Source organism: Lolium rigidum, chromosome 5, assembly GCF_022539505.1.
Source record: "Lolium rigidum isolate FL_2022 chromosome 5, APGP_CSIRO_Lrig_0.1, whole genome shotgun sequence".
In the NCBI taxonomy this organism is placed as follows: domain Eukaryota; kingdom Viridiplantae; phylum Streptophyta; class Magnoliopsida; order Poales; family Poaceae; genus Lolium; species Lolium rigidum.
In genome coordinates, this window is record NC_061512.1 from 173,535,825 (window position 1) to 173,603,390 (window position 67,566).

The window sequence follows — 67,566 nt, forward strand, 5'->3', positions numbered from 1 at the left end:
TGGGTGGCGCTGTTCATACAAAGACAGTTTCTGAACCATGTGCGCCAGTGAAGGGTAGTCTGCTTGGGAAGCCATGTCCTTGATCGGTGATGCGAGACCCACCACTGCCAACTCAACCGCTTCTTTTTCAGTCAAACGAGCAGAATAACATCGGTTCCTAACGGTCCTGAAGCGCTGGATGTACTCTGACACTGTTTCCCCGCGCTTCTGACGTACTTGTGCTAGATCGGCAATGCCAGCCTCGGAAGCTTCTGAGTGATACTGCATGTGGAATTGTTCCTCCAATTGCTTCCAAGTCCGGATCGAGTCTGGTGGCAGTGACGTGTACCACCCAAAAGCCGATCCTGTGAGGGACTATGCAAAGAACCTCACGCGTAGTGCATCTGCAGCTAAGATCGTGCCCAGCTGCGCCAAATATCGGCTTACATGCTCGATAGAGCTGGAGCCATCTGACCCATTAAACTTGGAGAATTCAGGGAGCTGATATTTGGGTGGCAGTGGGATCAAATCGTAGTCGTTGGGGTACGGCTTGGAATAGCCGATTGCCCTCCTTTTCGGCACCATGCCGAACTGGTCTCTCAAGATCGTGCTGATCTGATCCGCGGTGCTAGCTGCAGGAGTGGAGCTCTGAAGATTCGCTGGCGTGGCATACTTAGCTAGCCATGCTTGCTTCTCAAGATCGGAGCTAGCTGCAGGAGTTGAGCTCTGGACGTTCGTCGGAGCGGCATACTTAGCTAGCCACGTCTGCTTCTCAAGATCTGATCCAGAGGCTCCTCCTGCTGTTCCGGAAGTCCCCTGCTCGTTGCGGCCTCGGTTCGTGAGTGCCCGATTCATCGCTGTCTGGCATGTATGTGCACGTGTATCCGTGAGGGATCTCCTTAGGCGCCTCATACAAGAACTGGTAGTCGCTAGGATCGCCACCGATCTTGTAGACAACGAATGCCGGTGTACTCGGCACCTCTGGTGCTGCCAGCGCGAACGGCAGCGGTGGTCGGCTCTGGAGTGGCAGCTCTCCTTGGTGAGTCCCTAGAGCAGGTCCTGCCGGAGAGTACTGATGCCTCAAGATTTCATGGAGCACCCGAAGGGCGACACGCTCCAAAGTGTTCACCAGGCTCTCAGAATGGCGGTGTAGCGAATGAGCTACCATGAAATTGATCTCCTGACGCAAGGACCTGGTGCGTTCTTCTGAAGGGGTGGACAGGTCCACTCCATCGAGCGTGCCTTCCGGTGTGAACCCTCTCCACCTGATGCCGTGCGAGCGGGTCCTGTGGAAAGAGCCGATGAGGTCGGCTTCGAGGATAGCTTTGACATCGTCATACTTCTTCTTGAGCTCCTCGGGCAGATCCTCGTACGTGACTGGAGTACCTTCCGCCATCTCAGACGTAGATGGCGCTGCAGTTGATATCGAAGACTGTCCCACCGGGCGTGCCAGAATGTATTGGCGTCCGAAACCCACCGGCGAGCTACGGCTGGCAACATGAAGAGCCGGGAACAACCTAGGGCTGCGGCTGGCCCTGGTCCCTCCGAGCGACGGCCCGCAAAGCTCCTGGTACACACGTCCCGATGCTGGTGCAAGGGCGTGCCACCCGATCTATACCGATCGGGAAGGTGATGGATTTGCTTCGCTAAGTTTCCTGCATGGCATACACGTAAACATTAAATACGAGCCTCGATCGGCTCTCAGGTTGTCCCGTGAATCGGCTCAAGGAGCCGATCCACCCATGGTTCGTATGAGGTCTACGATCACATGGTGGTCCTGCTTGATCAATATGTAGCTAAAACGACCTACGACGATTTAGGGTTTTCAGCACATAATCGGAACATCCTACTCGTGATTGAGCCTGGCAGCTACGCACGGTGATAATAAACCGACCCTAGACAAGGCCTAAAAACCAACATTAAGTTGATCCCCGGAACATCTTGTCTAGGGTTAGCAAACTACACCCTACGTACCACTGGATCATTCAACCCGTTTGTAAGGCCTAACTATGCAGATATTAAACTAATCCTTGAAGAATCAAGGAGCAATCATAACGGATCGGATCTACTAAACAATGATCAAGCAAGGTGCCGCCCTTACACCTAAGAAAGGTGTAAGGACGGCTAGACGTCTAAGGGTTGCACAGACGGAAGCATGTAGCACGGTAGAACAATGCCAACCCTAACACATCTATGATAACTACGTTGCTCGCCATCAAAAAGGCTTCAGTACGAGCAACGCCTGAACAACGAATAAACGTATACTGCCTAGATCGCAAGATGCGATCTAGGCAGCATGATGCTTACCCGGAAGAAACCCTCGAAACAAGGGGTCGGCGATGCGCCAAGATTGGTTTGTGATGAACGTGATTGTTGTCTTTCTCAATAACCCTAGATACATATTTATAGTCCGTGGACTTTCTAACGTGGGAATAATCCCAACCGTGCACGAGTCAAACTCTAACTAACCGACACGTATCCTACTATATTTACAGATACAAGGGCAAACTGCCCAAACTTCGTGTATAAGGCCGGTTCACGTATTTCTTCCATGTATATTCTTCAAGCCCAATCTTGATCGCGGCCCACCTCTGACTTGGTCAAATTCTGGTGATAACAGATTTATCTTAATTACTTTCTTGTAGTTGCGGATGCTTGCAAGGGGTATAATCACAAGTATGTATTAGTCCTAGGAAGGGCGGTACATTAGCACAGGTTCACCCACACAACACTTATCAAAACAATGAAGATTAATTAGCCGTATGTAGCGAAAGCACTAGACTAAAATCCCGTGTGTCCTCGAGAACGTTTGGTCATTATAAGTAAACAAACCGGCTTGTCCTTTGTGCTAAAAAGGATTGGGCCACTCGCTGCAATTGTTACTCTCGCACTTTACTTACTCGTACTTTATTCATCTGCTACATCAAAACCCCTGAATACTTGTCTGTGAGCATTTACAGTGAATCCTTCATCGAAACTGCTTGTCAACACCTTCTGCTCCTCGTTGGGATCGACATTCTTACATATCGAAGATACTACGATACACCCCCTATACTTGTGGGTCATCAGCTGCCTAACATGATCAAGATCATCTATCTGTAATGCTATATGTTGTGTTTGTTGGGATCCGATGGATAGAGAATACTATGCTATGTTGATTATCAATCTATTACCTATGTGTTGTTTATGATCTTGCATGCTCTCCGTTATTAGTAGAGGCTCTGGCCAAGTTTTTACTCTTAACTATTTATGCTCGATAGTGGGTTCATGCCTCCATTAAATCTGGGATAGTGACAGAAAGTTATAAGGTTGTGGATGTGCTGTTGCCACTAGGGATAAAACATCGATGCTATGTCTAAGGATGTAGTTGTTGATTACATTACGCACCATACTTAATGCAATTGTCTGTTGTTTTCAACTTAATACTGAAAGGGGTTCGGATGATAACCTGAAGGTGGACTTTTTAGGCATAGATGCATGCTGGATAGCGGTCTATGTACTTTGTCGTAATGCCAAATTAAATCTCACAATATTCATCATATCATGTATGTGCATGGTCATGCCCTCTTTATTTGTCAATTGCCCAACTGTAATTTGTTCACCCAACATGCTATTTATCTTATGGGAGAGACACCTCTAGTGAACTGTGGACCCCGGTCCATTCTTAACATCGAATACAATCTATCGCAATACTTGTTCTACTCGTTTTCTCGCAAACAATCATCATCCACACTATAAATCTAATCCTTTGTTACAGCAAGCCGGTGAGATTGACAACCTCACTGTTACGTTGGGACAAAGTACTTTGGTTGTGTTGTGCAGGTTCCACGTTGGCGCCAGAATCCCTGGTGTTGCGCCGCACTACATCTCGCCGCCATCAACCTTAAACGTGCTTCTTGGCTCCTACTGGTTCGATAAACCTTGGTTTCTTACTGAGGAAAAACTTGCCGCTGTACGCATCACACCTTCCTCTTGGGGTTCCCAACGGTCGCGTGCTGTACGCATATCAAGACTGTTTTCTGGCGCCGTTGCCGGGGAGATCAAGACACGCTGCAAGGGGAGTCTCCACATTCCAATCTCTTTACTTTGTTTTTGTCTTGCTTTATTTTATTTACTATTTTGTTTGCTGCATTATATCAAAACACAAAAAAATTAGTTGCTAGTTTTACTTTACTTGCTATCTTGTTTGCTATATTAAAAACACAAAAAATTTAGTTACTTGCATTTACTTTATCTAGTTTGCTTTATTTACTATTGCTAAAATGAGTAATCCTGAAGTTGAAGTTCGTTCGTTTAAGCAAAAAGGGGGAGAATGTTTAAAAGATGCTTGGTATAGAATTAGTGATGCCCATAATAGGTGCACTAAGAAACACTCCACCACTATCCTACTCAGGAATTTTTATGTTGGTATCTCTAGCTGGAATAGGTATGTTCTTGATTGTCTCGCGGGAGGTAACTTCCTAGGTACTCCTGTTTTAGAAGCTAATTGCATTATTGAGAGTATATTTGGAATACCACCTGTTAATGAAGTTAAAATTGAAACCTCTCTTGAAGATGTCATGAAAAAGTTGGAAACCATAAAGCAAAACCTTCCAAGTATTGATACTACTTTGGGAGCATTACTTGATAGCACTGATAAACTTAATAAATCTCTAGGTGGAATTAATGAGAGAATCGCCATCTTAGAATCTTGTGCTATTCATGATAATCAAACCCAGAGGATTAGCGAACTTGAAGAGGCTATGGGAACATTGGGTTCAACCTTTTCATCTATAAAGTTTAGAGAGAAAGCTTATGTGGTAAGGAGCAAAAGTTCATGTATGTCTCTAAGGTGCCTAAACCAAAAAGCTATTATAGGCCTAAAATTGATAAAGCTCTTAAAACCACTATAGATAAGGGAGCATCTAAGATCCCCAATGGGACAAATTGTGAAAATTATGATGTTGATGCTTCGTCTCTTGATAACACTTGATACACACTTTCTGCGCCTAGCTGAAATGCGTTAAAGAAAAGCTCTTATGGGAGACAACCCATGTTTTTACTTCAGTAACTTTATTTTATATTTGAGTCTTGGAAGTTGTTACTACTGTAGCAACCTCTCCTTATCTTAGTTTTGTGCATTGTTGTGCCAAGTAAAGTCGTTGATAGTAAGGTTCATACTAGATTTGGATTACTGCGCAGAAACAGATTTCTTTGCTGTCACGAATCTGGGTCTAATTCTCTGTAGGTAACTCAGAAAATTATGCCAATTTACGTGAGTGATCCTCAGATATGTACGCAACTTTCATTCAATTTGAGAATTTTCATTTGAGCAAGTCTGGTGCCTCAATAAAATTCGTCTTTACGAACTGTTCTGTTTTGACAGATTCTGCCTTTTATTTCGCATTGCCTGTTTTGCTATGCTTGATGGATTTTTCGATTCCATTAACTTTCAGTAGCTTTGTGCAATGTCCAGAAGTGTTAAGAATGATTATGTCACCTCTGAACATGTAAATTTTAATTGTGCACTAACCCTCTAATGAGTTGTTTTGAGTTTGGTGTGGAGGAAGTTTTCAAGGATCAAGAGAGGGAGATGATACAATATGATCAAGGAGAGTGAAAGCTTTAAGCTTGGGGATGCCCCGGTGGTTCACCCCTGCATATTTCAAGAATACTCAAGCGTCTAAGCTTGGGGATGCCCAAGGCATCCCCTTCTTCATCGACAACATTATCAGGTTCCTCTAGTGAAACTATATTTTTATTCCATCACATCTTATGTACTTTGCTTGGAGCGTCTGTTTGCTTTTGTTTTTGTTTTGTTTGAATAAAATGGATCCTAGCATTCATTGTGTGGGAGAGAGACACGCTCCGCTGTTGCATATGGACAAATATGTCCTTAGGCTTTACTCATAATATTCATGGCGAAGGTTGAATCTTCTTCGTTAAATTGTTGTATGGTTGGAAACGGGAAATGTTGCATGTGGTAGTGTATAATAAAATACTTGTAGAACATTGAGCTTTGATAACTTGATTCTTTGCAAATGTTTTGAGGTATTTAGATGGTAAGGCTTGCTGGATAAATAAGTTAAAATTAGTAGTGGATCGTTGTCTTTAAGCTTGTGCCGTACTACAAACTCTATTTAAATAGTTGAAGGTGTAGTTGGACTTGATAGCTTTCCATGTCTGAGAGTTCATCGTAATAACTAAGTTGTGCTGAAGGTCGAGGGAGCTAGCGGGGTACTTGTGCCACCGTGAACGACCCTCCTTGGAGTAAATTTTAATCATGCTCTTAATGTTGAACCTGCTAGATGTTTGCAATAAGCTTGTGAGTTCTTTTTGACTAATGTTAAGCTACGGTTTTTGGCACTTCCACCATCTAAATTTGCTAGCCTCTTCGGTACTGTGCATTGCCTTTTGCTCACATTGATAATTGTGCATACTTCGCCGGTACATCCAAACCCGTGGGAGGACTTTCTCTTGTTCTCCTACACATAAGCACATACATCTCCTCAAAACAGCCACCATACCTACCTACCACAACATTTCCATAGCTGTTCCGAGATATATTGCCATGCAACATCCATTTTACATTACATGCCATGTTGTCATTTATTATTTATATATTGCTTTGCATGATCATATACAGCTGATGTGTGATTTACCCATGTTACGCTAGATCATTGCACATCCTGCTACATTGGCAGAGGCATACAGTTTCATACATCATGTTTCATTCATTATGAGTTATTTGTACCAAAAAGTGTGTTGTCATATTAGGATGTTGCCCCTAAAAATGAAAAGAGCCATGGAGGCCATCAAAAAGAAAAAAAAAGAAGAAAAGAGAAAAAATGATGAAAAGAAAGAAAAAAGGAATGAAAAGAAAAAAAAAGAAAAAAAGAGAATAAAGAAAAAGGGGGCAACATTACTATCTTTTATCCACACTTGTGCTCATGTTTTAGCACCCGCATTATTCATATTCATCATTTGTGCTCATGTTTAGCACCTACACTTCATATGAGAGAGTTTTCATGTTTTACTAGTATAACTATGTGGGGGAATTTACACTATAGAACTTGGGTTGTATATTCCAATGATGAGCCTCCTCAAAAGTGCTCTAGGTCTTCGTGAGCAACCAAGTTGGATGCACCCCCACTAGTTCCATTGGAGAGCTTTCATACACATATAGCTCTATGTGCATCTGTTGCATGGCAATCACTACTCATTGCATAGCTTCGATCATAAGGCTTCCTCCTGTCTAATGGTCATTTACAGCTTTGCAAGCCTTTCTTCCATTTGGCCTTCCAAACCCCCATTAACGTTCTTTATGCCATAATATCCTGGTGCTAATACCAAATGCTTGCGCTCACCGGTTGAGTAGACTTCGAAACAGTTGATTCATGACGTTCATGTTTATGTTTACTTGACTGAATTATTCTTATGTTGTGAAAATTTACTTGATGCTTGGAATGAAGGATAGAACTTCTATGCTGAATACTTAACACATCCTTAATGAACTTTGTACGGTTTCATGTCTTTAAAGCAATAGTTCATGAAAACTTCTAGCTTGTCTAACTCTTGCATTATCATCTCTTATATCAATATAGATACTTGCTTTGAATGATTTGATCTCAGCTCATGTGCTTTACAATAGTATGATCAAGGTTATGAGGGCATGTCACTCCAGAAATTATCTTTGTTATCGTTTACCTGCTCGGGACGAGCAGGAACTAAGCTTGGGGATGCTGATACGTCTCCGACGTATCGATAATTTCTTATGTTCCATGCCACATTATTGATGATATCTACATGTTTTATGCATACTTTATGTCATATTTATGCATTTTCCGGCACTAACCTATTAACGAGATGCCGAAGAGCCGATTGCTTGTTTTCTCGCTGTTTTTGGTTTCAGAAATCCTAGTAAGGAAATATTCTCGGAATTGGACGAAATCAACGCCCAGGGGCCTATTTTCACACGAAGCTTCCAGAAGACCGAAGATGATACGAAGTGGGGCCACGAGGTGGCCAAACTCTAGGGCGGCGCGGCCTGGGCCTTGGCCGCGCCGGCCTGTTGTGTGGGGCCCTCGTGTGGCCCCTGACCTATCTCCTCTGCCTAATTATAGCCTTCGTCGTGAAACCCCTAGTACCGAGAGCCACGATACGGAAAACCTTCCAGAGACGCCGCCGCCGCCAATCCCATCTCGGGGGATTCAGGAGATCGCCTCCGGCACCCTGCCGGAGAGGGGAATCATCTCCCGGAGTACTCTTCACCGCCATGGTCGCCTCCGGAGTGATGTGTGAGTAGTTCACCCCTGGACTATGGATCCATAGCAGTAGCTAGATGGTCGTCTTCTCCTAATTATGCTTCATTGTCGGGTCTTGTGAGCTGCCTAACATGATCAAGATCATCTATCTGTAATGCTATATGTTGTGTTTGTTGGGATCCGATGGATAGAGAATACTATGATATGTTGATTATCAATCTATTACCTATGTGTTGTTTATGATCTTGCATGCTCTCCGTTATTAGTAGAGGCTCTGGCCAAGTTTTTACTCTTAACTCCAAGAGGGAGTATTTATGCTCGATAGTGGGTTCATGCCTCCATTAAATGCGGGACGGTGACGAGAAAGTTCTAAGGTTGTGGATGTGTTGTTGCCACTAGGGATAAAACATCGATGCTATGTCTAAGGATGTAGTTGTTGATTACATTACGCACCATACTTAATGCAATTGTCCGTTGTTTTCAACTTAATACTTGGAAGGGGTTCGGATGATAACCTTGAAGGTGGACTTTTTAGGCATAGATGCATGCTTGGATAGCGGTCTATGTACTTTGTCGTAATGCCCAATTAAATCTCACAATATTCATCATATCATGTATGTGCATGGTCATGCCCTCTTTATTTGTCAATTGCCCAACTGTAATTTGTTCACCCAACATGCTATTTATCTTATGGGAGAGACACCTCTAGTGAACTGTGGACCCCGGTCCATTCTTAACATCGAATACAATCTACTGCAATACTTGTTCTACTGTTTTCTGCAAACAATCATCATCCACACTATACAACTAATCCTTTGTTACAGCAAGCCGGTGAGATTGACAACCTCACTGTTACGTTGGGACAAAGTACTTTGGTTGTGTTGTGCAGGTTCCACGTTGGCGCCGGAATCCCTGGTATTGCGCCGCACTATATCTCGCCGCCATCAACCTTAAACATGCTTCTTGGCTTCTACTGGTTCGATAAACCTTGGTTTCTTACTGAGGGAAAACTTGCCGCTGTACGCATCACACCTTCCTCTTGGGGTTCCCAACGGTCGCGTGCTGTACGCGTATCAAAGATCTCGACGCGAGGATCTCAAAAGTGAAAACGGTTTGCAATTTGAACTTACGGTTCTCAAGATATTTCATTTTGAAAAAAACGAATCTAGAAGAAAAAGGGAAAACTGACACAACTCAGTCTTCTCTCTCCTCCCCCATCCCCACCTTGCTTCCCCTTGCGACATGTGGCGAGCAAGGAGACCACTTCCCAGGGATTTTCTGGCACCACAGCGCGCCACTTGTCGCGTGCGGAGCGAGTTGTCTTTCCTTCGCGAAGGTCGGCCTTTTTTAACGATTTCGCTCCTGGTTGCACAGCAGCGCACGCCCCGCCAAGCCACCAGGCCGACGTGCGCTCCACTCGCCTCCCTAGCCCGCTCGCCCCCACGCTGGCCCCCGCTCGCTGCGCCACGCTCACCCACTCACCAAACACGACGCTGCCTCGCGCGGGTGCTCCTATTCCCCGCTTTAAGCGGGAGGGACCATGGCCCCGCTTAAAGAAACGTTAGTTGGGCCAGGCCCATTTCCTGTGTCGCTGGTCTCATATATTGCACTATTGTTACGGTTTTAAAAAGTTATACAAATTTAAAACCGAAAAAATTCAAATATGTACAAAATTCTAAACCAAATAATTCAAAATTGAACGATTTTAAAAAATGAACAACTTTCAAAATCGAACAAATTTCAAATTTCGAAAAAGTTCAAATTTCAAAAATGTTTCAAATTAAAAATTGTTCAAAATGTAAAATTATTCAAATTTAAAAAATATCAAATCTGAAAATAGTTCGAACGCGAAAAATGTTCATATTTTTAAACTTAAATTTTTTCAAATTTAAAAATTGTTCAAAACAATAAAATGTTCAAACTTAAAAATTGATTAAATTGGAAAAAAGTTCAAAACAATAAAATGTTCAAACTTAAAAATTGTTCAAATTGGAAAAAAATTCAAAACTAAAAAATCAATCATAAAAAAGTTCAAATTCGAAAAAGTTCAAATCATGAACAGTTCGAAAAAACCGACCGACAAAACCAGAAGCTAGAGAAAAAACTAGAAGAACCAGAGAAAAGAACCGACGAAAATAAGAAAGAGAATAGAAACACCACTGCTATCGCTAATGGGCCGGCCCAAACCATCCCGCTATGAGCGGACCGCCAAATAGCGCCCGCTATGAGCGGTGAATAGGTTTCGCCGCCTCGCGCCCCGCTCGACCGAGCCGCTCGCCCGCACACCTCCCTGGCCCGCTCGCCTCACATCGCTAGCTCCCGCTCGGCCCCACGTGCGCCCACCCGCGATGGAGCGGTGCTCCCCCGATCCCCTTGCTCCTTTAGCTGGCCGCTGCGTGGGTGGGCTGGGCGGTAGTACCGCAGCCCACCAAGCGGTACTACCGGCCCTAGCCGGATTTTTCCTTTCCCCAACGGGCAGAAAATAAACAACCCTCCTATTTAAGCCTTTCTCTCTCCATCTCTTGAAGTTGCTTCTTCCTCCTCTCTCTCTCAACCTCTCCACCATTGTTGAACTCATGAGAGCTTTCCCTCCCCTAATTCCTCCATGATTCTTGCTCAAAAGAGAGAGGTGATCTAGATCTATATTTGCACCAATCAAATTCCCCTCTTTGTGAGGGAATCACTAGATCTAGATCTTGGAGAGAAATTTGGTGTTCCTCTTCTTTTGTTTTTCCTCTCTTATTTCCCCAATAGCTTTAGTAGCTTTGTTGGAATTTGAGAGTGAATGATTGGATCACCTTTGTGGTGTTCTTGCCATTGCATTTGGTGCATCGGTTTTACTTCTCTGCGGTGACACGTGGAGGTGAAAGTTCGTGAGATATTCACTCCGGGAGCTTGTTCCCGGAGCTTGTTCCTCTTGGGTCTTTGGACCTTAGACGGCTTAGTGGTCTTTGTAGTCTTTGTGGTGTTCTTGGGGACTCCAATTAAGTTGTGGAGATTCTTCAAGGGCAAGGCCTCTGTGGCGTTTTATTGGGAGCCTCCAATTAAGTTGTGGAGATAGCCCCAAGCTTTGTGCGGGTTCGGTGACCACCCTAAGGTTTCATAGTGGATCGAGGACATCCCTTTTGGTGGGAATTCTCGAGGAGAATACGGTGGCCTTCGAGCATTTGGAGTGACTTGTCCTCCACACCGCTCCAACGGAGAGTAGCACTCGCAAGAGTGTGAACTTCGGGATACATCGTTCTCTCCGCGTCACTTCGGTTATTTCTATACCCGAGCTCTTTACTTATGCACTTTACTTTGTGATAGCCTTCGTGCTTGAAGTTATATATGTTGCTATCACATAGTTGCTTGTATTGCTTAGCATAAGTTGTTGGTGCACATAGGTGAACCCTAGTTATATAGGTTTTGTGCTTGACAAATTAAACGCTAGTTTTATTCTGCATTTTTTAAGCCATATTCGTAAAAGTTTTAAACCGCCTATTCGCCCCCCCTCTAGGCGGCATCTGTGTCCTTTCACCAGTACTTGGTCGCTGAGAAGAAGCTCCATGATAATCTGGCTCCAAAACTCCGAACCCATCTAGTCACAACAGCTGCTTTGTCCACTTCGATCTAAATCACCACCATGGCGCCCAAGAAATCGAAGAAAAACAGAGACAATAGATGGACTAGAAGAGTAGAGGCACGACATCACCACTTCAAAGAAATCAACCTGCCATAGATCCCAAAGTACCTGCCACGGATTTGGGGAGGAGGCAGGCGGAGAGGATAGTGGTGATGACGAGCCAGAGCAGACGCGTCCAGGCTCTGCATCTCATCCTTCCACCTTGAAAGCATGTCTAAGATGCAGAAGCTAGACTCAATGGCCTTATTGTCGGAGATCCCTGGGATGTTCTTCTCCGCCAACGGTAGCGCTCGCCACCAGCGCATGACGAGGAATAAGCTCGGCCGCAGGACGCACAAGATCTGGCCAACAAGATCTGGTGCTCTAGTCCCAGACGCCACGGAGGACCAACTACAAACATTAGACCTAGTATATACAGCACGACGACCAGGGTCTCGCCTCAGCCGCTCCCCGGCATCATGGCCGCCGACGAGGGCCTTGGTCCAACCCAAAATAGGGGAAACCTTACCCAACTACTGTAGCGAGGAGAGAGGGGGGAGGGAGGAAATGAGAGCGTTCAACTGTTTCAGGTGGGAAAATCTGTTGAGCGTTGGTGGGAAGGACAAAGGGAAGGAGTTATCTCCAGGTGGATGTGACGGTTAGGTTCGGTAAAAAATTAACCCGCAGCAACGCACGGGCTTATTTTCTATCCATACCTAATAACAAAGAAGCTAAGGTTTTTGCCAAGAAGTTTCCTAAATAATATTTTTTGGACCGTTTTGCCGTCCCACCAAATCGCATACTGATGTAATCTATCAGTGGCATGTATTTCTTTTTTCTTCCATTGCCCCAACCCATCCCGCGATTCCCGCATAGGAGCCGCCTTGCCCGCTCGGATCTTGCCGTTACCGCAGCAAGACGCTGCCTTCCTCATCCGGCGAGAGAACGGAACTTCATCGTCGATCCCCATCCCTCGAGATCCGGGCCATCCGGCAGCCGAGATCCTGTCCCCGAGGCCTCCCGATTTAGCTATGCCCCCACCTACTCGCCAGATGCCCTGAACCTCAGCCACACGGTCTCCCGGCACCGCCGCCCCTGCCCCCGCAGGCCGCTCTGGCTTGCTGCCCTGACACCTTTCCCCGGTGCGGCGCCCTTGAACTCCATGTCTGTACTCCGACGCAGCAGGCCCTTGCCTCTAGGTGCCTGTACTCCCAGCGCTTGGTCTTGGCTAGGTAAGGGTATGTGCAATGGTGATATCTTACACGTGTCAAGTAGGATAAATGCTTAGGTGGAGGAGAGAGAATGTTAAAAAGGGTTTACCTTCTCTTAATTAAGAGATGGTCTCTTAGCATAACCTCTCTCACCATAAATTTAAAATATCTGATTACTATAAATAAAATTAAAAAACAATCTATTGTACATCATGTTTTGTTGTTATATGTAAATTACGTAGCGGCGCTGAGTTAAGACAGTTTTATTAACCATTGTACATGCAAGTTCGTGTGCCAGGTCCGCACGGCGCCGCACAGAGACAGTGCGCCCTGCCGGACAGCTTTTCCTAACGTGGGCGTGAACTGCGAGAGAGTGGTCACCAACCTGTGCCGGTGCCTGAAGATTTTTTGTTGTTGGAATATGGATGCCTTACTTGTATACCAGGCGTTTGTGTTAAATTGTTAATCCTCCCAACAATTTGGGAACAACACAAACCACGGCTGTAGCTGAAGAAGGCTCTTGGAGTCGATGACTCAGCTCATCGAGCTCCTCCATGGAGCCGGTCGGTCGTTGATGTTCTGATAGTCAATGCACATGGCATGGAGGAGTCCGCTTGTCTGTTGTATGTCTCAGGCTCTCAGCACAGCAGGCCAGGCGGTGCATGACTGGATGAGGTAGAATGGCTCCATCCCTCTGTTCTTGGAGTTCATATGTTACTGCCTTACTGGGTTTTAAATTTGGGTTGCTCATATGTTATTTGCTTGCCATTGTTGTGTTTACAAAATTCACCAATTTAATGTCCAACGAAGCTGCTGGGAAGGATAAGCGCACACTTGTCTATTTTCCAACATATACATATAGTTGTTTTGTGGGAAGTCACGAGGAAAGCCACGTGGTTTTGTTGGTGAACTGAGGCTGCTCGGGCTTCTCTTATGTCTGCACTTATAACTGCAACTTTATTAAGTCTGGAACTATGTTTGGTCTGCTCTTGTCTGGCTGCTTGGTGTTATGCACTCAAGTTCATATCTCCTTTATATGTATTTGTTAATCAATGTGTCTTACCAATAGAAGAAAGTGGAGGGTTCTGTGTTGGAATGTTTGTGGGATTAACTCTGAAATTAGGCAGAGGGAAGTCACAAACAAAATTGTTGAGAGTGAATGTGACATCATATGCCTGCAAGAAACTAAGTGTGAAGCTTTTGATTGGCATTTTCTTAGAAAGTTTCGTCCAAAGCGTTTTAATTGCTTTGCTTATGGCCCATCTAGGATATTATCGTGTTTTGGAATTCTTAGGTGTTTACTGAACAGTTGATTGAGACTCAAAGTGGATACAGATATTCCAAATGCTAGGTAGTTTCGCTTTGAAAACTATTGGATTGATCTCCCGGGTTTTTATGATTGTGTTGCAAATTCTTGGACAAGGGCATCAAACAAATCTTATAGCTCTGCAGTCACAACGGATAAGCTTAAAAGTTTGCCGTTTGACTTGAAGAAGTGGCATGTTAGTTTGTCGAGGCTCCAAATATTAATTTAGAACTGCAATAAAGTCATTTTTATTATGGATTCACTTAATAGTGAAGCAACACTTAGATGACTTGTTACTTACTGAATGTAACTACTGGAAAAAGAGGTGCACAATGGCCAGTGAAAGGTAAAGGAGAAATTCTATAGCAATCCTTCATGCTGAGGATGGTCGTGAGGTATCCGAACACCATGAAATGCAAGGATTTTTTGGCTAGTTAGAAGGAAAGATTGGGACCTTGGCACCTTGTTCATGCTGAGGATGAGGAGTATTCTGCTCTTATGAAGAATCAAACTTGGCACCTTGTTCCGTCTGCTCATGGTCAGAATGTCATTGACTGCAAATGGGTCTATAAAATTAAACCCAATGCTGATGGTACTATAGATAGCTATAAAGCTCGTCTGGTTGCCAAGGGGTTTAAACAGCGGTATGGCATTGATTATGAGGACACCTTCAGTCCGGTGGTTAAGGCGGTGACTATTCATCTTGTTCTGTCTCTTGCTGTCTCTCGAGGATGGAAGCTTCGTCAATTAGATGTGAAGAACGCGTTCTTGCATGGTGTTCTGGAAGAAGACGTTTATATGCGTCAACCTCCTGGGTATGAGACTCGTTTTGGGCATGTGTGTAAGCTCGACAAGGCGTTGTATGGACTCAAACAAGCTCCGCGAGCCTAGACCGGCGTCCCTGTTGTTTGGTTGCAACCTAGAATCTGCTTTTGCTTACCTCTTACCTTCGGTGGTGAGATTACCAGTGATTAACAGTACAAGTAAGAACACAATTCACAGTTCATGCAAACTTAGCACTGATCATAGTTCAAACACGGTCATAGTTCATGACACACCATACACGATCATAGTTCAACACACGACAGGGACAATAACTAGACACAGACATGGTAGCAGCGACACAGAACCAGGTTAGCTTCAGACATGACTTTGGAAGACGACACACCTGGTGGCGTTGCCATGGTAACGACACATGGTCATCACCTCAGTGTAGGTGTGGTCGAAGATGAGCACATTGTACTGGAAGGTTGACACCTTCTTGAAGATGAGGAACTGGCCTATCTGCAGCTGATGAGCGACGGCGAAGGCCGCCCACCCCTGGTCGATGTATGCGTCATCGCCTTCTCTCACCGTAGTAATCCTCAAGTAGTAGCTAGTGTTGCTGGTGACGATGATGTTCGAAGGGATTTCTCCGAACCACCTGACGAAATCATGAGGGATCCGGAACCGGTTGAAGGTAGGCCTGAAGACGATGCGCAAGAACTGGTCCGGCCCTACATCCCGCTGGAAGTGGCCGACGTTAGCCGCCCTTCGCTTCTTTGACGGTCCCTCCTTAGGGTTCTTAGTAGGTGATCCAAGTTTGAGCTTCTCAGTCTGCCACAAGAACACATGGCATTAGAGGTGTGCCTGCTCACAAGTATATAGATGAAAACGAACATTGAAAATATGTGATGCCTCATACATTGGCTCACACGACAGCTCAAGGGACTGCCCTCAAACTAAGTCTAGTGTGCAAGTAATCACACACACGACTAAGTTTGAGGGCAGCACCTGGCCTTCCAGTGTGCCATTGTTCAATCATTGACCAATGCACTAGACAAACAAAATGAGGCCTCATATATTAAATCACACGGCAGGCAAAGGGACTGTCCGCAAACTAAGTCTAGTGTGCAAGAAATATGGCACACATGACTAAGTTTGAGGGTAGCACACTACCTTCTGTTGTGTCATAGTTAAATCATTGGCCATTGCACAACTGAAGAAGTACAAACATGGAAAGCAAGGTAGCATAGGCCTCATACAATGAGCACATACCGAGGAGATGTTTGATCAGAATCGATGGCATGGTGATATTCAGTCATGCCATAGGTTCTGATCAATCATCTCCTCACACTATGATTCCCGGTTACAATCATCAGCCTAGTTCAATCAGAAACACCACAATCTAGAACAAACTAGCGCGACTCATTCCGCACAACAATCTGAACATGCTAAACCCCAGCACAAAAAACCTTCCCCTCTTTGCATGCAGAGTATGATCTGGCAGTTTCAGCAATCCACCGTCCGATCTAGGAAGGATCTACCGCAATCCGATACTAGAGTAACAGATCTAAGCAAACCGAGATCGTGAAAAGCAAGAGCTGGACAAGAACAACAAGAAATGGGGACGAAAACCTTGCAAACATCAATCCAAATGCTATCCTAACTGAAACCCTAGCATATCTAATCTGCATGTCATCGCAAAAGACCGACAATGGCATGTTATGGCAGAACGAGTACCAAGGTGAGAAGGAGAGGTCTTTACCGCCATTGTTCCGGCCGAGGACGAGTTCGAGGTCGCGGGTGAGCTCGAGATGCCAATGAAGACTGCGGAGCAGGTTGCGGCCGATGTCCCGATGATGCTCGCCGACGTCTCCTCCTCTGGTACCGGTGCTCCTCCGTGCGGCAGTGTGGCGGGTTGGTCGGCGGGGGGAACCGCCGGGTGATGTGATAGTTTGGGGGAGGTGAGAGTGCGGTCGCGAGTGAGAGGAAGGAGAGGGGTGCGGTGAGGCTAATTATGACGCGTGTTCCCGAAGGGAGGCGGAGGGGACGCGGCGTCTCCGCCTCCCTTCTCCATGTGTGCATGCTTCTGGCCACAACGGGCCTAGCTCCGGAGAAACTATCATTCCGGGCGTTCCTCCAGGGCCTGTCGGGGTGCTTTAAAACCCGGTTCATGCAAGAACACAGTGGCCTGCAGGCATCCAAATGGACCGAAATTTGTTGGCCCGATGCGAGTCATGGTCCATCCAGCCTACCAAACGCACCTTGAATCAATCACACAATGTCGATGCAGCCTGCAGCCTCTGGTGAGCCGCAAGGAGATGGCCACTACCGCTGCGATGGAGGCATTCGGCGGCGCGGAGACACCTGGAGATGCCCGCTACAGGTCGCGTGGGTAAGGATCGCGCGGGTGGCAGCGAACGTGGAGCGCAGGTGTAGTTGGCAGTGGCGGACGCAGGAAGAATTGGAGGGGGCACACCTCAATTTTTTTTGTGTCCCCTAAAATGTGAAAAACCTTTGCATAATGAAGTAATGAACAATATACAAGACAAATTCATTGTAAACATTGAAGTTTAATACATATATCAAATGTGCACGATTATAAATAGTTTAAAACATGAAAAGAGTCTTGCATGATAGAATATGGCATAAATAGAAAATTACATCATTTCTTCAATCTACGGTTTCGCATTGCCATGAAAGTTTCAGTATCATCACTTACATTAATCTATGGTTTCGCATTAGCAATTTAGCAATTTTATGTGTTCTTCATCACTATAACACTTAAGAGACATAGAAAAACATACGGAGACACATGTACTGAGAAAATAGCTGAAACGTTGAATCTTCCCGAGAGGCAAAGAAAAGACTCACCTACACCTCGGTTCTGGTCGCTCGGTGTTCAGTGCGGCGGCCGGCACCCGGTGGTCAGTGCGGCACTGCAGCGGCAACTGGGCGGCGCCGCGGCGGGGCTGGGTCAGTGAGCCCATGAGGCGTGAGGGCAAGGTTGCAGAGGGCGGGCCGCGGGCAAGCGTCGGGCGCAGAGTCGACGATTAGTGGGCGGGCAGGGCCAGCGGGCAGCGGCGGGGGCATGGCAGGGGCGGCAGCGGTCGGGGCGTGGGGAATCGCGGGCGGCGACTCGAGCCTGACCTGGACGCTATCTCCTGACGACCAGACTCCAGTCCACGAACCTCCAGGCTCCAGGATGGGCTCTAGAATTGCAAGAATGGGCCTTTTTTCAAGGGGTATACTTTGGGCTGGCCGAATTTCTAGGTGGGCCACGGCCCCCTGGCCCCCACGCTGCATCCGCCCATGGTAGTTGGCCCTGGGAGCCCCTATTGCCCGCTTTAAGCGGGAGCGAGCCTCCCTCCCGCCTGAAGCAGCATGTTTATGGGCCTCCCCGCTGCGGCCCAATAAAAGGTAGTCTCTCTTTTTCGGTTCCTTTTTGTTTTTTCTATTTTCTGTTTTTTTCGTTTGTAAGGCATTTTAAATCTGAAGTTTTAGAAAACTGAACATTTTAAATTATTTTAAAATTAAACATTTTTAAAACTGAACATTTTTTGGAATTGAACAAATTTCAAAGTGAACATTTATTAAAACTGAACTTTTTCAAACTCTAAATAAATTTCATTTTGAAAAAGTTTCAAACATAAAAAAATTTAGAAATTGAGAAAAAAATTAAAATTAAAATCTGAACGAATTTCAAAATTTCAAAGTTTGAACAAATTTTGGAAATTTGAACAAATTTTAAATCTGAACAAATTTGGAAATTTGAACAAATTCTAAATCTGAACAGATTTCAAAAAAGTTGGAAATTGAAAAAATTCATAAATTCAAAACGTTCAAATAAACTAAACGGAAAAGTGTTGAAAAACCTTAAAATCGAAAGAAATGAAAAAAAGCCAAAAACCAGAACCTGAAGGGGAAGAAAAGCTGTCCGTTACATGGGCCCGGCCCAGAACTGCTTTCCCTAAGCGGCGAGCCAAGTTTCCGCCGCAATGAGCGGAGAATAGGGGTGCTCGTTGGCCCTGACCGGAGCGGCGCCTGGGGTGTGTATCGGGATGGGCGGAACAGCAGCACGTGCGGGGTTTGTCGTGGAGTGGGTGCGCTCAATCGCTCCAAATAGGGTAGCTGCGCTTTTAATCAATTGGGTTAATTAATTGGGTTACTAAAATTATGCTTGATGAAAGATGCGATCAAAAAAAAAAGAGCTTCGTTCTTTTTAGGTACTATGTAGTAGAGATAAAGGAGCTAAGATTTCTGCTGAAATTTTAATCAACAACATTTCTTTAAACTATTTTTCCTTTTCAGCAAAATACAAAATACGCAAAATTGCCAAGATACCGTTTCAGTCTTATTTTCCCTCCTGCCCCACCTAGACCATTCAAGTTCGCTCGCGACGCACTAGTCTCCCGCTCTGGTCCGCCGCAGCGCGTCCCACATTTGTTGCTGAGTTCGTGACCGATATTGGTTCCATCTCCAGTTCGTAGGAGGTTTGGTCTCTGACTCTCCGGTCATCCTCTTTATATCTACAAAGATCCACATGACCGACTCCTCCTATCCCCAACCAAGCCTAGGATTCGATTGATTTTCTTCTGGTCCAAGGCCAATACACGCCCCGCTGCCTCGCGCCGTCAAACCCAACATGCCTCCCTTTCCAAACGCACGGATCTTGGAAGATGCTGGTCTCCTTGATGGAGGATATCTCGGCGGCAATCAGATAAACACCTGACGACCGGATTGAGATCTCCGAGAACTAATCCCCATGTGTCGTTGCCTATTCGATGTACCTCGGAGGAGTGATCCTCACTATGAGGAAAAAGTAGGGGGCATAGGGAAGAGAGTCATTGAAACGGTGGTATGCAGTTTACCTAGCTTCGAAACAGCAGAGTCTATTGCTGCTTATCTGAAATTCTCTGTATAATTTTATGTTGTTATAAAAATTGTGGTTGTGCCTCTATGACTCCGGTAATCCGACCAGTTGAGTTAGGTCGTCTCTGGGTACAGATACAGCTGAGATCTCACCGCACGGACACGAGTGTTGGTTCATCTAATCCGGGTCGGCCTCCAGTTCAGTGTCCGGCGCCAGCCCCTTCCAGGCGGAGTCGTTTATTACTGTGACGAGGCGACGTCGCTTCCTCCTCTCTGCCCCCGCTTCCACTCCGTTCCCACTAAAATCACGGCTCCATATTCTCAAAAAAATATCAAAAAATCACGGCGCCATGGCAGCCGCGACCGCCGCCGCTGCCGTCGACGGGATCCAGCGGCAGCTCGAATCTGTCGCTTTAAGGCGGGGGCTTCCGACAAAGCTCGACGAGGTCTTGGATTGTCTCAAGTTGCCCCTGTGCACGTTGCGGTTGGCTCTGTCGATCTTAATGGAGGACCAATCCTTGGAGGCGCGCGTGCGGTTGACGAACATCAAGATAGTGCTCTACGCGCTGGAGGATCTACTCGACGAGCTCGAATACCACGGCAGCATCAGGCACCGACCCAGCCGCCGGACCTGGAAGGTGAGTTAATTGGACTATCCAATTCCAAGCTGCTCCCTTCTCTCTCACACAGCACATGCTCGCAGAGATTTTATAAATGTGGCTAATTGCTCACGACTGCTGCGCATTTAGCTTGTTCCAAAGTCATGCTAACTGAACTATGTAAACATTGATTTGTGAAGCAGAGTATTCTAAGTAACAGAACCATATTTTTTCAGAAAAAAGATCCACATTTTTTTTTATTCTCAAAAAAAAAAAGAACCACATTTTTTCAAATCATCTTCGAATCTGAGTATTCTAAGTAACATAACCACATTTTGCAGGATACATTGTTCTGGTTATCAGGTCCATTAATTCTGCATACAAATGTTGCCCAAAGATTGGACACGATCAGCAGGAAGTTGCGTCATGTGAAGGACCATTCTGTCGAATTCTGTTCCCGTCAGCACACTGGTGCACTTCCTCAACAATACAAGGAGCAATTTGGATTTGATGGAGCCGCAATCATCGGAAGGGATCGTGAGAAACAAGATGTAAAAAGATTGCTCTTGCAAAACAATCGCAATAGTTTGTCCATCCTTCCAATAGTTGGCCAGCCAGGGCTGGGCAAAACGAGTCTTGCTAGGTTAGTTTTCGAGGATGGAGGAGAAGATTGGGAATTTGATTTCCGGGTATGGATAAGCCTTGACAATAACTTGTCCCTTACGAAAATTGGGACACACATTATCTCGGAAGCTAATAAATCAGTGAAAGGTAGTATACCTCAAGTTTGCAGAAATTATTCTTTGGGGTGCCCGTTCCAGCTTGCGCATGATGTTCAAGAGATACTTCATAATAGCAGCTGTTTAATTGTCTTGGACAATCTGTTCTCTATGAATGTCAACTTTCTTGTTAATCTGAAGGAATTGTTTGGGGCCAAACAGAAATGTGCCAAGGTCATAGTGACCACTTCTAGTAAACTAGTAGCAAAAGTGATGGGTACTAGTTCATCATACAACTTGGGTGGTCTATCTGAAGAACACTGTTGGACTGTATTTGCTGAGAAATCATTTGGAAACAAAGATGCAATAGTAGATCCGCAGTATACAGAAATTGGTAAGAAAATTGCAAGGAGGTGCAACGGAATTCCTATGTTAGCTCAGTCTCTTGGTTCAATGGTGCATAATCAAGGCATGAACACCTGGCTCGCTGTAAGGGATGAAGAATTGTGGAAACTAGAGGAAAAGTTTTTCCCTAAGTCAACAGTATTTTCATCATTCATGGCAATATATTACAGCATGCACCATACATTAAAATTGTGCTTCCTTTATTTGTCGGTGTTTCCTAGAGGTTCTATCATAGACAAGGATGAACTTATTCGACAATGGAGAGCATTGGATTTATTTCGATCAGAACGTGGGACCTTTTCTGCTTCTTTGCTCGGAGAAATATACACTGATGACCTTTTATCTGCATCCATCCTTGAAGTTGTAGATACATCCTTGGTAAGTTGTAGGCTACAGTTTTTTCATGATGAATACCAGTTGATTGCTCTAGACATAACTTTTATGTTACCTCTTCAATTAGTTACAGATCGTTTTTATCATATAATTGATGCCTATTTTTCTATGCAGTGTGTTGGATTGGTGTGGTTCCTTATGTTTGTAGTCAACTACTGAATTACTACATCAATTGGACACTTATGTTTGTAGTCAACTACTGAATTACAACAACATGGTCTCATTCACCTTGCTTGCTTAAGAAAGCATCAATTCTTTAAGGAAGTTTTTAATGGAGTATGCCATACGTGTTGGTCACTGTTTAGAAATCCATGAGATGTTTCCTGGACTCCTTTTTGTTTTTTTAGATTACTTTGGTCTGTCTTATTCCATGTTTAAACATTGTAGATTAGTTCTTACTACATAATAGTCTTTCTTCTTACTAAGGTTACACTATAACTAGTTCGAATTCAGTGGCGGTAGTCAGTTCCATGAAACTGACATGATCTTTCTTCATTAGGTCGAGATGAAATGCATCAGTTCTGTTGTTCTTCGTGTGAATAATTTGGCGTATGATTTTCTGAGATATCTGACCAGAGATGACGTAATGCATTTGGACTATGGCATGGCACTAAGTGGCTCTGTAGGGAAGCCACCTTTCCGTTATGCAACATTGACATGTTACACTAAGGAATCAGCAACTGACGAATATTTGGTAAGCAGTGCAAAGGCAGTGCTTTTCAGAAATTGTGAGGCAACAAAGGCTATAGCCGATCTGTTGCCAGTACTAAGATACACGCGTCTCTTGGATCTTAGTGGTTGTCCCTTTGAAGAATTACCAGCTTCTATTGATCAGCTGAAACATCTTAGATATCTCAATATTTCAGGCTTCAGAATAACAGCATTACCGAATGAAATGGGCTGCTTGCAGAACCTCAAGTTTTTGGATATCTCGAAAACATGCATTGAGGCGTTACCCACGTTTATCACAACTTTCCGGAAGCTGAAATATCTGAATGTACATGGATGCGATAGACTCCGAAACTTGCCCCCAGCCCTTGGTGATCTTAAGGGGTTGGAGTGCCTCAACCTGTCGTCCTGTCCTCTAATATGCAAGTTACCTGCATCTTTTTCTGGACTTCATAAACTGCAGCGGCTGGATCTATCAAACTGCACCGGTCTTGATCAGTTGCCTCACCCGTTTCAGCTGGAAAGTTTAGAGAACCTGAACCTGGAGGGGTGCTTCAGGCTCAAACAGCTACCAGAATCTTTTGGCAACCTTTCTTTCCTTCGGAATTTAAACTTGGCAGGCTGCTCTAGTCTGAAGCAATTACCGGAGTCTTTTGTTGACTTGCCTATGTTACAGTGCTTGAGCATTTCACATATTCACATTGAGTTGCCGGATCCACTAGTCAAGCTCCAGAGGCTCCGCAAACTGAAAATCACATATTGTGATGCGGTGATATGAGGACCTTTGCTAAGTACCAAAAAGCTGGTGCCGCTAGGTTCTTCGTGAAGGTGGCAAATGACATCGGGGTGCTGGTTTCGGTTCGAGCTGAAGGAAGAAAATCATTTTGAGAATGTTCCTCCGAACAGAAGGGGCGCTGTTTGCGGATTTGAATGGTGTTGAATGTCGAAATATGTTTTTAGATGCTTTATTTATGCAAGTGGATGGATGATGTTTAATTGCATATTTTCCCCTGTTCTGTAAATACAGACTTCAGATTCAATTTTCTTGCAACTCGTAGGCCATTACGGCATATGCTGGAGTTTTTTTTTCTGTGAACCGTTGTCGTCAGTATAATGTTTCAAGTCTCCTTTTGTAAGTGCAACTTTCAGAAAATTCCTAAATACCAGAGGGTATAGAGAAAACCAGCATACCCACTCTAACATTCTGGTGCGCTCATATTAATATACCCACTGTAAACATTTTGGTGCGATCTCAGATGGCAGGTTCAGATGGTCGTGCGCGCGATGCTGGGTTTGGTTTGGTCAGAGTGAGACTGAACTTGATTCTGAACGGCCAAACCACCAACACCTCTTCTAATTTTCCAACGCTTTGTAGCTGCGCCTCCCGCCCAAATCAATCCTCCTATAAATCTCCCGCTGCATCCCCAACTTCCCATCCAACAATGGCGCCATCTCGCCACTCTCACCTCTTCTTGGTCACCATCCTCCTGCTCAGCCTCGGCCTGCCACGCTCAACTCCATTGCCATTTCCATGGCTATCCGATGACGTCCTCCCACCAAACCCTGCTCCCCCGTCGCGTTTCCTGACGCCACGCCGTTCGCCGGCGTACATGGCCGTCTCCCCTTCCCCTTCTCGGCCTCCACGTCCCTTGACGCCACAGGGATTTCCACGGGCTTTGCCCTTCTCCTATGCTGTCGACTCTCCTTCCCCTGCTCCGGCGCCGCGAGGCTCACCGCGGTTCTCTGATCCACCGCCACGTTTCCCAACGCCAAGAGGGCTGCCACGGCCTTCGGTGTCCTCTGATGCCTTCTCCCCACCCCCGTCGTCTCCGCCCTCGCGTTTCCCGTCGACGCCGCCGCCGCCGCAGCGACGCTTGCCTCGGCTGACGCCGTCGTCGGCGCTGCCCGTGAACCCGTTCACGGCCAAGGCGGCCTTCATCCGGTACTGGAACCGGAAGGTGCACAGCAACCGCCTCCACCCGGCCTTCTTCTTCGCCAAGCTGTCCCCGCTCTCCGCGCCCGACGCTGCCGCCTTCTCCTCCCTCGCCGCCGCGGGCCAGCTCGGCTCGCGCCTCCCCGCGTTCTGCGTCGCGGCCTCCATCCTCTGCCCCGCCACCTCCGACGCCATCTGGTCTGGACCGTCATCCGTGGCCGCCGTCACGTCCGGCTCATCGCCAGCCTCCAACTCGACCACTGCGCCGTTCAAGAACTACGACAACGGCAACTTCAGCAGCTACGGCAACAGCGGCGGCGGCGGCGCCGACGCCTTCGCCGTCTACTCCAGAGGCCAGATCAACCCGGTGGACTCCTTCCACCGGTACGGCAAGGGCTCGCTCGGCCGCAACGACTCGTTCGCCACATACGAGGCGCTAGGCAACGTCGGCACCGCGAGCTTCAACTCCTACACCTCCGGCGCCACGGGCGGCTCAGGCGAGTTCGCCGCCTACGACGGCGAGACCAACACGGCCGCCGTCACCTTCACAACCTACGACGCCGCCGGCAACGGCCGTTCCCGCGAGTTCACGGCGTACACGCAGGACGCTAACTCCGGCGTGGAGAGCTTCACGGGCTACGGCAAGGCGGCGAACGGCGCCGGCGAGTCCTTCAAGGCGTACGGCAACCACTCCAACTCGATCATGTCCGGCTTCATCAACTACGGCGACAAGGCCAACAGCGCCACGGACAAGTTCGAGTCCTACGGCGTCAACGGGAACGCGCCCCAGAACACGTTCCGGAGCTACTCCCCCGGCAGCAACGGCGGCGCCGACGATTTCAAGGGGTACAGGGACAACGCCAACGTGGGCGACGACAGCTTCACGTCGTACGCGAACGACGCCAACGGCGCCACCGCCGACTTCGAGAGCTACGGCAAGTCGGTGAACCCGGGGAGCGTGGCGTTCAAGGGGTACGGGCAGGGCTCCAACCCCAACCACCGGATCGGGTTCACGCACTACACCGGCGACAACACCACGTTCAAGGCCTACTCCAACGACGGTGTCGAGTTCAAGGAGTACCAGAACATGTCCAAGATGGAGGTGTCCAAGGTGATGGCGGACCTGTCGTCGGGGCATCGTCGGCAGCAGCCGAAGTGGTCGCCGGAGCCGGGCAAGTTCTTCCGGGAGCGGGACCTCATAACCGGCAACCGGATGCCGATGCCGGACATCAGCGACAAGATGCCGCCACGGGCGTTCCTGCCGAGGGACATCGCCGCGAAGATACCGTTCGAGGCGGGCGCCGTGTCGGAGTTGTTCGGGGCGCCGCCCGGCACGGCGATGAGGCAGGTGGTGGCGTCCACGGTGGACGAGTGCGCGCGACCGCCCAGCCGGGGCGAGACCAAGCGGTGCGCGACGTCGGCCGAGGACGTCCTCGACTTCGCCGTGGAGATGCTGGGCGACCACATCGCGGTGCGCAGCACGGAGTCCGCGGCGGGCAGCGGCGGGGACATCAGGCTCGGGAAGATCGCCGGCGTCGACGGCGGCAGCGTGACGTCGTCCGTGTCGTGCCACCAGAGCCTGTTCCCGTACCTGGTGTACTACTGCCACTCGGTGCCGAGCGTCAGGCTGTACGAGGCTGAGATCCTGGCCGTCGATTCCGACCAGAAGATCAACCGTGGGGTGGCGATCTGCCATCTCGACACGTCGGAATGGAGCCCTAACCATGGGGCGTTCCTCGCGCTTGGTGGGAAACCGGGTGAGATGGAGGTGTGCCATTGGATCTTCCAGGGTGACATGACTTGGACGGTGGCTGATTGATCTGATGACGGCATTCCTATATGAACGAATCATCTATATTTACTCTGTTCAAGTTAAAAGTTTTTTTTTTTGGCACATGTGGATAGTTTTATCTCATACCGTTGGTCAAATTTCATTGTTTATGCAAAGAGAAGGTAAAGAATAGGTGTAATCCTAACCTACATGTAGTGAATCAAAGCACCTTGTGCATGCTCAGCATGTAGCACTTAGACTGCTCATAGTGGGAGTAACTTAGATAGTAACATCACACATTTCAAGGTATTTTGGTGACATGGCATAGCAATAAATGAAAAAAAAGAGTGAGGTGGTAACTAGCTATGTTACCATAACATCACACACTCCAAGATAAAATGAGTCTACAAACTAATAAATGAGACTTTGCATGATTCATTTTCTAAGTTACTTTCCACTATGAAGGTAGTAACATGGACTAGTAACATATGCATGACACTACCTTATGTTACTCCCCACTATGAGGAGCCTTAGAATGCAACTACTTCGCCTATTCCTAAGTTCTAACCTACAAAGCTGTGATGGCAGTGGCATAGAACGAAAATAATTTAAGGTAGGATAAACTATAAAAAGATCAAAATAATCCCAAAACATTAATTAATACTCCCTCCATTTTTGTTTAGTTCACGTCTGGGTTTAGTCAAAGTCTACAAAGTTTGATCGAAAATATAGAAAGATATACTAACATCTGTAATACAAAATATATAATATGAATTATATTCTACAAATATTATATTACAATAGAATTTACTTCTCATATGTTAATATATTTTCATAAATATTTTTTATCAAAATTTACAAAGTTTGACTTTAAACAAACCTGGAACAAAGTAAATGTGAACGTGGGGAGTACTATACTAGTGTATGATTCTAACATAATCGCTTGGTACGAAAAAAATAGAAACACATTTAAATATTAGTAGATTCTGAAAAGGTGAAAAATAACGAAGCTTTAGTGACCTATAGAAATCCTAGGAAATGGCATAGCTTTATCCTTCTTTGTGCATATTTCTGGTAATTTTTATTATCTATCAAGATATTTAAATATCTCTCGCTCGGTGTAGAGCATCATCAAATCATCAAGAAGCCACCGCGGACATTTTGTTGTGCAGCTCAGTCTTGATGCCATTTGTTGCTAAGAAGGCGCTTTCAAATATCAAGACAATCTTTAAAGTCTTTAAATATCCGTGAATAATGAATAGCTCAAGTGTATATTGTATATTCTCGTGCTCATAACTAGAGAAACCCCATGATATATCTATGTAAGATGAGCAAGCTTAATCACATTGAACATAGAAATTGAGTCTCTAGACTCAAGACAAGAGGAGTTCTTAAACAATTCTGAAGGTAGCTCATTAAAGCAATGGTCAAAATCGATAACAATAGAGTATATAGTAAGATAGAAGATGTCCAAACTATAGAAATAATCAATAGTGATAGTGGTGTCTTTCACCTTCGATTGATTTCTCCTCAATTTTATCCATACTTAGGATTATGATGCCTTTTTCTATGTAAATTGACATCTTTCAATAGGGGCTATCAACTATCATTTCGCCCATTTTGAAACACATTTTTCCACATGCTTAACCAAAGATATTGAATGGACAAATATAGTTAGAATTTTAGATCAATAAAATGTACAAAACTAGAACCATGCAACATAATTTAACACATATATGCCTATACTTGGTTTTGGCTACCCATAAGCTGGCCAAAATACCCTCAAGTTCTCTTTAAATAACCCACCTAGTACTATAAACTCAATTCAGCACGTGGGAGCATGTGCTCCTGTCACCGAATTTGAAATGTTAAAAAAATTTGAACTACAATTTCGGTGCTTGCATATCGACACGGACAAGTTTTACGAAAAACTGATTTTTTTGTGACTTGTGTGAAAAAGACAAAAAAAGTCACATACACAACCTTTTTGTACACCAAAATTTTGTGTTTTTTACACATGACACTAAAAATTTCGGTTTTCTGCGGAACCACTTTGTGAACATGTAGAATTTTGAGATGTACTCACTAAATTTTGTTTCCAAAATTTTCAACTTTTTAAAAGTATATTTAAAATGAAAATTTAAAACCGGGAGCATATTGTCCCGGGTGCCAAAACATCACTCCCGTTGTTTAGAGTTGGGTTTTGTGACAAAACAAGGATAAACAAAATTGTGTTCGTTGCCTGGTTCAATTTGGTCGCCGTTTCCTCTAAATAACAACAACTCTTAGGGCTCGTTTGGTATCCAGGAATTTACCCCGAAATCACGGAATTCATTTGGCAATTCCAGGAACATCCTGTTTGGCTGTCACGGAATCATAGCGTCATTTCATTTGTCAATTCCACCGAAATAACGCCGCGCCTTAGGGTGATTCCCGTCCAGGACCTGTCATTTGGGAAACCTAGATCTCGTCTCGTCGTCCTCGATACCTCATCGCCGCCTTCCGCCTCGCCGCCTACCTCATCGCCGCCTACCTCATCGCCGCCTTCCGCCTCGCCGCCTACCTCATCGCCGCCTTCCGCCTCGCCGCCTCTATCCCTCCACCTCGCCGCCTCTATCCCTCCACCAGCCTCCCTCCCTCCACCTCGCTGCGACGCTGCCTCCCTCTCTCCCTCCCTCCCTCCACCTCACCGCTTCCCTCCCTCCACCTCTCCTCTTCTCTGGATCAAGGTCCAGCCGGACGTCACCTCGCCGTGGAAGCTCGTGCGCCAGTCGGGCAACTTCGCCTTCACGTCGTCGGAGGCCGGGGACTACCTCGCCTGCTTCTGGGCGCCCTACCACCGCCCGCCCACCACCATCGCGTTCGAGTTCGACTGGCGCAGCGGCGTCTCCGCCAAGGACTGGAGCAGCGTCGCCAAGAAGGGACAGGTCGATGTGAATTGCGTCGCCAAGAAGGGACTATCTGAAGCTGTGAACCTAAGGCAGAAGGTGTTCTGAACTCCGAAGGTGATGATGATGGATCAAACTGTTTGCATTGTTCATTGCTTGGTTATTCTTGAGCCTTTGTGCATGGTTATTATTCTTGTGTTAACAATGCTTGATTGATTTGGTACTGAAGAATGACCTCTGTCTGAAACATTATTCTTGCATGACTGTGGCATCTGAAATCATTCATCTATTTTCGAGGTGGAAGCATGCACAAATCTTAATAATTACTTGTTGATTTCATCGATCCTTATTTCAACAGTAACTTGGCCAATTCAACCATGTCCTGTGAAATTGTTTGCATGTCCATTCTTCAGCTTCAATGCATCGTTATTCTTCAGTTGAGTGCCCAGTGATGCAGTAGTGAGATCCAACTGCATAGTACTGTGGAAGGATAACCATTCAAACTGATCAAGCTTCTACTCTATAGTTTTCTACCTTCTACAGTACTACTTTTGATTTTGACAATTACCTGTGCATACAATGATTTGTGTCTGCGGTTCTTTCGTCTCAAAAATGATGCATGCTGATAATGTGAGTAGCACTGTTTATTTTTGTCTAAAACTTGGAATACTTTTCTTTTTTGCTTGTCTTCAGTTTCTGCCATATGGTATCATCTTGTCCGGAAGAATGTTCTAATCCAATGTGTGGTATCTCAAATCTCCCATGTTGGTAATCTAACAAGCGCAATTCAAATCAGTTTAATTGTAGGTATTTTTACCTCCAAAATTTGTGTTTCTGTGGATATTACATCTGTGGCGTTCATAATCGAGGACGTATGACTGATGTTTGCTAGCACCGATTTTCTTATTCTACTGCCAATGCCATCAGGCTGTTTCCATACTTTAGTTAGTTATTTAATCCTGCACCCTCTTGGACTGGACATTACTTAATTCTGAAATAGCAAGTAACCTCTAGGTATGGGAATGGTAGTTAGCTGGTCAGGTAGGTTAAGTTGATCTTGGCCAGATGTCATTGTGTTCTGCTACCTTCTGCTTAAATTATACTCCTACTACCCGTTAAGCTACATTGTTGCAAGAACTTAATTATCCTTCATGAATTCTTGTTTGCTTGCCTAGTGGTGGTAGGTTGATTGATTGATTCTTAGAAAATATATTTGCAGATGGCTGATCTACCACTAGAGTTATATCATGAGAAGAGGAAAAAAAGGAAGCGGGCAGCAGCTGGGTTCTTTATTACCGTAGTTGCAGTAGCTCAACATATGTATTGTAGGAGAAAGATAGTTGAGCTTGGTGATTTCAGTGAGGAAGAGGCCGAGAATAGAATTAGGAGGCAGATGCTTAGGAATATTTACATGGGTCCAAATCTATATTGCTATGATACTCTAAGGTTTACCAAAAGGTCCTTCTTTGACCTATGTGCCATGTTACGTGAAAGGGCTGGACTGAAAGACACCTTTCATGTGACCGTTGAAGAGGTTGTGACCATTGTATTGCTTGTACTTGGCCATGGCATGAAGTTTAGGTTGATTCGTAGCACCTATAGGTTGACACTTGAGCCAATTAGTAGACATTTCAATGAGGTCTTAGGAGCCATTCTTTCTTTATCCCATGAAATCATCAAGTTGCCGGACCCCTGCTACTGAACTACCCGAGGATCACAAATGGAGGTGGTTCCCCGATGGGCTTGGAGCCTTAGATGGCACACATGTTGATGTCCGTGTTCCGCTACGCAAGCAAGGTAGATATAGGAATAGAAAGAAGGCCATAACAACAAATGTGTTGGGCGTACTGTGACCGCAACATGAAGTTTGTTTATGTGTTGGCTGGCTGGGAAGGTTCAGCGTCAGATGGTAGAGTGCTGAGAGATGCAATGGATAGAGATGACTCTTTCAAAGTTCCAAATGGTAACTCCTATCTTAGTACGATACAACTTTTGACTAGATATTTGCATTTGTCAACTAAAATCTAATGTGGCCTATTTTCATAAACCTTAGGAAAATACTACCTAGTAGATGCTTGGATACACGAATGGTCCAGGCTTCTTCGCTCCATTTAGGAATACAAGGTATCACTTGAAAGAGTGGGCTGCCAATGGGAATAATCCAGAAACTCCACAAGAGCTCTATAACCTGCGGCATGCAATTGCTAGGAACGTAATTGAGAGGATTTGGGCTCTTATAAAGATGAGATGGGCTACTCTAAGGGCTAGTTCATTTTTTGGAATAAAAAATCAGGTATCATCTAATATTTTTTTTTAAATTCAAACCATTTGTTGGAACCTTTTGAGTTTTGTATTAACATGCCATACTAACTTAATGGCAGATTCGAGTAATCAATGCTTGTTGCATATTGCATAACTTCCTAGCTGATAGGCAAAGAGAGATGGATGATGTGATGTTGCAAGCGGTAGATAATCAGCTAAATAATGTCGTCATTGATGTGGATGAACCCGACATGATTACCCACATTGAGATGACGAATGAGTGGAACAACAGGAGATTGACCCTAGCTAATCAGATGTGGGCTGATTATCAAGCTAGGCATGGACAAGCTTGAGTTTGCTTGAATGTTGTACATATTTTCTTTTTGGTATGTTTCATATATGTCCAGTTTTTTACACTCTCTTATATACATACACTTGCCACTAACTCATTGTAATGTTTATGTACATATAGAGATGGATTCGAGCAATGCTCCCACTAAGAAAGGTAGAAGTTACATCAAGTGGACAGATGCAATGGACAAAGCTCTGTTGGATGTGTTTGTGGAATACTTCAACAAAGGAGATCGAGCTCAGAATGGGTGGAAACCCCATGTATACACAGCTGCAGTTAAGAAAGTGATGGAGAAATGCACAGTCGAGCTTACCAAGGATAACATCATTGCTAGGAGCAAAACTTTTGACAAGCATTATGTCATTGTCAACAATATGCTTAGCCAGAGTGGATTTGGTTGGGACGATGACAAGAACATGATATCCGTTGAAGATGATGTTTGGAACAACTATGCCAAGGTAATCTCTATATCACTTCCTTATTTGCTGGCTTTGAATCATTCCACTATACCGCATCTAGCATTAGTTCACCTGTACAGTCTACTGTCTACTGCCTAGTATGTAATAATATTCCTACCGCGAGATGTGTGAGTTAGTGGACATGAGATTAATTGCAGCATTAGGGACACCATCTCCTTTTCTTTGATATGCTGTGACTGAAGGGTTTAACTCACATGAAGGAGTACTTGCTTCATGGAGTTTCCAGGTGTTGTTAGTGATTAAGTAGCTGTTTGTTTGATGATGTATTCTTAAGCAGCTGAGCTCTACTGCTGCTCTACCAATATTCAAAAAACATGGTTATGCTATATCTGACTAATGTAACCTGTACGACTGCGAGTGGTGTGCTGTTATAATACAATTCATCCAGTATGAACTTGAAAGTTCAGACAGACGCACGGCAGCTGGATCTTGACGCATCGAAAGTACTCCGTAATTCGCAGAGCTCATGTTCAGTTAAGCTCATGTTCGTCTGCCAGAGCAGACGACACATTCTGAATCTTCTTACTCACCCAGGTCAAATTGACCAATTTGCTTCTTGAGATTAGCACTCCAGTTTAGCTCTGTCATATAAACTGGATGCAAGAACTTTGTGAATTATGGGAGCAGTAGCTCTGATTGTTAGCAGTAACTCTAGGCGTTGTTGATCATTTACTTGCCGGGTACAAAACTTACCAATAGTTGTTCACACTGAAGCAAGCAGGCATCAGCAATCCAGAAAACTCCATGGGCTCTGAATTAGTTCCACTGTGACAAGATCCTCCTGCTGCAGCAGTGCGACGTCTGAAATTTTCTAGCCCATCTTATTTACATGAATTACATTATGGCTACCAATGAAAATAGCACCAGTCACATTGTACAGCAGCATCATTACAAAATGCCAATCGTTCTGAAATTTCTAGCCCATTTGACAGATGGATACCAATATTATTTAATTGCAGCAATCTAATTCAGACATCAAAATTTTCCTTTTCCGCAAGTCTGGCTGTTATTTGACTAAGGCAGCTTGTCGTTTTTGCAAACCTGGTTTTTCGTGTGCTAGAACTAAAGTTTGACCATACATTGTCTTTCATATTCACTGGTTATCCTATTATTTGTAGGCCAACAAAGATGCAGCCTCGTATAGGTACAAGGTCATCAAGTATTGGGACATGATCAGTACACTTTACAACAGAGACCGTGCTACGGGCGAGGGTGCAAGGACAGCAAATGAGAGCGCGGCTGAAATGGCGGAGGAGATAGCTAACACCACCGCAACCAATAAAGATGCCAACTCCTCAACTAAGGATGACGAAGATCGTCCAAAGAAGAGGTACCGTTCCGATGACTCGATTGCAACAATGCTTGGAGATAAATTGGACAATTTTACTCGCTGTGTTCAAAGCCGATGCTCTGAGCCGCCACCAAAGCCGGCAAGTCCTGAAGAAATCTGGGCTCTCCTTGGTGGAATACCAGAACTAGAAGATGATCAGCTCTTGGCAATATACGATGTTCTAGTTGCCGATGATCGCAAGTTCAAGTCTCTATTGGTACTGCCTGAAAGGATGAAGAAGAAGTGGGTTCTAAAGCAAATAAGCACATGATTATGTAGCAGTCTACCTGGAACTATTTAAACTATGAAACTTGTTGAAACTCTGGAACTTGTGATGTAGCAGCCTTTGTGATGTGCAACTTATTTAAACTCTGGAACTTGTATTTGTTAAGTTGATGCACTTATGTGGATTATGATCTATGTAGCAGTCTACCTGGAACTATTTAAACTATGAAACTTGTTTATTGTAGTTGTTTTATGGACTAGAACTTGGAAACTTGGATGATATGTGGATTATGATCTATGTTTCGGTATTTTGTAGAATGTTTTAAGGATAAAAAGTTACGAGAAATACTTGTTGCAATCACGTGATGCATGCGTTTTTATTTTAGTACATGGAAGTCATTTACAAATTCAATATTGAATTCTATTGTCATTTGCAATTCCTGTGACAACCAAACAAGTGTGTATTTCTGGAATTACAATGTAAATGAAATGAATGCATGAATTCATTTCAAAATGCGGAAATACATATGTACACCCAAGGATGGGTGTGGGTGTTGCTATAGCCGTTGGATGCTTCAAGATTCGGAAAAGATGTTAGGTCAGAGTGTGGTTTTTGCTTCTTTTCCATCGTTTCTGAAAAATTGCATGGTACCATGAACAGAAGCAAAAAGCCACCAGACACGGCTTTTGACTCCACGATACCGCTGCTGCGTTCCCCACTCACCCGACACGGCCGGCAGTAGCGCCTCCTCCTGATTCCTCTCTCCTCCACCATCATCTCTCCTCCCGAATCCTCTCTCCTCCACACCATCACCTCTCCTCCATCGTCAGGAGCAGCATGTCGCAGTCAACCTTGCGCAGCAGCACCAGCGGCGGCGGCGGCGCCGCCGGCGCCGGATTCGGAGGCGGCGGAGGCGGCTGCGACGGGGGCGGGTGCAGCGGCGTGGGCGGGTGCGGCGGCGGCGTGGGCGGATCCGGCGGGGCGGATCCGGCGGGGCGGCGGCGCGGGCGGATCCAACGGCGGCGGCGTGGGCGGGTGCTCTCCCGTTGGATGCGGGAGCGGAGGACATGGCAGCTTCGACGGTTGCCGCCAACGATGCGAGCATCGGGGCGCTTGCCGCGGCGGCAGGCTGCCGCTGGCTGTCGCTGCGCCGGCGTCGGATGCGGCGGCGCCGCCCGGTGCAGTTAGGAATGCAGCATCGAAGAAGAGGTTTCAGAGCATGTTCCGAAGCCCCAGATGCTGTGCGCTTGCAAAATCCCGCTTAGCCAGAAAACCTCGCTTAGCGCAAGGAACCCACACCGAGACTACTACATCTGCCGGAAAGCAGACAGAAATGTAAGCAATCCATTCGATTTTCTCTGTCCTTCGTGATTTTTGCTTGCTGTTGCTGCAATTCTCCTCACTACCTATTTACTCCCGTTATTCCCACAGGAACCATACTCTTGCAAGACATGGGTATGGGTTGATCTCGTCGCCGATTATGTGGAGAAGATGGTCAAGTTCAGAACAACAATTCTTCAGGCGAAACACGGACAGGAGTTGGCGGCCATACGAGAAGAGCTTGATCAGAAGGCCCAGGCTCTCAGAAGAATGCAGACAGAGTTAGATGACCAAGGCCTAGCCCGACAGATAGAGATTAGTGAGTTGCAGTCACAGATCAACTCACTAAGCTCATCTGCCTCAAAGTTCAGGAAGCTCCGCATGGTGATGACTGTGTTTGTTGCCATGTGCTGGTTATTAGCCCCTGGTTCAATCATGGTTACACTTGCTGCCACTGCCATAGCAGCTCTGATGTTTGTTGTGTAGGTTTGCATGCAATGTGGAGGGCCACATTTGCTTGCAGTCTTTTGGATGTTGATCTAGTGTTTGCCTGTTGTGTAGGTCTAATGTAACCAAGGTGTACTTCTGAATGTTTATTAGATTGAATGAAGAGCCAAGTTTCCATTTTTCTGTATGTTTTTTTTGCTCCCCTGCTTTTGTAGTTGCTGCATTTTTGTAGAAGAACACTAACATTGTTTTAATCCCTGGTCGTCCTCTTGCTGTTGGTGTGCTCTCACATGTGGTTTTACACATGTACAGAACCTGGAGCACCCCATGCCCCGAATATCTGGCTTTTTTCCATGCATCATTGTTTCCACAATATCTGTCCTTCCACAGTGGACCAACTTTTTTCAGCTTGTGTTGTCAAGTCATGTAGAGGCATGGCATGGAAGCCTCGTTGCACATCATGGAGTTATTTTTTCCAGCTGCCACAGGTTCCCCCACCTGGACATACTGAGTGAGTTCCACATCCACCTGCCCCTCTATCTCCAACGCATTGTTCATCTCTCACACCAGAGAGGCTGTCGACATGGATCTGAGCAGTGGGAAGAACACAAGCATACCATCTGTAAGTGTTGAACCACATGCCTCACAATGCACTCCCTCGTTTGGCCTCTAATGGAGAATACTGTTGTTTGTTTGAAGCATATCATCACCTTCCCCCCCTCTTTTTTGGCTTTTTCTTTTGCAGCAAATGATCCAAAAAGCAGACACCTGGGCAACTTACAAGTTGAGGAGTGCTCGGAAGAAGGCTGGGCAGACGGAAGGAAGGCTGGTGGAGGAAGCAGAAACTGTAGCATCAGATTCAGAGCTGTCTGAGTCGGAATGTGAAGGTTCTCGGACCTCACGCAGCTCAGCCAGGCATGCTGCATCGGTCATGGCAGATTTCTGCTAGTCGGCGGCGCGGTGCGGCCGGCTTGCTGACGACCGCGGCGACGCCGCACGGGGACGGCGCGTCGACGGCGAGGAAGGCTCCCTGGATACGGCGCACGGGGGAGAAGACGGCGCGGTGTCGGCAACTGTCTAGCGACGCCGGCGGCTACAGCGTGAGGGAACACAACGGAGAGGTTGGGGATGGAGAACACGCACCCTAGTCCTTTCTGCTACTCAGCGCGTCTCCTGTCCCCGGCAGGTCCCGTGTCGCGTGGCAAAAAAGCCGGATGAAAAGGAGAACGGACGTGACAGGTAAAATAGAGAAATGCAGGATAATTTTCCACCAGGCCAGCCTTCGCACGAATCTCCAGGCCCGGATCAACGGTACAGAGTACACCCACACCCATGCTTGGGTGTACAAAATCCACACTCTTTCAAAATGCTACAAATGAAATGAATTCCTGGATACCAAACAAGCCCTTAAGGTTTTTAAGATACTCGAAATCAGCACGTTTTTTAGTAGGTCTCCTATCACAGGTGCTCAAATCAGGAAAAGAAAAGCAGGCTCGTCAGTCGCGGACTTTAGAACGGGAAAAGATCGTGCGGCTGTGGGCTTTGGGCTATATACTCCAAATTTCTCTCGTCTAGGGCCGAAAAGAGCGTTAGACATGCAGTTTTGTGCCTGGTAAAGTCAGACAGTTTTCCTTTCAGTGGTAAATTTTCTGCTCCACGGCGCGCCGCCCAGCGGAGAGATAGAAGCCGCCAGCTCCGCCCGCCCCCACCGGTTCTCACTCGCCGATGCCGCCGCCTCTCCGTCCCCGTTCTCCGCCGACAAAGACGCCGGGGAGCTCCAAGTTTTCGTTCGATACCAAATCCACTCTCGCCGTGCGTCCACTTACGCGACGACGCTTCGAAGCTCTTCGATTCCGGCTGCTCCTCCACCGGACTTGGCAGCGACCAAGCTATATCTCCCCAGTAAGTTCGTTCGCATCCCTGTCTGTTGTGCCTCGATCTTCTCTCTCTTCCCCGTTCCTCTTCTTTCCTTTCTTCAGATTTATTCACTTTTTTCTGTTTTTGAGAGCTAATTTTGGCACTAACTTACTTGAATTTTCATCTCAGAACAACTATCAGTAACTTAATTTTGTTTGATGTACTGGGAACTTAACCATTTCCTTAATTACCTTTTTTTTCCGTCCAAACACAATTCCACGACCATGTGGTATACTTGGTGAGCAACTAAGCAATTGTTAAACAAACAAACACAATTCCGCGACCTGAAAAATATCAGGTCCGCCTTGGATGATTGTTTGGATTTCCGGCGCACGCCGGATATTCTGTTCCGCGCCGGAATTTTAGCTGGGCCTCGGCAGGTCTGCGAAAATTACCTCCGTTTTTGGCTGAAAAACACAGTTGCGTGAGTAGCTCAGCAAAATACTAGCGTAATCTACTACAGATGTCTGTATTACATGACTGCTAAACGGGCATTAAGGTAGTCTAGGTGCGGTCAGTACATGTGATGGGTTCGTTAACGACATTGGGCACAGGTCCGGAGCACCCATTTGTAATATACGAAACCTTGTCTTATTCTTTGTCACGTACTCACGTGCATTTGCATCTAGTCATTTTTTTTCTTCATAAAGCACGGTGGTTCTATTTTTTACAGTTGGCACCACTGTTCAAAAAATCGTTCGATTCAATGATTAATCGCCCGATTAATCCCTATTTAGTGGTCACCGATTAGCCGATAAACTCATTTATCGCCCGATTAACTCATTTATCGCCCGATTAATCGGCCGATTTGCCTATTAATCGCTAATCGTTAGCTGACCGAGTTGAACCCGATAAGCGATTTCCTCAACATTGGTTGGCACCATATAAAGTGACTCCAGGCTACTGTCAGTAGCCTAGTGGTGCGATACACAACGACAACTAACCATAATATAACTGAATCGATCGACCCATAAACAACTACACCTCCAGAGGGGCAGAGACTGGAAAGTGTCTTTCAAAATAAACCCATCCAGCTCGCCTAAATTAAGAATTAAGGATGTCTATATTAGTAGAAGAGTGCCGGTAGGAGTGTTCTGTGGATCACCAGCATTCCAGTGTAAGTTCAACTTAGTCGTGGCCGTCAGTGATGGAGTCGATCAACACTGAGCAACAGACCCCCACCGGTGAGGATGGAAGCGTTTCCCCACCTGAGCCACCTCCGACTTCAGTAGTCATGGATCCGACCCTTCTAATGGCTGCGAGCATGGGTCACTGTGAGGCGCTAAAAACTCTCCTGAATTGGGGAGATGCGCCTGTCTGGCCAAAGGCTCCTCAGATCATCGTCCAGGTCCCCGTTGATGGGGATGCCCTCGACCTTAGCATCACTAACAGAAGCTTGGACACGCAACACCAAGCTTCCACTGGTGTAGTTAATGAAGGTGGTGGTGATCAGCCAACTGCGCCCTCTGCAGAGTCTCTCTTTGAGGGAGTTACACCTCTTGGCGACACTGCCCTTCATGTGCTAGCAAAATCTGGTACTAGCTTCATTCTTCCATTTTTCGTTTATGTCAGGGTTTTTCTTGTTAGTTTGGATGTTGGTGCGTTTTGCACTAACTGCCTAACAATGTTATTTTCTATGACAGATAGTGTTAATAAAATATAGAACTGAGTAAACAGAAATGAAACTTCACTACTGATTTATAACCGCTTCCCATAACATTTGCCCTTCTTTTGGCAGCATATTCATCGAGGGAAAACTTCCTAGACAGCGTGTTTGTGGTCTATAATAAGGCAAGACACTTGTTGGATAAACCCAACAAGTTGGGTGACACGCCACTACACTGCGCTGCCCGGTCAGGTAGTGTTAAAATGGTGTATTGTCTACTGGAGTTGGCAAAAGGCGAGGGAGGTGACATTGACAGAGTGAAGTCTTTTCTAAGAAAGCAGAACATGCGTGGGGAGACGGCATTGCATAGTGCAATCCGTCAGAGGAAAATTGATATTGTGATATTGCTATTGATGGAGGATTCACAGCTGGCTCGTATTCCGAGTGAAGGGATGTCACCACTGTACTTGGCTGTCATGCTACAGGAATTCTATATTGCAATCATACTGCATGATAAAGACAACCAACTATCGTACTCTGGACCAGATGGACAAAATGTGCTTCATGTATCGGTCTTGAAGAGCAGAGGTACTCTACTTTGCCTTGAAGAAGGTTTTACTTTCATGCAGTACTTTCTTTAAAAGTTGCTGCAATATACTGTTTACCTGGCTACAAGAGAAAAAAAAACTATTTTCTCCGTCCCATAATAAGTTACTAAAGTTTATCTAGATACGGTTGTATGTAGACTTATTTTTAGCATGTAGATACATCCGTATTTAGAAAAATTTGCGCAACTTATATTGGGGTAGAGGGTGTTTTTCTTTTTCTTTTGACATGCGTCAAAATGCTCGTCTTTTTGTACTAGAGAAGTATGCCAAGATGTAACATAAGTTCCCGAAGGAAAACCATCAAAAATGAAAAGAATCGAAAGCATAGGCTAGCCGACACTAAAATATAACAACACAATATATAGAAGAAAGCAAATACTTAGGCAAAATATTGTGTGAAATTCCGAAATTTCTTGGTAAGTTGGTAACTTGTGCAAAATGTGTGTATGTAAAGTTTGTATTTTGATCTTGATCGACAAATTGATTTACAATAATACTGTTGGGGTAGTACTAGATCTTTTTTCTCATTCGTATGATTCTACTACGGCTGGCCCTACCAGATCCACTTTACCGTATTACATTGTTTTTTTTCCATGGGAGTAGTCGTTTGTATAGCAAAAAAAAAAGGATATGTTTTACAACACATTTTGAAGGACATTTTTTGTGAAAAAGTAGCAGATCACTGATTTTCATCAATGAAGGAGAAGAAATTCAAATCTGGTTGCAGCTAGAAGAAAAGAAAGAGACCAGGTCAATAGTCATTTTATTTGGCTTGGAGACTCCCTCCCGGGTCGCTCCCGTAGAAGACTCATCCTAACCCTAAAAAGCGCCTAGATCCCGAGCCCCACTGACCGTTGTCGGTGTTGGCGCCGGCGGTGGTGGTGGCGCCCCAACGCCGAAGGCTGAGGCCTAGTAGGCGGGCTCCTTTCGTCTCCTTTTCGCGCGGAGAGGCGGCGGTGTTAGGAGTCGTGCGGAGAGGAAGCGAAGGACGCGGCGGTGCAAGGAGGCAGTGGTAGAGCTATGTTGAAGTCAGGGGTGCCGCCCCCAGCCCATTACCATTTCTTAAAGGAATTTTGTATATCTAGCCCATTCCCCCCCCGCCCCCTCGCCCCCTACACACACATACCCCAATTTAGCCCATGATAGTGCAAATTTTGTCCCCTAAGCCTCTCCGCCACTGCAAGGAGGCACTGCTGGCGCGGTGAGGGCGGGGCTGGTTGTGATGTACAGAGATCTGGCTGGGTGGTGCGGCTTGCCGGCGGCGTCGTCTGTGCTCGCTCGGGCCAGATCTGGTGTTGCCATCGCAGGCCTGATGTGGGGCTGCCCCTGGCTTTGGAGGGCCGTGGCTATCGAGCGGCGTTTGTGTGGCGCACGTGCGACACGGAGCCCGTGCAACTCAGGGGTGGCCGGGCCTACGCGTGGCTCTCTCCGTCGCTGGTCGCCCACTTGAGGTCATGGCTGGAGGTTGCCTAAGGACCCGCGCTGCTTGCCTACCAATGAAGGGATCTGGAAGAAGGCCGGCAACAACCTAGGGCTTGGCGGGGTGAAGTTGGAGGCTGTCATCGCCCTCGCTGGCGTTAAGTGCTAGCTTCTCATGGGTGGCGCATACGGTTGTTGTTTTTCGGATACCTTTTGGTGGATTGTGGAGCCGATGGGAGAAATCCCTATAAGGACGACGGCGACGCATGTGGGTGTCGTCACCTTCTTGAAGGCGTCGTCTAGCCCTTTCATCTTGCTCTGTCCTAAGCCACGAGGGAAACCCTAGATCCAGTTTGTTGTTTTCGGCAGTGGAGGCGCTACGGCGTCGTCCCCTCGTTGGAGGCACTGTTCTGGTTGCTCGTGGAGTCCCATGTTAGTAATCGGAGACAAAGTTGGCCGCTACTCGCAGCGTGGATGTTGTGGGTACACTGGTGCCGACATCTCTTTGATGATGCTTCGTCAGGTCCGGTCAGGTCATGCCGTCCACCTGCCGACTCTTCTAGGCACTTTGGGTGGGCTATACGCCGATGTGTGCCTTCCTAGCGTTTTGGTCTCCTTCGAGGTGTTTTGCTTCGGTTGTGATCTGGTCCGCCTTCTTAGCCAGTGTAACGGTTTTGGGTCCGGTTTTCTTATAAAATGCATACGTTTTCTCTTTTAAGCTTAATACAATGATGCACAGCTCTCCTGCGGATTCTCGAAAAAAAGGAGAAAGGGAAATAGAGAAACATTATAAGAATTGCGCTCAGAGTCTGCTATATGCACATGCGTCAGCCTTTGCCAGCTCCATCTATGTGATGCCACCGTGCACAGAGTAGCTGCTGGATTCATGTGATACCTGTCTTGCTCCAGCATCTCGCTTCATCTCAAATTATTTCAAACACCTGCTGGACAGAACTCATCTTCCCGGCAAAGACGATCCAGAGAAGCCACCAGGCATACAACTTAAGGCCCGTTTGGTAGCCTAGGCCGATTTTCTGCATGCGCCAGGGAGAAGAAGCCCCTGCGCGTTTCACACGGGCCATGGGCGACCTGTTGTTTGGTAGCCCGTGAAGCAAATCTGTGCACCGGATAGAGAAGCCATCCCCCATTGTATGGTTGCCAGCTTCCAGCCCAATTTGGACGCATCGAAATACAAATCAGTTGTTTGGTTGCACAAATCACAGGTCCATAGCCTTATCACAGTTAAAATTGGGTGAGAATACCATGCCATAGCATGTTACGCACGATCACACACCGTTCAGAAGAACAAGATCCTCACGATCACGACGATCAGGAAGATGATGATGTAATCTTCGACCCTTCTATACCTCCGGTGCACCTCTGTAGAGCATGCACTATCTTCGGCGGTAGCTGTGCTAACGACACTGGCTGATCGATGGCCTCAACTGCCATGGCCTCATCATCCAAGAAGCTCTGGTACTCTTGTTGTGCCTCCTTCAATGTTTCATACCCTTTGTAGCTGTTGTTTGAGTAGCCACTGACTTGGTCTTGATAGATCGTACATGAACTGTAGATTCCTTGAACCCTTCCTCGGAACACCACATACCACTAGCATGGCAAAAGAAGGAGTTGAAAGGACGAGATGTCGCCTACAGGGAGTGAATAGGCGTTTTAAAAACTATTACAGATTTGACTTGTAAAAATGCGACATTAAACTAATGCTTATTTTACAAGCACAAAACCTAAATATGCCAAACTCAACTAAGTGCAACAACACCAACTTAGATAAGCAAGATAGGCACAAGATATATATATAGCACAAGTGATAGAAAGATGTAAGTACAGCAAGCACGATGGCTATCACTAGGAAAGTAAACTCGGATATAGAGATAACCGAGGCACATAGATACGAAGATGTATTCCCGTGTTCCCCCAAACAAGGTGAGGTACGTCACGTTGGAGAGATGTGGGCTACCACGAGATCTCCTGAACGCCACGAAGGCCTTTCCCTTATGGCTAGCTTTTTCTCCACTCCAGAGATGGCAAGCTCCACAACCACTTCACAAGCTCCATGAAGGAGAAGCCCGGGTCTCTTCACAATCTTTCACGAAGAGGTCACCGGAGCACCAACCGCCAAGCCAACTAGGAGGTCACCCCTCCAAGAGTAACAAGCTCATGGTCTCTCACTCGAACTAATATTGGAGAGCTCAACACTATGCATGGATGCAAAGCAAGAACACCAAGAAAAGTTCTCAAATCCTTCTCTCCCAAATCCCACCAAAGCAACAAATTCTATGGAGAAACTATAGAGGAAAAACAAGGGTGGAAATCAACAAATGACTCCAAGATCTAGATCCCAAGAGTTCCCCTCACTTAGAGGAGAAATTCATTGGTGGAGGTTGTAGATCTAGATCTCCTCTTTCAAATCCCTCAAGAATATGCAAGAATCATGGGAGGAAATGGAGAGGAAGAAAGCTCAAGAGGTTCAAGAATTGTGGTAAAAAACGTGATAAAGAACTGTGAGGAATAATGGGGAAGAAGGCCCCTTTTACACCCCTTCAAGAAAAATGACCATTTGAGCTAAAATCGAGCCACCCCGCGCTGAGCCCGACATGACTGGCCAGGGTGCCGACCTACCCGGCATAGGGCCCGGTGGGTCGGACCAGGTACCAAGTAACTCGGCAGCAGCACCCGGTATGCCAGCCTAGGTGCCAGGCAGCCCGACAGCAGCACCCGGCATGCCGATCAAGGCGCCGAAAATGCGACAACTTTTGCATCCAGACTCCGATTGAGATGAAACCAATTTTGTTGGAAAGGTAACGACGAATAGAACCCCAACGTCAAGAAATGGTGAAGACGTCCAAACTCGAAAACGCAATAGAAGATGCATACGGATTCCGTTTTCGATGAACTTGGCTTGTTGAAAAGCTGGCAACAAGCTCAAGATCTTCACAAAGAGAAACACCAATAAGCAACAAGAATATAGGGATGCAACGTATGCAAAGGATTGAGCTCCCTAAGACGATGTGATCAAGTTACCCAATCGAAGCCCCTTCTTGATAGTGTGGCTATCTATCCTATAACCCGGTCTCCCGACAAGCACATTGAGACCGGTAAAAGGAAATCCTAGAAAGGCCATACCTTTGCCTTGCGCATCCCGCTTGATCTTGACGACAACGCTTCAAGCTCCACTCAAGCCAAAATGCCTCACTTGATCGTTGGTGCTTCGTGAAGACTCACAATTGCTTCCCCATACACCATGACGGGATAGCTTCATTGAGGCACATCTTCACATGTCCATTATCACCAGATGGACCGCAAGCTTCAAGCATGATATCTTCGATATGCTCATCTTGAACTTGCCCTTCTTAACCTCGATGACATCCAAAACCTGATGCCATCCTCTCATGGGCTATATGAGATCATACTCTTGATGCATACCTATGGCAAGATACCTAACCCATATAGACAACACAGGTGCACATAGCTCATGAAGCATAATTGACAAGTCTTAACGCCCACAAGATCACATGATCCAAATTGGTACGATCTTTATGCTTCATGTGTTGACCAACTTGAATTCAGTCTTTACTCTTAGTCTTGGTCAACCTTGTATCTCTTCATGATCTATCATAATATCTTGATCATTCATTGCTTAACACATAAGCTAGAACATGACTAACTTGAGTTCCACACAAGAACTCCATCTTCATTTCTTCTTCTTGATCATATCATATTCTTCTTTTCAAATCAATGATCTTGATGCAAACACCAAATGTATAACATTATATTCATGGCATCCACACTTGAATCCAACATATGGAATTCAAGAAAATACCTATGGAATATTCCTTCATATAAACACAATGAAAACATTAGTCCATAGAAGATTGCCATTAATTACCAAAAACACACTTAGGGGCAATGTACCCTTACACAAGTAAGATTGTTGATCGATCACAACCATGAACCAAGTCATAACTGAGCAACATAAGTAGAGAAACACAAATGTTGGCAGCAAATGGAAAACTAACAGGGGCATGCATGATCATTGTAAAAGTGGATCACAAGTTCATCCTACACTACTATGGTGTCATCCTACCACCACAACAAAAGTGGGTGTCATCCTAACACCGCAAGTTTACCATCACCTGAGGGGTTAGTATATAGCACCTCATCATAGTTACAAAACGGGGCCATCAAATGTATTTCAACCCTAGCTACTGCCAAAATGTACATCGTCATCAAGTCCATCATCTCCATGCATGCATCCGCTCACCCACGCCCTCAAGGGCACCACTACAGGTTGTAGTGGTACTTGGCAAGGTAGTTCCTTAGCCAGAGGATGCGGTGTGGGTCGTTCATGCCCAGAAAGTTGTAACCATGGGCCTTGTGGTCGACGAGGTGGCCCAGCGCCACCATGAGATCCTCCTCGGTGAAGCCAAGCATGTCCATGACCGCATTGTACAGCCGAGGGTGCATGTCTGTGGGCTTGTTGTCCTAGATGGCCTGTGCGACGTCCTTCACAGCAACAACCATGTTGGTGAAGGCCGCCAGCTCCTCATCGGCGAAGGCACCTCTCTTCCTCTTGCCGGCGGTTGGCACATCGGCTGCCTTTTCAGGTTGCCCATCGAGGATGACCGTGTCGGACTCCTGAGTGTCAGCATCCGCAGGTGAAGGCGCAGCTGCAGCCGTGCCCAGGGGCTCACTTGATCCCATGGCGTACTTGCCGGTGGCGAGGCCGAAGGAGAAGATGGCATGCATCTCGTCGTAGTTCGCAATGGGCACATTGAGGAACTTCGCGTCCCTTGGGTGATCCTACGATATGAAGGGACAATGATGTTAGTTGTGCACGTTTGTGATGAAAAGAGTTAGTGAGGTGGACAGAGCGTGCTCACCGTGAGCCCACAGTAGTGCTCAGCATCAAGAATGATGCATTTGGTATCGTCGCACCACTGAGCCTCGCTTAGATCGCGGAGCGTGCTAATGATGCGACACCTCTGCCGCTACTTCCTCAGGTGGTTGTACACCTGACAGGGCCTTCACCACACCAGTGAGATGGACTTCCTTGAATCCTTTGTCAGTTCTCACTCTGCTCTTGATCAAGGCGCACATCTTCTTCAACACGAAGCTGGACATGAAGGGGAGCCATTTCATGGTCGCGTTCGCCTTCTGTGAGGCCTTCAAGGCCTTGGCCGCGTCAGTGCGGTTCTTGCTCTTCTTTGTGGAGGCCATCCTCGCCGCCACCTCTGCCGCTACCTGAGCCACCAGGTCAGCCACAGGCCCATTGTCGGCCGGCATAGGGGTGACCGCCACCTTGGACTCATAGGGGGCTGTCAATCGGCAACTTGCGAAGGGATCTGAGGGTCCCCAACGCAGACAAGAGCCTGGCTAAAGTCATCATAGAAGGAGTCCTACACACATCGTAGCACAGAGAACGTGAATCTCCTTGAAAAGGAAGACATGGCTAAAGTGGACAATACAAAGCATACCAACATCATGCTAAATCAGCCAAGCAATACATGGTAACTGTGGACAGAACAAACCCTAGCAAAATCATGATAACTCATCACATTTGGGACAAACAAGGAATGGAAAATGTGACACCCTACCGAGATCATGATAACTCAGCACATTTGGGACTAACCCCTGCAACAAGATCAAACCCTAGCCAAGATCTGACAACTCCTAACCAAGATCTAAGCATAACTAAGCAACATGGGTGAGGGAATCCTTACAGTCATCGCTTGAGGTGAAGAAGTGTTGCACCAGGAAGAAGATGAAGCCGCCGAGATGCAGTCAGCACCGCCGCAGCTGTCGCCGACCGGAGATCTGTGTGCTGCTTACTCGCTTGCCGAGGGGGGGGGGAGATCGAAATTTGGGGGTAGGGGGAGTGGAGGAGGGGGTAGAAATAGACGATGGGGCGCGACGAGAGGTGACGGAATCCTTTCCGCTCCCTTTTCGCTTTTCGCCGATGCGCGCCGCAGCTCGCGCCATCTAGCTCCTCGTCCCTGCTCGTGCGCCGAAGATTCCTTTATGCCGGAAACGGCTGATTCGGGCGTTCCTCCCGGACCAGGCCCAGAGCCGCTTTAAAAACAGTGCGATGCAACAACATGGAGGAGCACATGAAACCAAACGGGCCGAACATTGCTGGCCCGATGCGAGCCAAGGGTTCTCCAGGCTATCAAACGGGCCCTTCAGTGGCCTGGGGGCTGTAACCCAGCCACATTTTGTCAAAATATTCATCAAAATAGGCTGCACTACCGGCCGACAGCCTGGGCACGTGCCCGGGATTAGGGACGGTTGGGTCCGCCTATGGGGCCCTTAGTTTTGGGCGCGTCCTTGGGGGACATTGTACATGATAATATTCTTCTACGACTAGAGGGAATAGCTAACTTGATATGTACTGCTATTTAATAAAGTGAATTAATGTTCGAAATTCTTGTTTGAAATTCTTGTTTAAAACTAAAATTTATTTAACATAAAATGTCCAACCTCACGCAGAGATGTCTGAACTTGTATTGTCTTGGAACAAGGAACTTGCAAAGAAGCAATGCGATAATGGGAGTACTCCTCTCCACTCTCATCTTTCCAGGGCGGACTTTATGGTACAAATACTACTGGAATCTGAGTTATCTGCAGCTTACCAGCCAAATGGAAGTGGCTCCTTCCCGATTCACATTGCTGCCTCCAAAGGCCGGCTCGAGGCAGTTACCATTTTGCTTAAAATGTGTCCAGACTGTGTCCAATTGTGTGATATCATGGGACGGACTTTTCTTCATGTTGCTGTGGAGAATAGAAGGTATAATGTAGTATCATATGCTTGTAGGACACCATCGGTAGCACCTATTTTGAATACACAGGACAACAACGGAAACACCATACTGCATCTAGCTGTCCAGGCTGGAGATCTTAGTATGGTTTGTTCACTCTTGAGGGAACTGCAAGTGCAACTCAGTATACCAAATAATAGTGGACGAACTCCACTAGATGTAGCATGGTACACAACTCGACGTGGTATTTCATATCACGGGGTAATGTCCCCTATCACCATTTCCGATAATAATTTCGCTTTCTGTTTTCTGTTAGTTTGATGCTAGCTTATCATGGTTGTCTTTCACAGTTTGTTCTTATTTGTCTATTTCTTATCTTTGCGCAGAACCCACAAGTTATTATAAGGAAGTCACTTGGTTTTGCCGGGGCCACGTATGGTTGCTATGGAGCCAGTCTCCTAGATGAACAGGCTATATTCCAACCAGACAATGACAGACAGTCTGAGGAAATGAAGGATTCAACACAAACTCTTGGCATAGGTTCAGTACTCATTGCGACAGTGGCATTTGGTGCAACTTTCGCCCTACCTGGAGGTTACCGAGCCGATGACCACCCCAATGGTGGCACACCAATGCTTGCCGGAAGGTATGTCTTTGATGCGTTCATCATGGCCACCACACTAGCATTCGTTTGTGCCTCCGTGGCTACAGCCGCTCTAATGTTCTCTGGCATGGCAATGGTCGATCTGGCAATCCGTAAAAAGCACTTCCAGTTATCTACAGGCTTCGCGGCCAGTTCTGTCACAAGCTTAGGAGCTTCTTTTGCATTGGGTCTTTATGTGGTGCTTGCGCCTGTTGCTCATAGCACCGCTATTGCTGTTCTTGTGGTCACTTTTGCTGCGATGGTGATTGGAATCTTAGAACCTTTGGGAACCCTGAAGATTATAAGAGCACTGTGTCCTAGATTGGGCAAAGGGATTTGGCGGATTGTAGCACGACTAATTGTTGTGGTAGTTTTGCCTGCATTTTTGCCCTTTATAATAATATTCGGCTGGCCAGCATATTCAGTGAAATATCGACACAACTGACTTGGCAAAGGTGGGGGAATGGATTGGTCAAGGTGTACACGAGAGCTTTTAGGAGTTACCACATTTTCGGGAAGTTTAGCATATACTTTTGTTGTACTTGTACTGATTGATACTATGAATTAAGCATGTGGATTCGTTGTGTTTCTGTCTCCTGTTACAATTCCTTCTGCAAACACTTCTGTTATCTAACCACCTCTCTCCAATCCGCTGGCGAATTGGCCGCGTGGCTTTGTCTCTGGATATTGCGTCCATAGATGAGAGATGGCCTAGCCTGAGCTGTTTATGTTGGGTGTATACGTGTCAGCTCTGAAGAGCATACTTGTGGTTTGCGTCAAGGTAGCCCACGCTTCACTTCCTGCAAACTATCAATCCACTATTTTAAAGTCATAATTCCACTCCTATGTATGTGTCAAGGTAGCCCACGCTTCCCTTCCACCAAACTATCAATCCACTATTTTAAAGTAATAATTCCACTCCTTTAAATCTTGAACAATGGGGACGCCGCCACCGCCTAGGCGCTACCACCCTAGACGCAGCCGGCAGGAGGAGGGATGCCGCCACCTCCCGCACCGACGAGGTATCGACTTGTTAATGCTTACAGATTGTAGATTTAACTTTTCGTAGAAAATAGAGGGCAAGTAGATCTCGAAGGTTGTCAGACGAATAAAGACGTTCAACTCAACTATATTACGGTGGCTAGGGTTTGCAATGATTCGGTCCTTATTTCGTCCTCGACCCCCTTTAAATAGGAGGTGAAGCCGAGGCTTATAAGTGCACTGGGTCTTTCCCTATATTGATACAAGTTTACATAATAACTATAGTTTCCTAATCCGAACATCTTCAATATTCCGGGCTTCGAAAGCTTCGAAAGCTTCGAGTCCATGGACTTTCTTGATCAACTATGTACCAAAGGTATTCATACGACATGCCCCTTAGGCATGCCTATCTCAGTAGCCCCCGAGATTTTACTCCAGTTGTAGGGTCGAGCAAAATCTCCATCTTTCATCTTTTTATAATATTTCCAAATTACACACAACCTTTACTCAATATTTATATTGTATAGGGATAATGGTAAATGAGGCTGGTTCATCTGACAGATCAGGTACTAGTTAATTTCTCTTGTAACAAACCTGCATAAACCTACTTTAAGTTCAAGTCCCTGGACTCGAACCTGGGATACTGGTTCAACACAATACGTGCCGCTTTAGGACTTACCGAAGAGTGAATTCCAGCTGTTTTATCGAGTACCCGGCGCGTCCGCTGGGATTTTTCTTCACATTTGTTGACGTGGATAAAGTGGGAGAGCGTATTCGAGTGCAATACCATGTAGGACGGATCCATGGGTCTTACCTTCGTGACCCTTTTGCGAGTCATGACATTCAGAATTTTTATCGCGACGGACGCGCTCTAAGAATATATTATCGAGTGCTTTTGTTCGGCTGATGGAATACTCCATTTTGTCGAGTTGATATATTTCATCAAATAATATCTTGAATCCCGATGGGAGTACATGACGAGTTTCATGAAACTCGAAGATGTATGCCCACAACCGAAATTCTTCGGTTCCATTCTATTGCCTTGCTATCTTACTTTCTTTATCATCAATTTTCATCGGATGTGCGACCAGTGCTTCCGATGGGAGTAGCCCCCGAGGCTACAGCCGAGTGTTTGCACTTGGGTGTAGGCTCAACTTTTGCTATTAATCAACTCTATTTTTTTCTTCATTCACCTTGTCTTATCAGCAGTATAATCTATACTGCTGATAAGAGTAGCCCCCGAGCATATGGTCGGGTGATTGCAGCTGAACATAGGCTCCAATTTTTTTTACTTCTCGCCATATATTGTCTTGTTAACTCGAGTATTTTGTCAAACGTGACGTCGATGCTGACGAAGACCATGTGTTGTCGCCTCGGGAAGATGCGACTACTGGTGGACCACTGTTTTGTGGGTCCAACATTCAAGCTCCTCTCCCACATCATCGAAGTGGAGCTCGCACGTTCTCCGACATTTTCGGCATATGCGCAGTAACTTCTTCATTTCCAAAATAAATGGTAAAAATATCTTTACTGTGCTGCCAGATGTAAGGCCAGGATTATTCCGCGCATATCCAACGGTCGAAACACTTCATCTTCCAGGTTATAAAGGTTAACCGTGGATCTCACTTTTCATCTTCTTCACTCCGCCATACAAATCCTTTGCCTCTGCCATTGCCCTAGCTCTCGCACTAGTAACAATTGGGGCTTCTATAACAATTTTAGTTCGTCAGCGAAAGGGCAAAATCCGTCATGGACATGTGTTGCTGACGGTTTGCAGGACCGTGGCGGACCTCGCGTCACAGATGGCCAGACTGGCGGTTAGATTTTCCCATCATGGACCCGTGACGACTTTGTGCTGGCCCAGAGCCCACCCGGCCCGCTCCGACGTGACGCCTTTGGCCGTCGCGGATTGTTGTCCCCCGGTCGGATCCTTCGAGGCATTATGTCAGTTCAATGATTGGCCTGTCAGTCCTGTCACATGATGTCATCATTGTCGTCTAGCTGACAACTCCGGACAAACCTCCTCCTACCACGTGTCCATGTAGAATTGCATTCGAAGGCTGACACGTGCCACGAGCGTGCCCATTGGCATATCGACACGTGTCACACGGAATACCAACATGTGCGTGTGGATGGCCCACTAACGTTCTGACACGTGGCACAATGAACTTCCACCCAACTGGGCCCACATGCAGGACCACATGTGGCACGGAAGTGAACTTTGGGCCCATGTTGGTAGTTACTACAGCGGGCCATTAATTGACGACCCAATTGTGTCGGTCCGGTATGGGTATGACCCATTAGTGGACGGCCCAATTCTGGCAGTCCGGCATAGGATTGGCCCATTAACGGACGACCAATTTTTTGTGGTCCGTTATGGGAGTGGCCCATTTTTTGTGGCCCATAACGACAAACCAGTTTACGTGGTCCTTCTCTTGGCTCACTTACGGTCGGTCTTAACAGCCTAAATGCGCGGCCTTACTATCCCGGCCCGTTATTAGGTGATCCACCGCCACGCTTCCCAACGCCAAGAGGGCTGCCACGGCCTTCGGTGTCCTCCGATGCCTTCTCCCCACCCCCGTCGTCTCCGCCCTCGCGTTTCCCGTCGACGCCGCCGCCGCTGCGACGCTTGCCGCGGCTGACGCCGTCGTCGGCGCTGCCCGTGAACCCGTTCACCGCCAAGGCGGCCTTCATCCGGTACTGGAACCGTAAGGTGCACAGCAACCGCCTCCACCCGGCCTTCTTCTTCGCCAAGCTGTCCCCGCTCTCCGCGCCCGACGCTGCCGCCTTCTCCTCCCTCGCCGCCGCCGGCCAGCTCGGCTCGCGCCTCCCGCGTTCGGCGTCGCGGCCTCCATCCTCTGCCCCGCCACCTCCGACGCCATCCGGTCCGGACCGTCATCCGTGGCCGCCGTCACGTCCGGCTCATCTCCAGCCTCCAACTCGACCACTGCGCCGTTCAAGAACTACGACAACGGCAACTTCAGCAGCTACGGCAACAGCGGCGGCGGCGGCACCTGTCAACACCCGGATTTTTAAGTCCAGATGCCTGTTATGCCATACATCGCAATCCCAGGAATATTGTTGTTGCGAGACATAACAGTTGAATATCATAAGTCATCATTCATTACATACCGTAGTCGTCTTACAAATAGAGATCACATGATCCATATTACACAAATAGTTGATCTAGGGATCAACATACACAAAGTTCATAGTTTCATAGCGGAAGCGTAAATAGAAGGGACTCTCTAGTCCACAGGCCAACGTCTGACGTCAGAAGATTCCCTAGTTGTCGTAGGCGTCCTGCTGGTCGTCATCTTGACAGTTCTGCTCCTCTTCATAGTCTGGCCATTTGAATAGCTAGGGATACAGCCGTGAGTACTTTAAAGTACTCGCAAACTAATACTAATATAAGTGCTAACAATTATAGTAAGGGGTGCTAAGCTCTAGTTTATTTTGCATAAAGCCAATTTTAGTTCACAAACATTTTTGTAAACCACTCTTCATGTGCTAACTAACTCAAGTGGGGACATTAGTGTCATTCCCACAACTCCGTTGTGATTTCAAGTCAATGTCATCTTTCAAGTTCAAATTCACAAGCCACCCTTCACCATTCATAGTTTTCGAAAAGTTCTGATGACGGAACAGTATGGCCTGTCCAACTGTCCATAACCGAGGACGCGGCTATTCGAATAGGTTTAACTCTGCAGAGGTTGTACACTTGTGCCACAACAATTGCAATTGCTCGTCGGGGTAATCGGCCCCGATTTATCGTACGCAGTACGCGAACTACCAATCCTAACCTTTCATTTACATATTCTAGTACAGGCACCTCTCCCCATGAGCTTGGCCTCCCAGTGAAGACAGACAGTCAGCCTGGGAACTGCACAGGGCTTGGGCCGGACATTCACCTCATTTCGCGTCATATCATCTCATTTCTTTTGTTGTAGATGCAGCTTTCGGCATAACCCCGATGACGCTTGTTTAGAGGGAACCCATACTAAGACACACAAACTTCCGGTTAAGCCCTACCCAGATTCAGGTATTGTGGGGGTACTTGTAAAATTGGAATGGTATCGCATCCGAACCCAACCATCAGATTTTTGTAAAGTTCACCAAGTCATTCACAGATCATATTCACCTTCAAAATCTTTCAATAGAATGACTCATCATTCCAAGGTTTTCAAAGTCATTTCACACACACTTGTTCCCATCTAGAATAGTCACTTTTCACTTCGCACTAGCATCTAAGTATGAGGGGTGCTAAGTACTTTGCTTTGCTTCTAGGCTAGCTTTGACACTCTTGTGCTCATCCAAAACTAACTAAGTGAATCATGAATCAAAAATACTTTGATAAAACAAAAGTAATAAAAGCTTGTAAAGTAAAACTGGGAAATAGGATCATAAGCATAAAGTAAATAAGGTAAAGCCTTGCTCATGGTGAGCTTTGCACTTTGCAAGAGTATTATCTTACTTTTCTTGAGGGGGACTAACTTTACTACTCTAGTAAATTTCTCTACTTTGACCCAAGTTAATTATAAAAGTAACTTCTTGAGAAAACAGGTAAAAACTTGTAAGATATAAACTTGGGATAGGCTTATGTAAGAAAAGATAAGATTCATGGTGCCTTGCCCCAAGGGGCTTTGCACTTTGCAAGAATATTAGCTTGCAACCATATAACTTGCAAAAGTCTAGCTTGCATTGGTGTTAGCTTGCAAGAATATTAGCTTGCCTTGGTTGAAGTGGGGGTCCAAGTTTTCTTCTCCTTCCTCTTTGTAGAAGTCCTCCTCTTCTTGATACTCCTTGGTACTAGCGTCTAAAATACGAATACGAGGTATACAATCATCATACCAAACTTATATACTAAACTAAGCACACACAAGATTTACACAACTTAAATTAGCATCACACACTACTATTAAGTGGGTGGATGTGTTCCTTTCTTATTTTAAGAAAAATAATTTCCTCTCATACTAACTTAGGTGTTACTTTTAATTACTTAGAGAAATAATTTCCTCTTATTATCTTATTAAGATTTAATTTCTCTCATGAACAATATATGACCTAGGTTGACCAAAGTCAACCTCTTCATACTCATCATTTAAGAAAATGATTTAAATGAGGTTCCATACCTCATGCAATTTAATACTAACATGGTAGTGATTTAATGTCACCAAATACTCAATATGAGATTATATAGACCATGGTCACGACCTCATGTTGAATTACTTGAGACCAAGATTTAAATGAGAGGAAAACCTCTCATATGGTTTAACACATAGTTGTAACTAGGTTAACAACTACCATTGAGGTGATTTAACATCATCAACAATTCATTGGCTATTCTACCATTACTTGTATTTACACCAACTATTCTATTCACACAATTACTACAATTGGGGTGCATTGGTTGTGTTGCTTGAGGAAAATAATTTCCTCTCCTTACATATGTAAATGATAATTTCCATATGGTTCTTGAGAAATAATTTTCTCTCATTGAAATCTTCTTAAGATTTAATTTCTCAAACAATCATACATGAGATCATGTTGACCCAAGTCAACCATTCATCATCATCATTTGAGAAATTGATTTAAATGAGGTAGAGTACCTCATACCATTTAATAACACTACATAGGCTTTAAATCTCTAAGTACTTCATATAAGAGAGTTTGGACCAGGGGTCCAAACTTCACATGAATTCATTTGAGACAAAGTTTAAATGAAGTATAAGACTTCATAAGAATTACTTAATAGTTTTGGACAATATCCACTAGTTAAACTAGCCATATTATCCATTAATTAAACTAGGGCATGATCATGTAAAGTGACCACACCATTTTCTTGCATAACCAATTAGTGTAAGTCAAATGTGAGCTATTGGAGTTGGAATTAACTCAATATCTATTTTGGTTGATTTTTAAGAATTATTTGAAGTCACAAAAGTCCCTGACTTGATATTTTTACTACTTTAATTCTACACAAGATTTAGGGTTCAAACCAGTGCCATTGGTTAGAGCATTTCATAAGCTTTCCAACAACATCAAATTCATCAAATTCGGTTCAGTAGATTTGCAGCTATTTAAATTTGAACAAAGCATCTGTGAGTCATTTGAAAATTAACCAGAATTTTAGATTTGAATTTAAACGGGCCGGCGGGAAACTAGGTGGGCTGCACAGCGAAAGAGGGAGTGGGCCGGCCCAGCAGTGCGTCCAGCGCAGCGGGCCAGCTGACAGGGGGACCCACCCATCAGTGACTTCACTCACCGGAATCGGTACGGGATGGTGCGGGCCGTTGGATTAAAAGGCGATCGCACGGTGGCGGATCGTCCTCGTCCTCGCGACGGACGGCGGGGAAAACCTAGCTACTGGCGGTAGGGTTGGGGTCTGGCGGCTTACCGGAGCTCCGGCGAGGCGAGGCGGCGGTGCAGGAGGATGTTGTCGAGGGTGGCGGAGCGTTTGGTGCAAGCGGCGTCGCCGGAGGTGGTCCCAATCAACGGCGCCCAAGCGGCGGTGCTGCGGGACTCCGACGAGCAATTGAGGGTCTCCCGGCGACAATGTGGCGAGGTAAGTGCTGGAGGATGATCAGAGAGAGGAGGGAAGCAAGTGAGTGTGAAGAAATCGTCCAGGGTTGCTCTCTTTTTATAGCGGCGCGAGGTGCTGCGGGGTAGTGGTGGTGGCGACATGCGCGCGGCGTTGCCGGCGATGGAGAGGGTTAGGAGGGAGCAGGGCGAGGTAGGTGGCATCACTGCGAGGCTAGCGCGTGTGCTAGCTAGGTGGGGGACGTCCTGGTTGGCGCGCGCGACGTCGAGGTCTGGCGGCACGGGTGCGGAGGAGGGGCGATGATGTCGGCGGCGGCGGTCCTCGCGCGAGCAATGGCGCGTGTCTGGCGGGCTCTGGTCGCGGTGGCGATGCTCAGGGTGCAGAGAGGGGGGCCAGGGGCTGCGCAGGTCGTCGGGGCGGCAGGTGGCCGTGGCGCGTCTGTGGGCGCGCCCACGCCGTGATCGGCATGCCTGGGCCGCCCTGGGCGCGACGCGTGCCAGCAAGGTGGTCATCCTCTCCGGCAATGGCGGTGCTAGGCACGCTTAGTAGGGCTAGGTGGCGCTCAGAGACATGGTGGCCAAGGGGTTAGTCGAAGGGGAGAAGGGGAGGAAGAACATGGCCGGCATGGCCATGTACATGCAAGCTATGCTTGTTCCTTTAGGGTTTCTGTGGTGGTGTGATGAGTAGAGGGGACAAGGGGACAGGTAGGGTGGAGATGGGGTAGGTTAGGGTTAGATAGGACACTATTTCAAATAGTGTCACATAGTTCCCTATTTGCAAATTGTGATTTTTGTCCTAATTCAATTGAGCTCAAAGGCTGCAAGATTTTGAAAATGGTGAGTTTGGTTAAGTTGCAAAAGACCAGAGACAACTATGTGTGGTGGTGGAATTTAGAAATTCAAAGAATTGCAAAAGGTGACAAAGTGAGATTGTTGATCATAATAAAAAGTCTCAACTTTGCATGAGCATAGTTATTGATCAAAGATGATTTTGGCATGGTGCTCTTCATCAAAGTTGTTCACCTTGATGTGCTCTTGGATGACATGCAAAGAGTTGGGAAAGTTTAGTTTGAAAAACTTGAAATAGAGAGGCTCAAAGTAGTGACCAGAATATAAATGGCAGTTTTGACCATTATTGTATGTGAGCCAATTTTGAGTTTGAATTTGATTTGAAAAGTGTTTCTTTGATTCCAAAAGTTGTAATGAGTGTTTAGTAACATTATTCAACTAATGGTGAAGATCAAAATGGTCTAGGGTCAAAATATATAAAAATGGCATAAGCCATATGTAAGGGTTTTGGGATTTTCTAGCTTTTATTCTTTTATTCCTCTTTGCTTCATTTTGACAAGAGTGAGGTTTATTTGGTGTTAGATTGAGTTAGATAAAAGGTTCCAACCATTTTGAGACAAAGTTGGTGCCTAGGTCAAGGTTTGATAATTTTGGCTAAGTGTGTATGTGAGTGAAAATGGGGTTTTCTCCCCGTTTGTTTTCTCTCCTTTTGTTTTGATCTTTCTTGACTCCAAAGTGATTCTTACTAGTTTAGGAACATTTCCAAACCATTGAAACCATTCCAAAAGGTCTAGCTCAAAGATTTGCAAAATTGGCCAAAACACATGAGAGGTGACATGTCAATTCTTCCTATTCTTGTAATGTGCTCCCCTTGCTTCACTTGAGCAAGGTTGAGGGTCAATTTAGGGTTAGATTAGGTTTAGAGATGGTTTCACACTATTTGGTCAAAGTAGAAGTGCATAGGACAAGAATTGGTGAAAATGGCTATGTGTCACATATGCTTCTATGCATATGTGGCATTTGATTTTTAATTTGACTAGGCTTGACCCAATTGATGTTGTTGAGTGTTGAAATGGTATATAGGAGTGATCCAACCATTCACTAGAAGTCTTAGGGTCAAGATCCTCAATTTCACAAATTTGATATTTTGCTCTCATATGCCTCTATGGCATTATTACTTTCTTTTTAAAATCTTTTGTTTCACTTTTGGATTGGGTTTGAGAAGTACTAGATAAGGTTTAAGAAGGTTTTCCAATTCTCTAAATAAAGTAGAAAGGCCTAATGTAGAGTTTTACAAAAATAGCCATAGGCACATATGCCTCTATGCATATGTTTGATTTTATTTTGTTTCACACTTGAATTGATTGGTAAGTGCTTTGTTGAGTGTGTTGAGGTATTTCAAATCATCTACTCAAGGTGGATAAGGCAAAGCTCCTTATTTTCAACAAGTATCCATAGGCTTGCATATGCCTTTTTCTTAAATAAGATCTTTCCTTTTTATTTTATTTCTCAAAGATTGATGACAAGAGGGATGAGGTTTAGGGTTTAATAAGTTTTGCAATGGTTCACCATTATTTAGCAAAGTAAGAAAAGGTAGGGTTCAAGATTTACATATTAAGGCTATAGGCCCACATATGTCTTTTTCTTTAATTTAAGTTTCTCAAAATAGATCCAAATGATTTTTGAGAAGGTTAGGGTTTAGGGTTTTTCTTATTTGATTTCTTTCTCTTTTAACCTCATTTGGTTTGTGATCTTCACTTGATCACTTTAGGGTTTTAGGGTTTATCACATAAGCATAATAACACTCATCCAGGCAAAAACACAAGTAATAGGTAGGAGCACTAAGCATAGCACCCTATATAAAAAAGTTTTTGTTGGTTCTCATTTTTGTAAAAAGGAAATTCATTTTCGCTTTGTTTTGAAATTTGGGGTGTTACAGCGCCGACGCGTTCGCCGTCTACTCCAGAGGCCAGATCAACCCCGTCGACTCGTTCCATCGGTACGGCAAGGGCTCGCTCGGCCACAACGACTCCTTCGCCACCTACGAGGCGCTCGGCAACGTCGGCACCGCCAGCTTCAAGTCCTACACCTCCGGCGCCACGGGCGGCTCGGGCGAGTTCTCCGCCTACGACGGCGATACCAACACGGCCGCCGTCACCTTCACAACCTACGACGCCGACGGCAACGGCCGTTCCCGCGAGTTCACCGCGTACACGCAGGACGCCAACTCCGGCGTGGAGAGCTTCACGGGCTACGGCAAGACGGCGAACGGCGCCGGCGAGTCCTTCAAGGCGTACGGCAACCACTCCAACTCGATCATGTCCGGCTTCATCAACTACGGCGACAAGGCCAACAGCGCCACGGACAGGTTCGAGTCCTACGGCGTCAACGGGAACGCGCCCCAGAAGTCCAGAACACGTTCCGGAGCTACTCCCCCGGCAGCAACGGCGGCGCCGACGATTTCAAGGGGTACAGGGACAACGCCAACGTGGGCGACGACAGCTTCACGTCGTACGCGAACGACGCCAACGGCGCCACCGCCGACTTCGAGAGCTACGGCAAGTCGGTGAACCCGGGGAGCGTGGCGTTCAAGGGTTACGGGCAGGGCTCCAACCCCAACCACCGCATCGGGTTCACGCACTACACCGGCGACAACACCACGTTCAAGGCCTACTCCAACGACGGCGTCGAGTTCAAGGAGTACCAGAACATGTCCAAGATGGAGGTGTCCAAGGTGATGGCGGACCTGTCGTCCGGGCATCATCGGGAGCCCCCGAAGTGGTCGCCGGAGCCGGGCAAGTTCTTCCGGGAGCGGGACCTCATAACCGGGAACCGAATGCCGATGCCGGACATCAGCGACAAGATGCCGCCACGGGCGTTCCTGCCGAGGGACATTGCCGCGAAGATATCGTTCGAGGCGGGCGCCGTGTCGGAGTTGTTCGGGGCGCCGCCGGGCACGGCGATGAGGCAGGTGGTGGCGTCCACGGTGGACGAGTGCGCGCGCCCGCCCAGCCGGGGCGAGACCAAGCGGTGCGCGATGTCGGCCGAGGACGTCCTCGACTTCGCCGTGGAGATGCTGGGCGACCACATCGCGGTGCGCAGCACGGAGTCCGCGGCGGGCAGCGGCGGGGACATCAGGCTCGGGAAGATCGCCGGCGTCGACGGCGGCAGCGTGACGGCATCCGTGTCGTGCCACCAGAGCCTGTTCCCGTACCTGGTGTACTACTGCCACTCGGTGCCGAGCGTCCGGCTGTACGAGGCTGAGATCCTGGCCGTCGATTCCGACGAGAAGATCAACCGTGGGGTGGCGATCTGCCATCTCGACACGTCGGAATGGAGCCCGAACCATGGGGCGTTCCTCGCGCTTGGTGGGAAACCGGGGGAGATGGAGGTGTGCCATTGGATCTTCCAGGGTGACATGACTTGGACGGTGGCTGATTGATCTGATGACGGTGGTCCTATATGAACAAGCCATCTATGTTTACTCTGTCCAAGTTAAAGATTTCTTTTTGGCACATATAGATAGTTAAGAAAATCTCAATCAAGTGAGACATACACACACCCTTTTTTTTTAATCTCATACCGTTCGATCAAATTGCAATGTTTTCATGTCAAACAGAAGGTAACAAATGAGCTGCAATCCAATGCACTAAAGTAGTGAATCAAAGCACCTTCTGCATGCTCAGCATGTAGCACTTAAAATGCAACTACTCCGCCTATTCCTAACCTCTAAAGACTACGAAAATAATTTGAGGTAGGAGGAACCCTAACAAATGATTTAAAGATTAAAATAGTCTTGAGGCATTAATACTATATATAATCTATGGAAATGAGAACATATCTAGTGATACCAACCACTAAATGATACTCCCTTCATTTCATTCTATAGTGCCTATAGTTTTTTGGCATGGAAATTAGCGTAAGAGTAGTCTTTACATAAGACCTCCTGGCTTAACGATTTGAGATCAGAGTAGAATGAGGAAAATCGATAACTTCCTAAATTGACATAACAAATCCCATAGATCTCTCTGGTTGACTCTCCATATATGTGCAGCCAGGTTCTACTATTAAAGAAAGAAAAACAATGCTTCCTAAATCTAAAAAATCATTGGGGTCATGCATTAGGAATCTCAATTAATTGTTTTCCTTTTGTATGTATTTTTTTCATGCATGTCGTGTGGGAGCTTACCGGTAGAGGGGGTAATTGAAAAAAACCAAGCTACAACCTTATATTCTAAAACAAATGCCAAAAATCTATAGACATTATAAAAAGGAACGGAGGGAGTACCATAGTACCAGTTTTCAAAATCAAAATTTAAAGTTTCTAAAAAGTCTAAAAATAATTGTGAGTTTTCATGATATGTGTGTTTATAACTCCTGAAATTTTCAGAATCAATTCGAATTAAAATAGAGAAACAAAAATGAAAAATCCAACATAAATAATGTCAAAAAAGAAAAAAACCACAAATGACAACATTCACATGTTAATTTGTCTTTTTGGTTTCTCAATGCGTCTTTTGATTTTGGTTACGAAAATTATATGGATTATAAGCACACATGTTGTGAACACTCACATATTTTTCTAACTTTTATAGAAACTTGAAATTTAAAATTTAAAAAATGGTATCATGGTATCATTTAGGGGTTGGTATGACAAGATATCTTCCCTATAAAAATAGTTTTGTACTAACATTATCCCTTTGTAATAAAAGAAATAGAGAAACATCCTGAACATAAGTAGAACCCAAAAACATTCCAATAGAGGTTTAAAAACCCTGCCAAAAATGAATCTTTAATGGCATATAGAAGTCCTGGAAAATGACAAAGCTTTATCTTCATTTTGGAATACGTTTCATAGTTTTATTATCGATCAAGATATTCAAATATCTCTCGCTCAATTTAGCATATCATCGAATCATCAAGAACCAGTTGCCGGACCTTTTATTATGCAACTTTGTCATGATGATCGTTGTCGCCCGAGAAGACCCTTTCAAATATCATGACATCTCTTAAGTCTTTAAATATCCGCGAATGAATAATGAATAGCTCAAGTGTATCTTGTATATTCTCATGCTCATGATTAGAGAAACGCTCGTGATAAATCTATGTAAGATAGGCAAATTTATTCATATTGAACATAGAAACTGAGTCTCTTGATGAGTCAAGACAAGAGGATTTCTTAAGCAACTGTGAAGATACTCACTAATGCCATGGTCAAAGTTGATGACAAAATAGTATACAACAAGATAGAAGGAGGAGGAGGCGTTTTGGCTCATAGGAGCAAATGCTCCCATTATACAAAATAATTAAAAAATAATTTTAAAAATGACAAAAAATTCTGACATAATTTTCTTGGTGTACATCATGACATTCTATGTTAGTGCACAAGTTTTCGTGGAGAAACAACATTTTATGTGGCTTGTACAAAAAAGACAAAAAAATGTCCTGTACGTGGTCATGTTATAGCATCAAAATTTGTCTTTTTTACAGGAGCCACAAAAAAATTTAGTTTTTTTTTGAAAACTTGTGTACGAACATAAAATGTGTAGATGTACATGTAAAATTTTATTTTAGAATTTTTTGACACTTCAAAATATTGATTTACATAATGGGAGCAAATGCTCCTATGAGCCAAAGTGAATATCCCATAGAAGATGTCCAAACTACAGAAATAATTAACCGTGACAATGGTGTCTCTCCCCTTTTATTGATTTCTCCCCTATTTTATCCATACTTAGGATTGTGATGTCATTTAGCAAACATTTTTTCCTCATGCTTAACCAAAGACATTGACTGAACTAATACAATTAGAATTTTGGATCAACAAAATATACACTACTAAAACATAACCATAGAACAAATTTTATCACATATACTAGAGTTAGTTCTCCCTACCCATAATCTCGCCAAAATACCCTCACGCTATCTGTAAGTAATCCATCTAGTACATTGTTTAAATTGAGTCGGGTTTTGTTGGATTGAGAATTAGCTATTGCCAAGAGAAGAGGTATAGACAATTTTAGTCCCACAACTTACACCCCAGGAGCGTTTTAGTCCCACATCTTGCAAACTGAGCAAGGTTAGTCTCACAACTTGCAACCGAGAAACATTTTAGTCCAATTCAACCAAATTACTACGATTTTGACCTACTTTTGATACAACTGTTGGTGCAAAATCGTTCTGGAACTAATAGTGGCATCAGAAATTTTGCAAAATGACCCCTGTGTATTTTTCTCTGTCGCTTGCAGGCCCACATGTCAGTAATAGACGTACGAAATTATAAAAGGGATTCGAACTTGAAACCTGTGCTGCCTAATAAATACACGCTTGACACTACATCACAGGCAGCAACATGATAATATTTTAGAACGCTAGCTTATTATATTTAGGCCATCTCTAACGGGGGCGGCGCAAACGGATGATGCGCGACCGTCTGTATCCGCGCGGACGAAAAATGTGTTTGCACCCTGTCCAACAGGGCGACGCATAGTGTTCAGGCCATCCAAACGCAGACGCAAACGCGGCGTAAATATGCGGTTATGCCTCCTTCTGTCGAGAAAGTGAGGCATGTAGTTTCTATTGGTGTTGGTGTTGCTAATTCAGGCTTGCTAGCAACGGTGCCTACATGTGTCGTCGCTAGAAGGTTTGTAATTTTCTCGCCACATTGGCTGCTACCTACTCTGGATCCGAAGTTAATTGATGGGTGCTCCAATGTCATGTCTTTAACGGCGTTGAAGTGTCGTGTGTGGAGTTCGTTTGTGTCGCCATGTGGTTTTTAGTGTTGGCTAGTGTGGGTGTGTATCTATTGTTCTGGTATTTGTTAGGCTTGGCAAGTGTGGACGTGGTTTGTTGTTATAGGTTTCCATCTAGTTTTTTTTCTAAAAACTGGACACTCTCTTCTTACTTAATTAATGAATGAGGTAAAGATTCAAAAAAAAAAAATCTAGTTAGAACTGTCTTTTTTGTATAGAGCCAATAGAAATCAATCCGGGTTAAATTTTTGCACAATGAAAGCTTACATCATTGCCCACATGTCAGTATATTTTATAAATTTTTGATGTTGACAACGGACGTGAGCATTTTTACGTACATGTGTGCGTTTTATTGTATAAAAGAGTTGCATCCTTCCAAGTAACAAACGATCATCTCGACGTAGTGGGTTGCGTCGGTGTTCAGCGATACGAAGGCATCGAGTTCGAATTCTTCCCCTGCCCAGAGTTTAACAATTTTTATGTCTGCTATCACGTGTGAGTTGTACCCGTGGGACCACCTGTCGGTCCTTGAGAAAAATACACAGGGTTCATTTTAAAAAATGCAACGCCATAGGTGGACAAACTTGGTCAAACTCATTGAAATTCGATCAAATTGGACTAAAAGGCTACCAAGATGCAAGTTGTGGGACTAGTGGTGCTCAGTTTACAAGATGTGGGATTAAAACGCTCCCTCGGTGCAAGATGTGTGACTAAAACACTGGTAGAAAAATGGCCTTCCGTCCAGCCCCATTAGTCGCCAAAATATACGAACCGCGACTAATGGGACCTTTAGTCGCGGTTCGGGTGGCGAACCGCGACCAAAGGCCTGGGCCCAGGGCGCTCGCTGGCCAGCTGGTGGACGGGAGGGGCTTTAGTCGCGGTAAAGGTCCTCAGGCCTGGCCCGAAGGCCTTTAGTCGCGGTTGGCCAGGCCAACCGGGACTAAAGGCCCATCCCTATAAAAGGGCCTCAGCTCACAGCACTTAGCCATTTGGTGCCACTTCTCTTCACAAGCTTCACAAGGGGGTGTAGGTTTGCTTTTGGTTCCTCTTATGCACACAAGGTGTTTGATAAAATGCCCCAAGAGCATGAAACAAACATGATATGAAGTGTCGGAGCCACACTTGAGCTTCCTCATTTATTTTTTCCTCCTCGATCGCGGTTAGCAACTTGAACCTTTCATGTGTCATTGATAAAATATGCATGTGTGTAGTTCATTGTTTAATTTATATTGTTTGTAGCTAGTTAGTTTAACAAATGCATGATGGTTAATTATATATTTTATATTATAATAATGCAGATGAATCGGCAATGGATGTACGATAACCGACTCTCCAGCGAGTTCACTACGGGTTTGAAAGATTTCCTCGTAGTGGCTAATGCGAACAAGCAGGGGGGTTTTGTTATCTGTCCATGTGTTACCTGTAAGAATCAGAAGGGTTACTCTTCCTCAAGAGATGTTCACATGCACCTGCTTCAGCACGGTTTCATGCCAAGCTATAATTGTTGGACCAAGCATGGAGAAAGAGGGGTTGACATAGGCATCCCAAATGGGCCTGCCGAAGATAGTACCCGGGGTTTACTGAAGGCCCACTACCCGAAGAATAAGAAGATTTGGAAGCCCAACATATTATTAAGGAAAGCTAGAGTTGTAATAGGAAGTGTTATTTGTAATCTTGCGGGATGAGTTAGAAACCTTCCCGGACTCTGTAACTTGTACAACACGAATCCCTCGGCTCCGCCTCCTATATAAGGGGGAGTCGAGGGACGAAGAATCATCGAATCATTGTCTCTCAAACCCTAGTTTTCATAATCGTCGAGTACTTTTCGGCTGAAACCTTCGAGATCTACTTGCCCTCTACTTCCAACTAAACCCTAGTCTACAACCCGTAGGCATTGACAAGTTAATACCTTGTCAATTGGCGCCGTCTGTGGGAATTAGAGGCGTCAAGGATCTGGTCTCGATGGCACGTTCAAGATTGTCGACTTCATCAACCGCAAAATCATCGACTTCATCAACCGCGAGCAACGCAATGGATCGAGGTAAACATATCGCTACTGGTCCTGTCGATTTTGTTCCTCACCCGCCCCCCCGTTTGGATGCATATGCGTATCTGGAGGAGCCTATGGAGATGACGTTCGGAAGGTTTCACTTTCGCGTCGAGAAAGAAGGATCGTATCGTGTCGAAATTCCGATTTCGTCGGGATCGTTGATACGTCTCCAACGTATCTATAATTTCCGATGTTCCATGCTTGTTTTATGACAATACCAACATGTTTTGTTCACACTTTATATCATTTTTATGCGTTTTACGGAACTAACCTATTGACGAGATGCCGAGAGGCCAGTTGCTGTTTTCTGCTGTTTTTGGTTTCAGAAATCCTAGTAAGGAAATATTTTCGGAATCGGACGAAATCAACACCGAAAGTCTTAGAAATACGCGAAGCTTCCAGAGCACCGGAGAAAGGCCAGAGGGGTGCCAGGGGGGCCCCACACCCTAGGGCGGCGCGACCCAAGGGGGGGCGCGCCCCCCTATGGTTTGGGCAGCCCGTGGCCCCTCCGACTCCGATTCTTCGCCTATTTAAGCCGTCGTGACCTAAAACTTCGACACCAATTGACGAAACTCCAGAAAGACTCCAGGGGCGCCGCCACCGTCGCGAAACTCCAATTCGGGGACAGAACTCTCGTTCCGGCACCTGCCGGACGGGGAATTGCCCCCGGAGCCATCTCCACCGCCGTCTCCACCGCCATCTTCACCGTCATCGCTGCCTCCATGATGAGGAGGGAGTAATCCACCCCCGAGGCTAAGGGCTCCGCTGTAGCTATGTGGTTCATCTCTCTCCCATGTACCTCAATACAATGATCTCATGAGCTGCTTTACATGATTGAGATTCATATGAGTTTGTATCACAATTTATCTATGTGCTACTCTAGCAAAGTTATTAAAGTAGTTCTATTCCTCCTGCACGTGTGTAAAGGTGAGAGTGTGTGCACCGTGTTAGTACTTGGTTTATGCTATGATCATGATCTCTTGTAGATTGCGAAGTTAACTATTGCTATGATAATATTGATGTGATCTATTCCTCCTACATATGCATGAAGGTGACGAGTGTGCATGCTATGTTAGTACTTGGTTTAGTCTTTTGATCTATCTTACACTATAAGGTTACCAAAACATGAGCATTATTGTGGAGCTTGTTAACTCCGGCATTGAGGGTTCGTGTAATCCTACGCAATGTGTTCATCATCCAACAAAAGTGTAGAGTATGCATTTATCTGTTACGTTATGTGATCAATGTTGAGAGTGTCCACTAGTGAAAGTGTAATCCCTAGGCCTTGTTCCTAAATACTGCTATCGCTGCTTGTTTCTTGTTTCTCTGCGTTACTACTGCTGCAATACTACCACCATCAACTACACGCCGGCCAAGCTATTTTACGGCACCGTTGCTACTGCTCATATATATTCATACCACCTGTATTTCACTATCTCTTCGCCGAACTAGTGCACCTATTTGGTGTGTTGGGGACACAAGAGACTTCTTGCTTTGTGGTTGCGGGGTTGCATGAGAGGGATATCTTTGACCTCTTCCTCCCTGAGTTCGATAAACCTTGGGTGATCCACTTAAGGGAAAACTTGCTGCTGTTCTACAAACCTCTGCTCTTGGAGGCCCAACACTGTCTACAGGAAAGGAGGGGGAAAGTAGACATCAATCGTCGGCGGTCGATTCCGATTTTTCAAGCTATACATAGTCAACCGAATCAGGAGAAG

At 45.8% G+C, this 67,566-nt stretch overlaps 4 protein-coding genes and 1 pseudogene across 4 annotated transcripts; all 5 read left to right on the forward strand.

Moving 5' to 3' along the window:
• The first annotated feature begins 20,429 nt into the window (after positions 1–20,429).
• Positions 20,430–23,790, forward strand: LOC124654538 (disease resistance protein RGA2-like). The gene is made up of 3 exons (XM_047193535.1): positions 20,430–20,615; positions 20,918–22,078; positions 22,593–23,790. Exons 1-3 carry the CDS (start codon positions 20,481–20,483, stop codon positions 23,538–23,540), a joined length of 2,244 nt encoding a protein of 747 aa, XP_047049491.1. The 5' UTR covers positions 20,430–20,480; the 3' UTR covers positions 23,541–23,790.
• A 414-nt stretch (positions 23,791–24,204) lies between these two features.
• On the forward strand, positions 24,205–26,664 carry LOC124654539 (BURP domain-containing protein 14-like). The gene is made up of 2 exons (XM_047193536.1): positions 24,205–24,275; positions 24,360–26,664. The coding sequence occupies exons 1-2, from the start codon at positions 24,205–24,207 to the stop codon at positions 26,512–26,514; spliced, it is 2,226 nt and encodes a 741-aa protein (XP_047049492.1). The 3' UTR covers positions 26,515–26,664.
• A 5,222-nt stretch (positions 26,665–31,886) lies between these two features.
• On the forward strand, positions 31,887–35,912 carry LOC124656722. The gene is made up of 5 exons (XM_047195416.1): positions 31,887–32,002; positions 32,089–32,426; positions 33,566–33,994; positions 35,435–35,796; positions 35,885–35,912. The coding sequence occupies exons 2-5, from the start codon at positions 32,091–32,093 to the stop codon at positions 35,910–35,912; spliced, it is 1,155 nt and encodes a 384-aa protein (XP_047051372.1). The 5' UTR covers positions 31,887–32,002; positions 32,089–32,090.
• Positions 35,913–38,834: 2,922 nt separating this feature from the next.
• Positions 38,835–39,934, forward strand: LOC124654656 (ankyrin-3-like). The gene is made up of 2 exons (XM_047193650.1): positions 38,835–39,222; positions 39,426–39,934. Exons 1-2 carry the CDS (start codon positions 38,835–38,837, stop codon positions 39,932–39,934), a joined length of 897 nt encoding a protein of 298 aa, XP_047049606.1.
• Positions 39,935–47,826: 7,892 nt separating this feature from the next.
• Positions 47,827–60,491, forward strand: LOC124656723 (annotated as a pseudogene).
• Positions 60,492–67,566: the final 7,075 nt, after the last annotated feature.

Coding starts and splice junctions, on each gene's coding strand:
- LOC124656722 (XM_047195416.1), top strand. CDS start 32,091: ATGGATTCGAGCAATGCTCCCACTAAGAAAGGTAGAAGTTACATCAAG. Junction 32,427..33,565: donor TTTGGAACAACTATGCCAAG/GTAATCTCTATA, acceptor TATTATTTGTAG/GCCAACAAAGATGCAGCCTC. Junction 33,995..35,434: donor GCAAGTTCAAGTCTCTATTG/GTACTGCCTGAA, acceptor TTATTCCCACAG/GAACCATACTCTTGCAAGAC.
- LOC124654656 (XM_047193650.1), top strand. CDS start 38,835: ATGGAGTCGATCAACACTGAGCAACAGACCCCCACCGGTGAGGATGGA. Junction 39,223..39,425: donor TCATGTGCTAGCAAAATCTG/GTACTAGCTTCA, acceptor TTCTTTTGGCAG/CATATTCATCGAGGGAAAAC.
- LOC124654539 (XM_047193536.1), top strand. CDS start 24,205: ATGGCGCCATCTCGCCACTCTCACCTCTTCTTGGTCACCATCCTCCTG. Junction 24,276..24,359: donor AGCCTCGGCCTGCCACGCTC/AACTCCATTGCC, acceptor GACGCCACGCCG/TTCGCCGGCGTACATGGCCG.
- LOC124654538 (XM_047193535.1), top strand. CDS start 20,481: ATGGAGGACCAATCCTTGGAGGCGCGCGTGCGGTTGACGAACATCAAG. Junction 20,616..20,917: donor CCAGCCGCCGGACCTGGAAG/GTGAGTTAATTG, acceptor CACATTTTGCAG/GATACATTGTTCTGGTTATC. Junction 22,079..22,592: donor AAGTTGTAGATACATCCTTG/GTAAGTTGTAGG, acceptor TTTCTTCATTAG/GTCGAGATGAAATGCATCAG.